The sequence below is a fragment of the Scyliorhinus torazame genome, chromosome 13 (assembly GCF_047496885.1).
Source record: "Scyliorhinus torazame isolate Kashiwa2021f chromosome 13, sScyTor2.1, whole genome shotgun sequence".
Lineage (NCBI taxonomy): Eukaryota > Metazoa > Chordata > Chondrichthyes > Carcharhiniformes > Scyliorhinidae > Scyliorhinus > Scyliorhinus torazame.
This window is the reverse complement of record NC_092719.1, coordinates 22245260-22317348: the sequence shown is the minus strand read 5'-3', so window position 1 is coordinate 22317348 and position 72089 is coordinate 22245260. Positions and strand designations below refer to the sequence as shown.

Sequence of the window (72089 nt, the reverse complement as noted above, 5' to 3'; positions counted from 1 at the left end):
GGGAGCAACATGGGGGGAGTAATTACGCTAGCGGGGGGTCTAGCGTGGGGGGTGGGAGGGGGGAATTACTGGGTTGCTGCTGCTGGGGAAAGGGGGGAGTGGGTACGGGAGAGGATGGGCGGGGGGGCACCGCCTGGGGGTGATACAGCTGCGTGGGAACTGGGTGAGAAGCTGGAAAAAGATGATGGCTAACCGGCAAGGGGGGGGGGGGGGGGTGGGAAGCCCCCCAACTCGGCTGATCACGTGGAACGTGAGAGGGCTGAACGGGCCGATAAAGAGGGCACGAGTACTCGCACACCTTAAGAAACTTAAAGCAGATGTGGTTATGTTACAGGAAACGCACCTGAAACTGATAGACCAGGTTAGGCTGCGTAAAGGATGGGTGGGGCAGGTGTTCCATTCGGGGCTGGATGCGAAAAACAGGGGGGTGGCTATATTAGTGGGGAAGCGGGTAATGTTCGAGGCAAAGACTATAGTGGTGGATAACGGGGGCAGATACGTGATGGTGAGTGGCAAATTACAGGGAGAGATGGTGGTTTTGGTAAACGTGTATGCCCCGCACTGGGATGATGCCAACTTTATGAGGCGAATGCTAGGACGCATCCCGGACCTAGAGACGGGAAAGCTGATAATGGGGGAGACTTTAACACGGTGTTGGAACCAAGGCTGGATAGGTCGAAGTCCAGGACTGGTAGGAGGCCGGCAGCAGCCAAGATGCTTAAGGATTTTATGGAGCAGATGGGAGGTGTGGACCCGTGGAGATTCAGTAGACCTAGGAGTAAGGAGTTCTCGTTTTTCTCCTATGTCCATAAAGTCTATTCGCGCATAGACTTTTTTGTGTTGGGTAGGGCATTGATCCCGAAGGTGAGGGGAACGGAATATACAGCTATAGCCATTTCGGATCATGCCCCACACTGGGTAGACTTGGAGATAGGGGAGGAAACAGGAGGGCGCCCACCCTGGAGAATGGACATGGGACTAATGGCGGATGAGGGGGTGTGCCTAAGGGTGAGGGGATGTATTGAAAAGTACTTGGAACTCAATGACAATGGGGAGGTTCAGGTGGGAGTGGTCTGGGAGGCGTTGAAGGCGGTGGTTAGGGGGGAGCTGATATCAATAAGGGCACATAAAGGGAAGCAGGAGAGTAAGGAACGGGAGCGGTTGCTGCAAGAACTTTTGAGGGTGGACAGACAATATGCGGAAGCACCGGAGGAGGGACTGTACAGGGAAAGGCAAAGGCTGCATGTGGAATTTGACTTGCTGACTACAGGCACTGCAGAGGCACAATGGAGGAAGGCGCAGGGTGTGCAGTATGAATATGGGGAGAAGGCGAGCAGATTGCTGGCACACCAATTGAGGAAAAGGGGAGCAGCGAGGGAAATAGGGGGAGTGAGGGATGAGGAAGGAGAGATGGAGCGGGGGGCGGAGAGAGTGAATGAAGTGTTCAAGACATTTTATAAAAAATTGTATGAAGCTCAACCCCCGGATGGGAGGGAGAGAATGATGGATTTTTTGGATCGGCTGGAAATTCCCAAGGTGGAAGAGCAGGAAAGGGTGGGACTGGGAGCACAGATTACGGTAGAAGAAGTGGTGAAAGGAATTAGGAACATGCAGACGGGAAAGGCCCCGGGACCGGACGGATTCCCAGTTGAATTTTACAGAAAGTATTTGGACTTGCTCGCCCCGGTACTGACGAGGACCTTTAACGAGGCAAAGGAAAGGGGACAACTGCCCCCGACTATGTCTGAAGCAACGATATCGCTTCTCTTAAAGAAGGAAAAGGATCCGCTACAATGCGGGTCCTACAGACCAATTTCCCTCCTAAATGTGGATGCCAAGGTCCTGGCCAAGGTAATGGCAATGAGAATAGAGGAATGTGTCCCGGGGGTGGTTCACGAGGACCAAACTGGGTTTGTGAAGGGGAGACAGCTGAACACGAATATACGGAGGCTGTTAGGGGTAATGATGATGGCCCCACCAGAGGGTGAAACGGAGATAGTAGTGGCGATGGATGCCGAGAAAGCATTTGATAGAGTGGAATGGGATTATCTGTGGGAGGTGTTGAGGAGATTTGGTTTTGGAGAGGGGTATGTTAGATGGGTGCAGCTGTTGTATAGGGCCCCAGTGGCGAGTGTGGTCACGAATGGACGGGGATCGGCATATTTTCGGCTCCATAGAGGGACAAGGCAGGGATGTCCTCTGTCCCCATTACTGTTTGCACTGGCGATTGAGCCCCTGGCGATAGCGCTGAGAGGTTCCAAGAGATGGAGGGGAATACTTAGGGGAGGAGAAGAACACCGGGTATCTTTATATGCGGATGATCTGCTACTATATGTGGCGGATCCGGCGGAGGGGATGCCAGAAATAATGCGGATACTTGGGGAGTTTGGGGATTTTTCAGGGTATAAATTGAACATGGGGAAGAGTGAGCTGTTTGTGGTGCATCCAGGGGAGCAGAGTAGAGAAATAGAAGACCTACCGTTGAGGAAGGTAACAAGAGACTTTCGTTACCTGGGGATCCAGATAGCTAAGAATTGGGGCACATTGCACAGGCTAAATTTAACGCGGTTGGTGGAACAGATGGAGGAAGATTTCAAGAGATGGGATATGGTAGCACTGTCAATGGCAGGGAGGGTGCAGGCGGTTAAGATGGTGGTCCTCCCGAGATTCCTCTTTGTGTTTCAGTGCCTCCCGGTGGTGATCACGAAGGCTTTTTTTAAAAGGATAGAAAAGAGCATCATGGGTTTTGTTTGGGCCGGGAAGACTCCGAGAGTGAGGAAGGGATTCTTACAGCGTAGTAGGGATAGGGGGGGGCTGGCATTACCGAGCCTAAGTGAGTATTATTGGGCCGCTAATATTTCAATGGTGAGTAAGTGGATGGGAGAGGAGGAGGGAGCGGCGTGGAAGAGATTAGAGAGGGCGTCCTGTAGGGGGACCAGCCTGCAGGCTATGGTGACAGCCCCATTGCCGTTCTCACCGAGGAACTACACCACGAGCCCGGTGGTGGTAGCTACACTGAAGATTTGGGGACAGTGGAGACGACATAGGGGAAAGACCGGAGCATTGGGGGGGTCCCCGATAAGAAACAACCATAGGTTTGCCCCGGGGGGAATGGATGGGGGATATGGAATGTGGCAAAGAGCAGGAATAACGCAACTGAAAGATCTATTTGTGGACGGGAAGTTCGCAAGTCTGGGAGCGCTGACCGAGAAATATGGGTTGCCCCAAGGGAATGCATTCAGGTACATGCAATTGAGGGCTTTTGCGAGGCAACAGGTGAGGGAATTCCCGCAGCTCCCGACACAAGAGGTGCAGGACAGAGTCATCTCAAAGAAATGGGTGGGGGATGGTAAGGTGTCGGATATATATATGGAAATGAGGGACGAAGGGGAGACTATGGTGGACGAACTAAAAGGGAAATGGGAAGAAGAGCTAGGGGAGGAGATCGAGGAGGGGCTGTGGGCAGATGCCCTAAACAGGGTAAACTCGTCGTCCTCGTGCGCCAGGCTAAGCCTGATTCAGTTTAAGGTATTACACAGGGCACATATGACTGGAACACGGCTCAGTAAATTTTTTGGGGTGGAGGATAGGTGTGCGAGGTGCTCGAGAAGCCCAGCGAATCATACCCATATGTTTTGGTCATGCCCGGCACTACAGGGGTTTTGGGTGGGGGTGACAAAGACGCTTTCAAAAGTAGTAGGAGTCCGGGTCGAACCAAGCTGGGGGTTGGCTATATTTGGGGTTGCACAAGAGCCGGGAGTGCAGGAGGCGAGAGAGGCCGATGTTTTGGCCTTTGCGTCCCTAGTAGCCCGGCGCAGGATATTGCTAATGTGGAAAGAAGCCAAGCCCCCGGGGGTGGAGACCTGGATAAATGATATGGCGGGGTTCATAAAGCTAGAGCGGATTAAGTTCGTCCTAAGGGGGTCGGCTCAAGGGTTCACCAGGCGGTGGCAACCGTTCGTCGAATATCTTGCGGAAAGATAGATGGGGGAAAAAAGAAGGCAGCAGCAGCAGCCCAGGACTTGGGGGGGGGGGAGGGATGGGGGGTGGGGGGTGGGGGGGGGGTATAGCCTGTGACAAGGCAGTTGCCAATTAGGGCTAGTTTTCATTTTTGTTATTTAATATTTATTTATTTGTTGTTTTTTGTTTATATAAAAAAGGTCATTATTATCTGTATTGTTATAATATTGTGTAAAGGATGCACAATGTACTGTGTTGGTTGACCAAAAATTTTCAATAAAATATTTATTTTAAAAAAAAGATTGGCCACGGGGTTTGAGCGTCGCCGACAAGGTCAGCATTTGTTACCCATCTTTAATTACCCTTGAGAAGGGGGTGGTGAGCCAACATCCTGAACTGCTGCAGTCCACCTGGTCTCGGCACACCCACAGTGCTGTTAGAAGGAGTTTGAATTCAGTGATAGTGAAGGAACAGCGAGATCGTTCCAAGTCAGAATGGTGTGTGTATGGGAGGGGATCCGGCTGGGCTGAGATGATGTAATGTTGATCCCAGATAGAATGATTGCCAATGGAAGATCACGGGCTGAATTCTCCGTTGGCGGGATCCTCCGTTCCGCCGGCAGCGCACCCGTGCCCACGGGTTTCCCGACGGGGTCGGGTAGCCACAATGAGAAATCCCATTGTCCAGCTGCGGGAATGGAGAATCCCGCTGCAGGAGAGGACACGCCGGCCAGGAAAGTGCGGCTGACGGACCTGAGACTCCCGCTTCACATCCCAGTCAAATCCCGTGGCAGGGCTGGAAACTGATATCTTAGCCGGCACAAACAGAAAAACACCGATTTCTATTGTTTTCATTGAAGACAAGACAAAGGGAAAGATATTCAATCTCCTTCACGCCTGTTAATTGGGTGTATTTCAAGGGAGAAACTTATTAAAATAGGACTGGGGTCTCCTCTACTTGATTTGTTCCTGCAGTTTGATCGCTGCCATTTTGAATCAGAAGATTTTGTTTTTTTCTTTGAACTGAAACTTCTAGGAAGCGATTCCACAGAAAATTTCTAAGTGTCATTTTGAGCGCGTTTGGTGTGGGGCTTCTCGACAGCCGCGTTGGCAAGATCACAGCCCGTATTCAACGGCACTTAGTGCCAAAAATGAGCCTTTCAAGATTGTCGCCATTACTGACTGTCGCACCGTCTGATTCGCCAAACTCCTGCCTCAACCTTTGACCACTTACAAGAGGGAGCTGCGTTAAAGCTGTCCCTCCCCCTCACTCCCAGTCCACACACAAGCATGTCTGCATGCAGACCTACACTACACTGTGGCGGTGCTGATCTGGCCAGGCTTCGTGACCCTGTGAACGGGAGGTGGGCCTCACTGTTCCCTGAGGGAGTCAGAGGACCAGCAGCAGGGTCAGCAGTGCTGCCTGGGGGGCAGTGGCAGTGGCTGTCAGTTCGGGCAGCAAGACAAGGAGGACGGCCATCCAGTGTCGGAAGAAGACCAATGACCTTCACAGAACTGCAACGGTAAGTTACCACCTCTCTCCTGGCATCAGTTCCACCTGCACCCCTCAAATACCCAACCCCCCACCACCCCCCATAAATCACTGGCTGACAACTCGCATCCTCCCCACATCCGATCTTCGTGTTTGTCCCTCAGAACCGCCCGGCACCCACCAGCACAATCCTTTCATGTCCAGGTATGGTGCCCACACATGCAACCTGCAATAGACCTCACCCCCTGACCTATCAAGTGTGCGGCTCACAATGCGATAACTTTGTCCCTGCAAGAGAAGATACTCCATAATAAGTGGGAAAGGGCCAAGGTGGGGAGTGGGATGCCAGAGATCAGAGACCTCACCCTCTATGAGGAACGGGCACTGGAAATTGCGGGATGGACCGAGGAGAGAGCAGTCACTGACAGCAAGGTGGCCTGGACCACAGTGATGAGGGTTCACTGCCCCTTCACCCAGGTGACTTGTCTCAAGTCAGTTGTTCATGTCAGACAAAATGATCCTTCCCCCTTACTGACCACATGTCCATTCTCTCGCAGGATCTCCCTCCGATGGGGCCGGGCCATCGGGATTCGTTCTCTGCCCCTCCATCCTAGAGACCCCCTTGGAGGAGAGCTCCGAGGAGACCACCATCAAAGCGTCACAGCTATCACCTCACCTTCCACCAGCGCAAAGACATTAGTGGACAGGCTTCAGGGGCACAATCCCGTGAGCACCACAAAGTTGCTGATGCACATCAGGTGGATGCAGCAACATCCAAGGGAGACAGCAGCCAGAGGTCTTCTGGATCCCAGGATTCAGCTGGATCCCAGTCGGATGCCGAGCCTCTGGACAAGGTTCTCCCAGAGCTGATGAAGATGATAGGACACCGCTGTGACATTCAGGAAGGGATGTTAGCGACATTCCAGTGAATGTATAGCCGATTGGAGGAGTCCCGAAGACTTTGGTTGTAGGAGATGTTGCCGACGATGCGTGGCACTGAGGCCAACACTGCTAGGATGGTGGCCGCAGTGGAAAGCCTGGAGCACGAAGTCCACATCTTGAGTGGTAGTGCCCAAGGCCTGGCGCAGTCTGTGATGAACAGTGCCGAGGATCTCGATATCATGTTCCAGTCACAGAGCACCATGTCCTAGTTGCAGGTGGACATTGCTGAGGCACTGCGGAGCGGTCACTGAGGGGCATCGCTGAGGGCGTCGACACCATACTACAGATAATGGGGAGCCACCAGGACTGGCCAAGCCAGAAGACTTAGAGTCATGTGGAGCTCACTCCCGCTGTCCTCTGACCCATGAAGACCCCCAGGGCCCGATGGACACCGTCGGAGAGGAGGAAGCACTGGGGGCCAACCTGGGGCCAACCACTCAGGAGACAATGGCGGTCACCAGTTCTTACAATCAGCCCGGCCTGACACCGGCGCATCTCAAGGGCAGTGGGCAGAACTGGGTGTCATGGCAAAGCCTCTGGCACCGATCAATTGGCATCGACCCTCCACTCCAGGTCCTCCAAACGATGTCCGCCAAGGACATGGAAAGCAGCAGGCTACCTCCATCTCTGATCTACATCCTGGGAACACACCTAGACGTAGCACTGGACCACGAAAGATCAAGGAGCATTGAGTGGGAGTTCACTATCTGTCGCTAGGGGAAATGGAAATTAAAATGTTTACTTTAAAACATGTAGCACCTGATATATGTGAAGCCTCAGTCACGTTAATCTTCAGAGCCGGCCTGCCTGCTGGGCACAGTGACCCAAGATCAAAAGTCCCCGATACAGACCCGGTCAGAGGATGGGTGTGAGCGCTCTGTCAGCAGAAAGACAGAAGTCAGACTTTAGCAGAAATTGAGGAACATCAGAGCGTTCCTCACAGCAAGTGATCATCACTCTCCTGCCTTGTATAGTAACCCACTGACAGTGCCAACACAGGCCCATCACCCTGGGGTGAAGTTACACACGTCCTTGGAGGGTGGAACAGGGTATTTGGGGAGGTTGCGGTATATTGGGGATGTAAGAATGGGGGGGGCAGGGAGATTGGGGGGGGAGGAATTGGGGGAAAGGAGGGAATTTGGGGGAGGGGAGAGGAAAGGAGGGATTGAGGGGAAGGAGGAAAATGGGGGAAGAAGAGAAATGGGGAGGGGGAAGGAGAGATTGTGGGGAGGGAGGGAAATGGGGGGAGATTAAACTGACGGACACAGTCTCGTCCGAGACGACAGGCCTCTGCATGGGCACCATCAGCCATGACCACAGTGGGCAACCCTTGTCCCCCGAGAGCCAACCCATCATCCTTGGGTTGTCCTCGAAGACACTGGGATTCTCCAAGTGCCCCAGCATGTATCTGTCATGCACACTCCCCGGGTACCGGGCACACATGTGCATGATATGGAGGTGGTGGTCACACACAGTCTTTACATTCTGGGAGTGAAACCCCTTCCTGTTAATGAAGGGCTCTCCCTGATGCCTCAGTGCGTGCAGGACGACATGCCTGCCATCGATTGCCCCTGGAACTGGGACATCCCAGCGATGGAGGAGAATCCTGCAGCCTTGGTGGGCCTGGTCCAGCTCAAAGGTGACAAAGTCTGATACCCGGGCATACAGGGCATCAGTGACCTCCTGGATGCACCTGTGGACTGTAGATTGTGAAATGCCGCACAGGTCCCCCTCGAGCCCTGGAATGAACAGTGGCATAAATGTCTGGCCGCCTCAGCGGCCACCAGCAACGCTGGTTCCACACACTTACCCTTTGGTTGTGAGAAGATCCATAGAAAACGGTGCCAGATTCGTCGGGTCCCTGATTGGCACACTTGAGGCTCACACGCCGAAGCCGCACTTAAATGGTTCCCCCTCCCCCACCCACATACCGTCCCAGTCAACAAGATGGCTGGAAGGAGATCAGCACCACGGTTCAGGGGCGCTGAGCTGGCCACCCTCATGGACGCCGTGGAGGAGGGAAGGATGATCCTGTACTCCGGGCCGGGAGGAAGGCCACCAGGCGCTGCCGTTCACCGTGCCTGGGCACTGGTGACAGAGATTGTTAGTGCCGTGGACAACATCGCCCGGACTGGCATGCAGTGCTGGAAGAAACTCCTCGACCCCCTCAGGGCGGCCAGGGCGAGCCGGCTGCTCCGTCCCTCCATGCCACGAAACCCCATCCCCCCACACTCCCGTAACCCGGCCCCCATGTGCCAGCACCCATGCCAGCTGCCATGGCCGGGTGCCCTGGCCACTGAGGCCACCATATACCCAACCCCTGGGCTGCATGTGACAGACCCTCTAACGGTGTCGTTGTCTGTATTTGTCCCCCGCCCCCACCCCAGGAAAAGGCCGCACACAACTGCCGGGAGTGGGGGAAGAGCGGAGGGGGGCCAGTAGAACAGTATCGAACCTCAGTGCTAACCACTGCGCCACCGTGCCATCCCCAGAGCGTTTCATGTGTAAGGAGGAATTGAAGAAAATTAGTATTACTCCAACGATAGTGTTGGAGAAATTAATGGGATTAAAAGCTGATAAATCCCCATGGCCTGACAACTGATATGAAAGAAAAAGAAATGGCCATGGAAATAATGGATGTGTTAGTTGTCGACTCCCAAAATTCTGTCTTGAACATATAGGGCGGGATTTTCCGACCCCCCCCGCCGAGTCGGAGAATCGGCGGGGGGCGGCGTGAATCCTGCCCCCGCCGGCCGCCGAATTGGCGGGGGCGGGAATCGCGCCGCGCCGGCCGGCGGCTGCTCGCAGTGGGCCCCCCAGCGATTCTCCGACTCGCGATGGACCAAAGACCCGCTCATTCTATGCAGGTCCCGCCGGCGTAAATTGGAATAGGTCCCTTACCGGCGGGACCTGGCGGCGCAGCGGGCTCTGGGGTACTCCCGTGGATTTGGCCCCGTGGGGTGCTCCCACGGTGGCCTGGCCCGCGATCGGGACCCAAGGATCCGCGGGCGGGCCTGTGCCGTGGGGGCACTCTTTTCCTACGTGCCGGCCGTGTAGGCCTCCGTGATGGCTGGTGCGAAGGTGAACCCCGCCCCTGCGCATGCGCAAGAATGACGTCAGCAGCTGCTGACGCTCCCGCGCATGCGCGGACCCGCACCGGCCGGACGAGTCCCTTCGGCTCCAGCTGGCGCGGCACCAAAGGCCTTCCACGCCGGTCGGCAGGGCGCAAACCACTCTGGCGCCGGCCTAACCCCTGATGGTGCGGAGGATTCCGCACCTTTGGGGCGGCCCGACGCCAGAGTGGTTCACGCCACTCCGTCCCTCCGGGACCCCCGCCCCGCCGGGTACGGGAGAATCCCGCCCATATAGAGAGCTTATGGGTTTGGAGGAGACGCAAACCGCGGAGCTTAAGCGAAGGTGGGAGGAGAAGCCTGGGGGAAAGATAGAGGAGGGCCTCTGGGCGGAAGCGTTCGGAAGGGTCAATACTACCGCAACATGTGCCGGGCTCAGCCTGATCCAATTTAAGGTCGTTCACCGGGCTCACATGACAGTGGCCCGGATGAGCAGATTCATTGGGGTGGAGGACAGGTGTGCGAAATGCGTAGGGGCGGGGTGGGGGGCGGTGGGGGGGGGGGGGGGGGGTGCGGGGCAGCGAACCATGTCCATATGTTCTGGGCATGTCCAAAACTGAGGGGATTTTGGCAGGGCTTTGCTGACGCCATGTCCACAGTATTAAATATGAGGGTGGCAATGAGTCCAGAGGTGGCGATTTTTGGGGTGTTGCAGGATCCGGGAATTCAGGAGGAGAGAGAGGCGGATGTTCTGGCCTTTGCTTCTCTGGTAGCCCGGAGACGTATATTGCTGGCATGGAGGGACTCAAAGCCCCCAAAATTGGAGACCTGGCTTTCAGACATGGCTGGCTTCCTCTGCCTGGAGAAAATTAAGTTCGCCATGAGAGGGTCTCTGCTGGGGTTCACCCGGAGGTGGCAACCATTCGTCGGCTTCCTTGCAGAGAACTAATCGTCAGCAGAAAGGGGGGGGGGGAGGGGGGAGGGAGGGGGTTAGGCTAGCGTAGGTTAGGGGGGGGTAAGTAATGGCAAGAATTGTGGGAGAGGGAGGTGGAATTTGCACTTGGTTTATATTTTTCCTGTTATGTATATTGTTGATTTAGTTGCTTTGAAATGCCAAAGAAATACCTCAATAAAACGTTTATTAGAAAATAAAACGTCCAAAATTCTGTAGATTCTGGAACAGAATCGGCGGCCCGACGTTGGAACGGCGTGGCGGGATTCGCGCGCACCCCCGGCGATTCTCCGACCCGGCGTGGGATTGGAGAATCCCGGCCATGATATGTGGTGACTGTCCCTTTAAGGGCAACACACCTGGCTGGGTGACCAATTGGGGGTCAGAGTGGGGAATCTTAGGTGGGAGGCATTCCAAAATTAGCAGCAGGCATATTGCTGATCTTGTTGATCATTGTAAATAAATATTTTGTTGTTCACTGATGAAAGTCTCTGAAAGTGCATTAATACACCATAACAGGACACTTCAAAAATATCGACTGGATTAAACAAAGTGAACATGGATTTGTGAAAGGGAAATCCTGTTTGACAAACCTACTGGAGTTTTCTGAGGACGTACAGTAGAACAGATAAGAGAGCACGAATGGATGTTGGGCATTTGGGTTTTCAGAAAGCTTTTGATTAAATCCCACAGAGGAGGTTAGTGTGAAAAATTAAAGCGCATGGGATTGGGAGTAATATATTGGCCTGGATTGAAAATTGATTTGCAGACAGGAAACAGAGAGTTGGAATAAATGGGTCTTTTAAAAAAATGGCAGGCAGTGACTAGTGGGGTCCCACAGGGATCAGTGCTTGAGCCCTAGCTATTCACAATATATATCAATGATTTGGATGACGGAACCAAATGTAAGATTTGCAAGCATGCTGACAATGAAACGTTTGGTGGGAAGATGAATGGGGAGGAGGATGTTAAGGGGATTCAAGGTGATTTAAACACGTTGAGTGAGTGGGCAAATACATGGCAGATGCAGTATAATGTGGATAAATGTGAAGTGATCCACTTTGGACAGAGAAACAGAATGGCAGAGTATTATTTAAATGGTGATAGATTGGGAAATGTTGATGTACAAAGGGACCAGGGAGTCCTCGTACACCAGTCACTGAACGCAAACATGCAGGTACAGCAAGCGGTTAGGAAGGCAAATGGTGTATTGAACTTCATTACAAGAGGGTTTGAATGCACAAACCTGGGACGGCAGGATTGTCATATGAGGAGAAAGTGGGTTGATTGGGCCTGAATTCACTGGTATTTAGAGAATGAGAGGGGATCTCATTGAAAAGTATAAGATTTTGACACGGCTGAACAGGTTGGATGCAGAGATGCTGTTTTCTCTGGCTGGGGGTCTGAAATAGGGGGTCACCATCTCAGGATACGGGGTCGGCCATTTAGGATGAGGAGAAACATCCTAACAGAGGGTGGTGACCCTGTGGAATTCTCTATCAGAGAAGGCGGTGGATCACTGACTATATTTCAGAAGGAGATAGATAGATTCCTACACAGAAAAGGTGTCTAGGGGTATGGGGAGAGTGCTGGGGCGGGATTCTCCGCTCCCACGCCGAAGTGGCCGCGCCGTCATGAACGCCGTCATGGTTCACGACGGCACGGAACGGCCCCGGTCCCGACCGATTCAGGCCCTGACAATGGGCCAGTATCGGGGCCGCGTCATCTACACGCGCCAGGCCTTGTCGCCCGCGGAAAAGCGGCGCCGCATAGATGACGCGGCCGGCGCCGCATAACGGACGTCATCCGCGCATGCGTGGTTGCCATCCTCTCTAAGTCCGCCCCGCAAGAAGATGGGGGACGGATCTTGCGGGGCCGCGGAAGGAAGAAGGTCCTCCTTCATAAAGGACGGCCCGACGATCGGTGGGCACTGATCGCGGGCCACCCCACATTCCAGGTGAAGCCCGGTGCAGGATCCCCCCTCGCCCCCCCCCCCCCCCCCACAGGCCGCCCCCCCAGCGTTCACGCACCGCTCACGACTGCAGCGACCAGGTGTGGACGGCGCCGGGGGGAACCCGCCGTTTTGGCCTGGCCGCTCGGCCCATCCGGGCCTCAGAATAGCGGGGGTGCCGGAGAATTGCCATTTTCGGTGTTTCCGGCGATTCTCCGGCCTGCGGCCCGCGAAACTCGACCGGGCCGTTCCCGCCGCTTGGGAGAATCACGGGAGGTCGTCGGACCGGAGTCCCCGGAAATTTTGGCGGCCCAGGCGATTCTCCCAACCGGCGTGGGAGTGGAGAATCGCGCCCCTGGAGTATGGTGTTGAGATAGAGGATCAGCCATGATCATCGAATGGCAGAGCAGACTCAAAAGGGCCAAATGTCCCACCCCTGCTGCTGTTTTCTATGCTTGTATGTTCATAACCATTACTGCAAGACAGCCTGAAACATCCTGACGTTTGCGATTTAAATCATATTTTCAGATGATTCCCATTGCAGGGCAATTGCCCAAAGGAAGTTTGATCTTCCCGGACAATTACTGTGCAATTGTCACCTGGGGACCAGTGGGGGTCGGGTGGGTGGTATTCCAGCACATTGTTAAGGAACGGCTGATTGGTAAATGCCAAGCTGCCCAAATCGCAAAGGAAAACCCGAAACAGCTGCCAAAACGTTTTTTCCAATTTGTATATTATGAGGAGGTGCTCTGAAATCAAGAAATGATGTCTCCCACAAATTGTGATGATTTATAATGTAATAAATGACTTCAAACAATACAAGCTGATTCCCAGACGCTGGTTACCTCCAAACTCTGATGTTAGAACAACACAAGTGCTGGGCTGACAGTTCTTGGCCTCCAGGCCCTCCACTTGGCTGGATTGTACCTCACTTTTGAATGTCCTGAAGTTAAAAGAGACTTGGTTTTATTCCTCTACTTGAAAACAACCTTGGCATCTGCTTACATAATATATAGTTCACACATTGAATTGAGGCCACAGCTTATAATCTTTTCAGCCTTTGCCTGTGAGCTACAAGCCACACAAGTGTTTAGGCCAAATGTTTATTCTGTTCCCTAGGTCTGTTGTAGCTTGTTTATCTTAATCTAGGAACTTCTATCAAAAATGCAATAACATATCCAGTTGTGTGTTCCACAGTTCCTATAAGACTATAAGACCATAAGACACAGGAGCAGAATTAGGCCACTCGGCCCATCGAGTCTGCTCCGCCATTCAATCATGGCTGATATTTATCTCATCCCCATTCTGCTGCCGTCTCCCCATAACCCCTGATCCCCTTATTAATCAAGAACCTATCTATCTCTATCTTAAAGACACTCAGTGATTTGGCCTCCAAAGCCTTCAGCGGCAAAGAGTTCCACAGATTCACCACCCTCTGGCTGAAGAAATTCCCCCTCATCTCTGTTTTAAAGGATTGTCCCTTTAGTCTGAGATTGTGTCCTCTGCATCTAGTTTTTCCTACAAGTGGAAACATCCTCTCCACGTCCACTCTATCCAGGCCTCGCAGTATACTGTCAGGAGGCATTGCTGGCTCTGTACTTTCTTCATGTGTTTGGATGTCAAATTTTGCTAATGTTTTGGAAGGTTAAAGGTGCTATATAAATACAAATTGCTATTGCATGTGTGGACGATGGGCTGAACAAGATCGAGCTGATTGTTGAAACCTGCCACCATTATCAAATAGCTGCAGACAGTCATTCACTGGAGGAATGTTTGCCTTGAGATACTGGACAGCTCGGTACCTTTATACATAGAATTTACAGTGCAGAAGGAGGCTACCCGGCCCATCAAGTCTGTACCGGCCCTTGGGAAGAGCACCCTACTCAAGCACACACCTCCACCCTACCCCCAACACTATTACTTCGAAACGCCTGAAGAGGCGTGGACCTTTGTACAAGCCAAAAAGTTGGACTCGAACTGAGGGTTTGTGAGGGTAGGGGGGATGTTTGAGGTTTGATGTGTGATGGTTGTTGTATATAGGGGGTCAATCACGCGCAGGAAATGTTACATGGGCTGGGGGAGAGAGACAAGGCCGCGACAGGAGCTGCGCCCGAGGGGGCGGAGCGGGCTTTGGAAAGCGCGGGGTGTTTTCCCGCGTGCGGGAAGAAAGGCGGGAAGGGGAACGAAGGAATGCATATGGATTGGGAGACTCCCACGCGGGGAGGTCAATGGTACAGCGGGGGAAGCCAGGGTCAGCAGGCGTCAGCTGACATACGGGAGTGACATGGGGGGAGCAAAAACGCTAGACAGGGGTCTAGCGGGGGGGAAGGGAGGGGAGGGGGGGAAAAAAGGGTTGCTGCTGCACTGGCCGAAAGGGAATGGGACACAGTAGAGGTGGTCGGGACGGGGATCCCCCCTCTGGGGGACTGGAGGGTGAGGGAGGCGTGGACACGGGACTGGCCCAGAAAAGGAGATGGCTAGTCGGCGGGGCGTGGGTGGGGTGAGAGCCTCTCCAATCCGGCTGATAACGTGGAATGTGAGGGGCCTGAATGGGCCGGTGAAGTGGGCTCGAGTGTTTGCGCACTTAAAGGGACTGAAGGCGGACGTGGCCATGCTCCAAGAGACACACCTGAAGGTGGCGGACCAGGTCAGGCTAAGAAAGGGATGGGTAGGACAGGTATTCCACTCGGGACTGGACGCGAAGATTAGAGGGGTGGCAATATTGGTGGGAAAGCGGGTGTCATTTGAGGCCAAGACTATTGTAGCGGACAATGGAGGGCGATATGTAATGGTGAGCGGTAGGCTGCAAGGGATGTGGGTGGTGTTGGTAAACGTATACGCCCCGAACTGGGATGATGCAGGATTCATGAAGCGCATGTTGGGGCGCATTCCGGACCTGGAGAAAGGAGGCCTGATAATGGGAGGGGACTTCAATACAGTGTTGGATCCAGCACTAGACTGCTCCAAATCAAGGACTGGAAAGAGGCCGGCGGCGGCCAAGGTACTTAGGGGGCTTATGGATCAGATGGGGGGAGTGGACCCATGGCGGTTTGCAAGGCCGTAGGCCAGGAAATTTTCTTTCTTCTCCCATGTACACAGAGCCTACTCCCGGATAGATTTCTTTGTTCTGCGTAGGGCGCTCATCCCGAGGGTGGAGGGGACGGAGTATTCGGCTATAGCCGTTTCGGACCATGCCCCACAATGGGTGGAACTGGAGCTGGGAGAGGAGAGGGACCAACGCCCGTTGTGGCGGCTGGATGTGGGACTGCTGGCGGACGAGGTGGTGTGTGGGAAGGTGAGGGGGTGTATCGAAAGGTACTTGGAGGCCAACGACAACGGGGAGGTGCGGGTGGGGGTGGTATGGGAGGCGTTGAAGGCGGTGATCAGGGGAGAGCTAATTTCCATTAGGGCTCATAGGGAGAAGACAGAGGGTATGGAAAGGGAGAGGTTAGTGGGGGAGATTTTGAGAGTGGACAGGAGATACGCAGAGGCCCCGGAGGAAAGATTACTTGGGGAAAGACGATGGCTCCAGACGGAGTTTGACCTGTTGGCCACAGGGAAGGTGGAGGCACAGTGGAGGAAAGCGCAGGGGGCGACCTACGAGTATGGGGAAAAGGCTAGTCGGATGCTGGCACACCAGCTCCGTAAGAGGATGGCAGCGAGGGAAATCGGGGGAGCCACGGTTCGGAGTGCGACGAAAATAAACGAGGTATTCAAGGCCTTTTATGAAGAGCTGTACAGATCCCAGCCCCCAGCGGGGGAAGAGGGGATGAGACGATTCCTAGATCAGCTGAGATTCCCGAGGGTGGAGGAGCAAGAGGTGGCTGGTTTGGGGGCACCAATTGGGTTGGAGGAGCTGAGCAAGGGTTTGGGGAGCATGCAGGCGGGGAGGGCCCCGGGACCGGACGGATTCCCGGTGGAGTTCTACAGGAAGTACGCAGACCTGTTGGCCCCGCTACTGGTGAGGACCTTTAATGAGGCAAGAGAGGAGGGGACCCTGCCCCCGACAATGTCGGAAGCGACAATTTCTTTGATCCTAAAGCGGGACAAGGACCCACTGCAATGTGGATCGTACAGGCCGATCTCGCTCCTCAATGTGGATGCAAAGTTGCTGGCAAAAGTGCTGGCGACGAGGATCGAGGACTGTGTCCCGGGGGTAATCCACGAAGACCAGGCGGGATTTGTAAAGGGCAGGCAACTAAACACCAATGTGCGGCGGCTCTTAAACGTGATAATGATGCCATCGGAGGAGGGAGAGGCGGAGATAGTGGCAGCTATGGACGCGGAGAAGGCCTTTGACCGAGTAGAGTGGGAGTACCTCTGGGAGGTGCTGCGCAGGTTTGGGTTCGGGGTAGGGTTTATCAATTGGGTTAAGCTCCTTTACAGAGCCCCGATGGCAAGTGTAGTGACGAACCGGCGGAGGTCGGAGTACTTTCAACTGTACCGAGGGACGAGGCATGGGTGCCCCTGTTGTTCGCATTGGCGATCGAACCATTGGCCATGTCATTGAGGGAGTCTAACAAATGGAAGGGGGTGGTCCGAGGGGGAGAAGAGCATCGGGTGTCGCTATATGGGGATGACCTGTTGCTGTACGTGGCGGATCCAATGGAGGGGATGGTGGAGGTCATGCAGACTCTAAGGGAGTTTGGGGAGTTTTCGGGCTATAAGCTCAATGTAGGGAAGAGTGAGCTCTTTGTATTACAGGCGGGGGACCAAGAAAGAGGGATAGGGGACCTACCGCTGAGGAGGGCGGAGGGGAGCTTTCGGTATCTGGGGATCTAGATAGCCAGGAGTTGGGGGACCCTACATAAACTGAATCTGACGAGTTTGGTGGAGCAAATGGAGGAGGATTTCAAAAGATGGGACATGTTACCGCTCTCGCTGGCTGGTAGAGTGCAGTCGGTCAAAATGGTGGTCCTTCCGAGGTTTCTGTTTGTGTTTCAGTGCCTTCCCATCGTGATCACTAAGGCCTTTTTTAAGAGAGTAGGCAGGAGTAATATGGGGTTTGTGTGGGCGAATAAGACCCCGAGAGTAAGGAGAGGGTTCCTGGAACGCAGTAGGGACCGAGGAGGGTTGGCGCTGCCAAACCTGGGGAGCTACTACTGGGCAGCAAATGTGGCGATGATCCGCAAGTGGGTTATGGAGGGAGAGGGGGCGGCATGGAAGAGGGTGGAGATGACGTCCTGTAAAGGAACGAGCCTGGGGGCGTTGGTGACGGCACCGCTGCCGCTCTCGCCGACAAAGTATACCACGAGCCCGGTGGTGGCGGCAACGCTAAGGATCAGGGGCCAGTGGAGACGGCACCGGGGTGCAATGGGAGCATCGGTGTGGTCCCCGATCAGGGGTAACCACCGGTTTGTCCCGGGGAAGATGGACGGGGGATTCCAGAGCTGGCATCGGGCGGGGATTGGAAGAATGGGGGACCTGTTCATCGACGGGACGTTTGCGAGCCTAGGGGCACTGGAGGAGAAGTTTGAGTTACCCCCGGGAAATGCCTTTAGATATATGCAGGTGAGGGCTTTTGTGAGGCGACAGGTGAGGGAATTCCCGTTGCTCCCGGCACAAGAAGTTCAAGATCGGGTGATCTCGGGTGTATGGGTCGGGGAGGGCAAGGTGTCGGAAATACACCAGGAGTTGAAAGAAGAGGGGGAAGCGCTGGTCGAAGAGTTGAAGGGTAAATGGGAGGATGAGCTGGGGGAGGAGATCGAGGAAGGTCTGTGGGTTGATGCCCTAGGTAGGGTTAATTCCTCCTCCTCGTGTGCCAGGCTCAGCCTGATACAATTTAAGGTGGTCCACAGAGCACACTTGACGGGGGCGAGGTTGAGTAGGTTCTTTGGGGTAGAGGACAGATGTGGAAGGTGCTCAGGGAGCCCGGCGAACCATGTCCATATGCTTTGGTCATGCCCAGCACTGAAGGGGTTCTGGAGAGGAGTGGCGGGAGCAATATCTCAGGTGGTGAAAGTCCGGATCAAGCCAAGCTGGGGGCTAGCAATATTTGGAGTAGTGGACGAACCGGGAGTGCAGGAGGCGAAAGAGGCCGGCATTCTGGCCTTTGCGTCCCTAGTAGCCCGGCGAAGGATCTTGCTAATGTGGAAGGAGGCGAAGCCCCCCAGCCTGGAGGCCTGGATAAATGATATGGCTGGGTTCATAAAGTTGGAGAGGATTAAGTTCGCCTTGAGAGGGTCTGCGCAGGGGTTTTACAGGCGGTGGCAACCGTTCCTAGACTATCTCGCGGAGCGTTAGAGGAAGGTCGGTCAGCAGCAGCAGCAACCTTGGGGGGGGGGGGGGACGTCCTGGGAGGGGGGCGGGAGAGGGGGGACTGCCTGGGAGGGTGGATGAGCAAGAGATAACATGAAGGGTTGGGGAAACTGGCACGTACGGGTGAGGGCCAGTGTACAAAGCTGTGTAAATATATCATTTTGCCATGTATATATCTTGCTCTGCGCAATTTCTCGTTTTTGTTTTGTTACGGGGGGGGGGTTATTGTTTGTAAGGGAGAAAAATTGTGTTAAAAAACTTTAATAAATATATATTTTTTAAAATTAACTAAGAACTAGACTAGTGCCGAGACGTGTGCTAACTGCTACACTGCCCACAAGGCGGCCCCTTATATACGGCTCCCAGATGGGCGGAGCATGAGGTGGAGTTCCCCAGGGTTCCAAGCCCGGTCTTAAAGGGGACATCACCTTACATGATGACAAGGGTACAGTGTTACAGTAACCGTTCATCACATTCACCCCCTGTTTAAAAAAGAGTCCAGCAGGGGTGAAGTGCCATCATAAGTCCATCCGTCTCGGTGGCCAGATCGTCCTCATCGACCTCCTCAGTTTGGGCGGTGGTGCGGCGGCCGCTAGTACGGCGGACACGGACGTCCTGGTTGAGGGTACGTCCGGGAGCATGGCGGTCGGAGCTTCGGTCCGAGTCGGGGCAGGGGAACAGGGCGCGGGGAGAATAGATGGGGCCGGGGGTAGCGGTGCAGGCACCAGCTGGGTATGTAAAGGGGGGGGCGCGCGGTAGGTGCTCACCAACGGGGTTGGGGCCGGGAGGGGGTGTGTTGTAGGGGGTGCCGGGTCCTACAGGGGAGAGGTGCGTAAAGGAATGTCTGTAGTGGGGGATCCAGCGGGTGCCAGATCCCGGAGGGAAACCGTACCTTGCCTGCAGTCGGGGTACTCGACGTAGGCGTAACTGGGGTTGGCGTGGAGTAATCGGACCTTTTCGACCAGGTGGTCTGTTTTATGGCTCCTCATGTGCCTCCGGAGAAGAACAGGTCTCGGAGCCGTCAGTCAAGGTGGAAGCGAGACCCCGGAGGTAGACTTCCTGGGGAAGACAAACAATCGGTTGTGCGGGATCTCATTCGTGGCCGTGCAGAGGAGCGACCTAATGGAGTGTAGGGCGTCAGGTAGGACTTCCTGCCAGCGGGTAGTTGGGAGACTTCTCGACCGTAGGGCCAGAAGGACAGCCTTCCACACTGTCGCGTTCTCCCTCTCCACTTGCCCGTTTCCCCACGGGTTATAACTGGTCGTTCTGCTCGAGGCGATGCCTTTGCTGAGCAGATACTGACGCAGTTCATCGCTCATGAACGATGTACCTTGGTCGCTGTGGATATAAGCGGGGAAACTGAACAGAGTGAAGATGCTGTGCAGTGCCTTAATCACGGTGGCTGAGGTCATGTCGGGGCAGGGAATGGCGAATGGGAAACTGGAGAACTCATCGATAATGGTGAGGAAATAGGCATTACGATTGGTGGATGGGAGGGGCCCCTTGAAGTCCACGCTCAGTCGCTCAAAGGGCCCCGAGGCCTTCACGAGCCGAATCTTGTCTGGCCGGTAGAAGTGCAGTTTGCACTCCGCACAGATCTGGCAGGCCCTGATCATGGCCTTGACCTCCTTGGTTGAGTAAGGTAGGTTGCAGGACTTGATAAAATGGACGAGCCAGGGAACCCCCGGGTGGCAGAGGTCATTGTGGATGGCTTGCAGGTGGTCGTCCTGCGCGTTGGCACATGTGCCCGGGACAGGGCATCTGGGGGCTCGTTGAGCTCCCCTGGACGATACTTGATATCGTACGTGGAGGTGGAGAGTTCGATCCGCCACCACAAAATTTTATCATTTTTTATTTTGCCCCGTTGCGTATTATCGAACATATAGTCGACTGACTGTTGGTCGGTGACGAGGGTGAACCTCCTACCGGCTAGGTAGTGCCTCCAGCGCTGCACAGCCTCCACAATGGCTTGTGCCTCCTTCTCGACTGCAGAGTGTCGAACCTCGGAAGCGGTGAGGGTCCGAGAGAAGAACGCTACTGGTCTGCCTGCCTGATTGAGGGTAGCAGCCAGGGCGATGTCTGATGCATCGCTCTCTACCTGGAAGGGGATAGTTTTGTCCACCGCGCGCATAGCGGCCTTGACGATATCGGCCTTGATACGTTTGAAGGCCAATTGAGCCTCAGCCGAGAGGGGAAAAGTGGTGGTCTTTATTAGTGGGCGGGCTTTGTCCGATTACTTGGGGACCCACTGGGCGTAGTAGGAGAAGAGCCCCAAGCACCGTTTGAGGGCCTTGAGGCTGCGGGGGAGGGGGAGTTCCTTAAGGGGGCGCATGCGGTCGGGGTCGGGACCTAGGACCCCATTTTCCACGACATAGCCGAGGATGGCTAGCCGGGTTGTGTGGAAAACGCATTTTCCCTCATTATAGGTCATGATAAGGGCTCGGGCGGTCTGGAGGAAATTTTTGAGGTTAGCGTCATGGTCCTGCTGGTCATGGCCGCAAATGGTGACATTGTCCAAGTACGGGTATGTAGCCCGCAAACCGTACTGGTCCACCATTTGATCCATCGCCCTTTGAAAGACGGAGACCCCATTTGTGACGCCGAAGGGGACCCTGAGGAAGTGGAAGAGCCGGCCGGCTGCTTCAAAGGCAGTATAGGGGCGGTCTTTTGGTCGGATGGGAAGCTGGTGGTAGGCGGATTTGAGGTTGACCGTGGAAAATACTCGGTATTGGCCGATCTGATTTACCATTTCCGCGATGCGAGGAAGGGGGTACGCATCAAGCTGCGTGAATCGGTTTATGGTCTGGCTATAATCCATGACCATCCGTTTCTTATTCCCGGACCGGACTACCACCACTTGTGCTCTCCAAGGGCTGTTGCTAGCCTCGATGACCCCCTCTCCCAGTAAACACTGGACCTCTGACTTGATAAAAGTCATATCTTGGGCACTGTACTGCCGGCTCCTGGTGGCGACTGGCTTACAGTCGGGAGTGAGGTTAGCGAATAGCGAGGGGGACCCATTTTTACCAATTGGCCAACCTTCGGAATCCACGCCGGCTGACCTTCAGGACCCACACCAGCCGGCCTTCGCGACCCACGTCGGCCGACCTTCGCGACCCACCATTTTCTCTTATCTTGTTTGCTGCTGACGAAATGGAGGAATCCCAATCGCGCCCAAAGCTCGTGATGGCGACGTTCAGGGACCGTGACCTGCTCTCTCCCTCCCTCAGGCAGGAAGATTACATCCAAATTTTTTTTTTAATGTTCTGCATCTCCGATTGCGCGAATTCACGGTCTTCAGCCGCAGCTGCCGGCTTTTCTATTCAACTTTTATTTATTTTTTGTAATTGTAACAATGTTGTTGCACGGCTCATTTAATCAAAGAGACCAAAGCCCATGTCATCGTCAGACTCTTCAGATTCCTCCTGTTTCTTCAGCAGCATCAGGGGAAGCAGTGGAAACAACTGCTGCAACAGCTGGGACACTGCTACCAGCACCAACGTTGCAGATCAGACTATTGATGTCAATATTAGCCAATGCCTTGGCAAACAGACTTGGCCAGAAAGGCTCAATGGTCAGACCAGCTGTTTTAATCAGGGCATTGAGTTTGTCTACGGTGACAGTGACCTCGTCGTTGTGCAGGATGAGCGCACTGTAGATACACCGAGTTCCGGGGTGGAGGCCATGTCGCTGGATTTCTGCGGGTGTGTCCGATGGTGCTAGTCGCCGGAGGGAAACTCAGCTTTAGCTTCGTTCAGAAGAACCGAGCACTTCCGAACCGGGCAGAGAGAGCAGCAGCCAGCTTTTAACTATGCCGGCTGCAAGCGGCCTTTTTACCATATAAAAAAAATGCGGCCGCACTGTGCATGCGTGCCCGATCACTGGTGCGCATGCGCAAAGCTCTGCGCATGCACACTGATGTGCAGGCACGCACGCGTACTGCGGCCACATTTTTTAAATTTGGTAAAAAGGCCGCTTGCAGCCGGCATAGTTAAAAGCCGGCTGCTGCAGCTGTTGCGCGTGAATTTGCGGAATCGGGAGCGCTGCGACGGACGGCTCCGCGATCCTCCCGACACACGCTCACGACCCACCTGCGGGTTGCACCCCCGACTTTGAAGATTACTGGTCTATAGTACACTCCCTGTCATGATATTCAAACACACACATCATGATGGACACACTAACAGGCAAATCAGAGTACACAACACCACAACCAATCACAGACAAGAACACCAACCACATAAAAAGCACGAGCACGACACCTGGAGGTCAGTAGGTCTGGGGAGAAGGAAGCATGAGAGAGCTGTTGAAACACCACAAGCAGGGAGCCCCCCACGTGCAGAGTGCAAAGACCAAGTTGTAAATAGTGAGTTTAAATAAACAAGTGTTGTACCATATGCAACTGTGTTGGCTCTTCTGTGTGTTAGAACACCCAACACCACATGGTACAGGAGTGGATCGATACCTGCCTACCAACCTGCCATTCTGGACATGGACCACACCGGCAAACCGCAGCCGATGCAAGTCACGGGGAACCTAGGCACCAACTGGAAGCTCTACAGGCAGCGATTTGACCTGTACATCCGTGCCACCGAAAAACAGAATGTCTCGGATGATTCGAAGATTGCAATGCTCCTCTTCTACGCAGGCCCCCACCCAAATGATGTCTTTAATTCACTGGTGTTCGAGGAAGGCGAAAACCAGGCCAAATATGACACGGTCATCCTCAAAATGGACCAGCACTTTCAAACTGAAGTAAACGAAACTTTCGAAAGATACATCTTTCAGCAACGCCTGCAAGGTAAGGAGGAGCTTTTTCAACCCTTTTTGACGCACCTCCGGATTCTAGCGCAGTCCTGCGGTTACGGCACCACCACAGAGTCCATGATCAGGGACCAGATTGTTTTTGGCGTTGCCTCCAGTGGCCTACGCCAGCAGCTTCTTAAAATAAAGAGCCTTACCTTAGCGTCTGCTGTGGAAGCCTGTGTCCTCCATGAAAATGCGACCTGCCGTTTTGCCCGATTTCAGGCGTCCGAGTTGGCACGGAGGGGGTCCCCAGCCGTCGAATCGGCAAGCCAGGCCGCCCACGACGTTGAACGCATCCAGGCCGTCGATTTCTTCCCGCCCCACGGCCCGGACGACAGCGGCCGCTTCCCGCGCTTTTCGCGGTCTCCCGCGCAGGTGCGCGCCAAGAATAACGGCCACAACGAGGGACGCACTGCGCAGGCGCGCCCACCGCAAGATCGCACTGCGCATGCGCAGTGGCGCAACGAACGCCGTGACGTCATGACGTGCAGCAAGTGTGGAGGTCTACACTTAAAAGGGCAATGTCCTGCAAAATACCAACAGTGCAACAGATGTGCCATGATAGGCCACTACGCAGCCCGCTGTCGTGCGGCTCAACCCATGGATCCGGCGCATCCTCGACAACCTCGCACACGAGTCAGGACCGTCCAGCCCACGCATCAAGACTTCCAGTTAAGTGATGCAGATGACCAGGATGACTTCAGAGTTGCCGTCATTGATGTCAACAAGGTCAATGCCATCAATCCAGACGATGAGTGGTGTGCCACCCTGACGGTCAACCGATCGCGCGTCGCCTTCCGTCTGGACACCGGCGCATCCGCCAACCTGATTGCTTACTCTGCAGTCCAGGCCATGAAGGTCAAACCACTCATCACACCATCCCGGCTTCAGATGGTTGACTATAACGGGAACGTTATCCCGTCCGTAGGATCTTGCCAGCTACAGGTGACTCACAAGGGGTACACGGCCACACTCCCCTTCGAAGTTGTGGGCTCATCAAAGGACTCGTTACTGGGCGCACAAGCGTGTAAGGTCCTTCACCTGGTACAGCGCATCATGTCTCTCTCTCCAGATGAGATATCCGACTTCCCGGATGCTGAGTTCCACGCGAATCTCCATTCCCTCCTCGCTCACAACCAGGAGGTTTTTGAAGGCATGGGGACATTGCCACACACGTACAAGATTCGACTCAGACCGGACGCCATCCCTGTCGTTCACGCACCTCGCAGGGTTCCTGCGCCTCTCAAAGACCGCCTCAAGGCACAACTGCAGATTCTTCAGGACCAAGGGGTCCTATCCAAGGTCACGGAGCCCACGCCATGGGTCAGCTCCATGGTCTGTGTAAAGAAGCCCTCTGGCGAGCTCCGTATATGTATAGATCCAAAAGATCTGAACAACAACATCATGCGGGAACACTATCCCATCCCAAAACGAGAAGACCTCACCAGCGAGATGGCGCGAGCCAACATATTCACTAAATTGGATGCGTCCAAAGGATTCTGGCAGATCCAACTGGACCCGGCCAGCCGAAGACTATGCACATTCAACACCCCTTTTGGCAGATTCTGCTACAACCGGATGCCATTCGGCATCATTTCGGCATCTGAAGTATTCCACCGCATTATGGAGCAGATGATGGAAGGCATCGAAGGGGTACGTGTATATGTGGACGATATCATCATTTGGTCCACCACTCCGCAGGAACACATGCATCGTCTTCGACGTGTCTTCACCCGCATACGGCAAAATGGCCTGCGTCTCAACCGTGCGAAGTGTGCTTTCGGCCAGACGGAGCTGAAATTCCTCGGGGACCACATCTCAAGGTCCGGGGTCCGTCCCGATGCAGACAAGGTTAGCGCCATCACAGCCATGCCACGACCGGCTGACAAGAAGGCTGTCTTAAGATTCCTGGGCATGGTCAACTTCCTTGGGAAGTTCATTCCCAACCTGGCTTCTCATACAACAAACATGCGCCATCTCGTAAAAAAATCGACGGAATTCAACTGGCACCAGTCGCATCAGCAGGAATGGGAGGAGCTCAAGCACAAACTGGTCACGGCACCAGTGCTGGCCTTCTTTGACGCGACTCGCCCTACAAAGATCTCAACAGACGCCAGCCAATCTGGTATTGGAGCGGTACTCCTGCAAAAAGACAGCACGTCATCATGGGCCCCGGTTGCGTATGCCTCACGAGCCATGACCCCTACCGAACAGCGCTACGCGCAAATCGAAAAAGAATGCCTGGGCTTGTTAACTGGACTGGACAAGTTCCACGACTATGTGTATGGCCTGCCACGATTCACGGTCGAAACTGACCACCGCCCCCTGGTCAACATCATTAACAAAGACCTGAACGACATGACTCCTCGCCTCCAGCGCATCTTACTCAAACTCAGGAGGTACGATTTTGAACTGATCTACACTCCGGGGAAGGAACTCATAGTGGCGGACACTCTTTCCCGAGCAGTGAGCACACCACCAGATGCGGAGGGGTTCGTGCGTCAAATTGAGGCACACGTGACTCTGACAGCAGCAAATATGCCAGCTGATGATCCTTGTCTGGCCCACATACGCGCAGAGACGGCGACTGACCCTCTGCTGCAGCGAGTGATGCGCCACATGACGGAAGGGTGGCTAAAAGGGCAGTGCCCCCAGTTTTACAATGTGCGAGATGATCTCACCAATATAGACGGGGTCCTTATGAAATCGCATAGGATCGTCATTCCACACAGTGTGCGCCAGATGATTCTTCGTCAACTACACGAAGGCCACTTGGGTGTCGAAAAATGCAGACGAAGGGCCCGGGCGGCGGTATATTGGCCGGGTATTAATGAAGACATAGCCAACATGGTGCTCAACTGCACAACCTGTCAGAGGTTTCAGCCGGCGCAACCTCCGGAAACACTTCTACCACACGAGATGGTGACGTCCCCCTGGGCGAAGGTGGGTGTTGACCTATTTCACGCGCTCGGCAGAGATTACATTGTTATTATAGACTACTTCTCAAACTACCCGGAAGTCATGCCTCTCCATGATCTGACGTCGTCCGCAGTCATTGGGGCCTGCAAGGAAACGTTTGCTCGCCATGGCATTCCAAGGACTGTCATGTCAGACAATGGACCTTGTTTTGCCAGCCGTGAATGGTCGTCCTTTGCCGCAGCATATGGTTTCACTCATGTGACATCCAGCCCTCTGCATCCACAATCGAACGGGAAGGCTGAAAAGGGTGTCCACATCGCAAAGCGGCTCCTGTGCAAGGCGGCTGATGCCGGATCGGACTTTAACCTTGCCTTGCTGGCCTATCGATCGGCCCCGTTATCCACGGGCCTCTCGCCAGCGCAGCTACTAATGGGTCGCTCCCTCAGGACGACGGTACCTTCCGTCCTGGCACCGACAACAGACCATGAGGCGGTTCTTCGGGACATGCAACTGCAGCGTGATCGCCAGAAAGGTCGGTACGACACACGAGCGACGGACCTGCCCCCCCTGTCCTCCGGAGACAAAGTACGCGTCCATCAACCGTATGGTGGCTGGTCAACACCGGCCGAAGTCCTCCGACAAGTGGCTCCCCGCTCGTTCCTGGTTCGCATGCCGGATGGTTCCGTGCGTCGCCGCAATCGGCGCGCCCTTCGCCGACTTCCACGTTCACAGCCACACAACACGCCAGATCCTCAACAGGCTTCCGAGGATGACTTTGTGGAGCTGCCGCACATCACGCCCTTTCCATCGCCACCCATGGCCATGCCTGCACAGCAGCCGGTGGTTCTTGATCCACCCTTAAGGCGGTCAACCCGAATTCGTCGCAAACCCATTAGAATGGACTTATAATACAGTTCATATGTTTAATAAGTTGGACAATTTTACATGATAACCTGTTGTTGTTTATCGTTCCAGATGTCGTCTGACTGGACAACTGTTCAAAATTTTTTTTCTTCTTCTCTCGTTCGCATTTCTGTTATGTTATGGTACAACTGGATTCATGTGACGCACTCGACATCGCCCCATGTACATAGTTCCGTCATAGACACATGCTGCACACGACACACACACACTCTTAGATGCACTCACGTCACGATCATATTTATTACCACGTAGGCACATATCTTTGTAAAAAGGGGGGATGTCATGATATTCAAACACACACATCATGATGGACACACTAACAGGCAAATCAGAGTACACAACACCACAACCAATCACAGACAAGAACACCAACCACATAAAAAGCACGAGCACGACACCTGGAGGTCAGTAGGTCTGGGGAGAAGGAAGCATGAGAGAGCTGTTGAAACACCACAAGCAGGGAGCCCCCCACGTGCAGAGTGCAAAGACCAAGTTGTAAATAGTGAGTTTAAATAAACAAGTGTTGTACCATATGCAACTGTGTTGGCTCTTCTGTGTGTTAGAACACCCAACACCACACTCCCAACATTGTGATTCCACTCTTCTTATTGCTGAGCTCCACCCATAATGCCTCACTGCAAGATCCCTCCAATGTGTTCTCCCTCAACACAGCTATGATCTGCTCCCTAATCAGCAATGCAACTCTCCCACCTCCTTTGTTTCCCCTTCTGTCCCGACTAAAACAATGATACCCCGGAATGTTAAGCTGCCAGTCCTGTTCCTCTTTAACCTTTCTCCTTTCTTGCAATTACATCATAGTTCTATGCAGTAATCCAGGCTCTCAGTTCATCTGTTTCACCTGGTATACTTCTTGCATTGAAGCAAACGCACTCCAGACCTACTGTTCCGCTAAGCTCTACACTTCCCTCTGCCTGCTCTTACTCTGAGCTGTTTGTCACAGTCTCACTATTTTCCCCCAAACTCTACATTTACCGGCCTGCAGTTCCGGTTCCCATCCCCTTGCCACGTTAGTTTAAACCTTGACGAACAGCACTAGCAAACCTCCCGTCCAGGAGATCTGCATGTCATGATATCCATATTAACATATCATGGTGCAATCACATACACACACTGATGGACAGGTAGATGGACCAATCAACACATACACAACATCACAGCCAATCACCAGTGAGAGCACACACACTATAAAACAGGGAACACCACAGTTCCCGCTCATTCTACCAGGAGATAGCTCAGAGCACAGAACTCACAGCGTGCCACTCAGACATACACCATGTGCTGAGTGCCTCACTAAGATAGTGCTAGGGCTGGGTCCACAGGTTAGCTGGTGAAGTACGAACCACAGCCAGAAGTTAATAGTTATTATTGTGCAGAATAATAAAACAGAGTTGTAGCATCTCAAGCGTGTTGGTTCGTTTGTGTATCGGAACATCCAACACGACACTGCACTCACACTTTCAAAGTGTAAAGGCACTAACAACAGTAAAAAGTGCTGAGAGTGGCGACCAGGGAGAAAAAGTGGAGAGAATGGAGCTAAGAATTCAAAGCAGAGAGAACAGAGACCTGGGATTGCAAAGCAGGGAAAACTGAGCTGATTGTTTAATGCTCTTGCTATACACTGTATTCACTCACTTCCACTGAAAGTGTCGGCTGAACTGGCTGGGAGAGTAACCAACACAGAAAATGTCTCAGGGATCTCGAGGGAAGGTCTCGTAGATCCTGGGGGAGGAGATCTTGAGGTAGGAGGACACAGAGGCAGCTAATGTGGTGCATGTGGGGGGTGATCGCTCAGGAGGTGACAGCCAGAAAACTATCAACTGGACTTTGCTCCCACGCTGAAAGAAATTGAAGGACTTACCATGAATGATCAAGGTAAGAGCCCAACTCAAACACACACTTGCCAGTAACTACACCGCATTACAATTGAAATACATATCATCCTCAGTCTAACTATATATTGACACAAACATTGTAAATTAATATTTTATATAACACATCTTCATAACATCTCCACCTCACAAGGAATGAAACATGACTTGGAGATACATTTCATTACACAATGCCAAATGATAAATAATAAAATAAATAAGAAACACGTACACGCGTTCATTCTTTAAGTTTGATACAACTGCTGTAGAATAATGGGTTAACAGTTAGTGATATCAGCAATCATGTGTAACAGACTAAGATAAGATGGAGTAGTCAATTGAAGAGAGAGATGTTCTTCCTCGGAGCTTGTTATAGAGTTATTGAAGTAGTTTTGAAGAAACCGACTAATTTAGATGTGAATGATTCAGGAGCAGAGGAAATTTTCACAAAATAGATTTTCCTTTAGATTAGCAGCAAGTTACCTGGTCAGAGCATCAGCTGTCACATTGTTTCTCTGCAATCTGGGTGTTCTTCAACTGATGGGATTGCAAAGACAAACTCCACTGAATTTGCCTGGCATAAGATTAGAGGGTCGTGGTCAGAATATGCTAAAGTCTCTGGGGCAGATTGTCTGATTCTGAGGCTATGTGCGGCAGTTCCGATGCATTTTACGTGGAATAACTAACCGGCGCCCCCTCACCGATACTGCGACCGGTGAGGGGCTAGCAGCCGCGCCACGTAAAACTCCCGGCCTCCACAAAATAAACGGCCGGAGAATTGCCGGGTCCATGGCAGCTCATGCAGTACAACATGGCGTCGGCCATGCGCAGACCCTACCTGCCAGATGGTGCCGCCCTGGACACCCTCTGGCCACCCCCACCAGTTCCCCCAGGATTCATGGAAGCCCCCCCTGCCAGTAGCATGGCTCCCACTCCACTCTGGCGGCGCTGGACACAGTCTGCAGCCGCCATTCCGAGCTCCCGCACAACTTGGACCACACCTCCCCTGCGCCGTCGTGAACTCGACCCATCGGGGGAGGGCCTTCAGGTGACGCCGTTTTGGAGGGGTAGAGCATGCAAAACCTGCGTAAAACAGGCACCGCCCCCAATTTCAGCGTAAAAACAGATTCTCTGTCCGATCGCCGATTACGTAATTGCCGTCGGGAAATGGAGAATCTCACCCTCTGTTTCTGTGACAGACATATCCTTCAAAAGAGCAGGAGCAGCACGGTGGAGTAGTGGTTAGCACTGTTGCCTCACGCCGCCGAGGTCCTCGGTTCGATCCCGACTCCGGCTCACAGCCTTGTGGAGATTGCACATTCTCCCCGTGTTTGCGTGGATTTCACCCCCACAACCCAAAGATGTGCAGGGTAGGTGGATTGGCCACGCTAAATTGTCCCTTAATTTGAAAAAATTAACTGAGTACTCTAAATTTATTTCAAAAAAGGGCGGCATGGTAGCATGGTGGTTAGCACTGTTGCTTCACAGTGCCCGGGTACCGCGTTCGACACCCGCTTGGGTCACTGTCTGTGCGGAGGCTGCACGTTCTCCCCGTGTCTATGTGGGTTTCGTTCGGGTGTTCTGGTTTCCTCCCACAGTCCAAAGACGTGCAGGTTAGGTGGATTGGCCATGCTAAAATTGTCCCTCAGTGTCCAAAAAAGGTTAGGTGGGGTTACTGGGTTGTGGAAATAGGCTTAGGTAGGGTGCCCTTTACAAGGGCCGGTGCAGACTTGATGGGCCAAATGGCCTCCTTCTGCACTGTAAAGTCTATAATTCTATGAAAAGGTTGACGAGCCAGTAATATCTCAGAGTATCTTTCTCCACAACAGAGTCCAACTTTTTGGTGTCAGTTTAACTATTGAAGAAGTGCTTCTTTGGCCTCCCTGTGTGTGTCCCATTTTCTTGGAGCAGGATGTCACCTGTCCCCAGACCATGAATATCAAGAACTACCTTGAAGGACTGGTTGACGTTTGAGGATGCCAGCACTGGTTCATTGGTTAAGATGGCATCCAGCTTCTCAAAAGATGCTTGGCACTCCCTTGACCAGACAACCCTTGTTCTTCCTGTAACAAGTCTGTCAGTGGAGTGGCCATAGTCCTGAAGGTTGGGGAATATTTGTGGTAGATGCCACACAATCTTAAAAATCACATGATTTCCCATTTAGTCTTGGGTGTGGGGATGTCCATTAATTCCTGCACTAATGCTATTCTTGTAAAAATCTGTCCCTGACTGACTATATCCCGAAGTAGATTATCCATACTTTTTCAAACTCCCTCTTTGCGGGATTTACCACCATATCAGCTGACTGCAATTTTCCAAATAGGGCTTCCACCTGTTCCAACTGATCCCTCCAAGTGTCACTGTGTACTATGAGGTCAACAAGGTAAAGTACACAGTGAGAGAATCTGGCTACTACCTGGTTTGTTTACCCTCTGGAATGTGACCAGAGCATTTCTTAGTCCAAATGCCATAACTCGGCATTGGAAAAAAAAGTCTGGGTGACCAGGTTGAGATATCCTTAGGGCGGCATGGTAGCACAGTGGTTAGCACTGTTGCTTCACAGCTCCAGGGTTCCAGGTTCGAGTCCCAGCTTGGGTCACTGTCTGTGCGGAGTCTGCACGTTCTCCCCGTGTCTGTGTGGGTTTCCTCCAGGTGCTCCCACAAGTCTAAACGACGTGCCGTTAGGTAATTTGGATATTCTGAATTCTCCCTCTGTGTACCTGAACAGGCGCCGAATGTGGTAACTGGGGGATTTTCACAGTAACTTCAATGCAGTGTTAATGTAAGCCTACTTGTGACACTAATAAAGATTATATTATGATTAGCCCAGGGTGCGGATGGAATCTGCCAGCCTTCAGCAGATCTATTTTTGTTATAAATGTGGCAATCCTACCTTGTTAATGCAGTCCTCCAGTTGAGGAATTGGGGAGGAATTTGCCCATTAACATTTCCACAATCAATGTAGAGCTTGGCTCAGTGATCAGGCTTGGGCACGAGCATGACTGGTGAACTCCAGCTCCTTGGGTTAAGTTCAATCAGATTGTTTTCCAACTGGAAACTGCATTTCAGCTTTCACCTGGGCAAGTTTCTCAGGACGTGGGTGATAAGGATGCTGTGTTATGGGAGAGGCCAGGCCTACATCTGTGCCGTGTCTGGTAAGGGTCGTGCACCCCAGTATGTCCCTAAAGGCTCCTTTCAACACTGAACAACCCTGTCAGCTCTCATCTTTGTTCTGGTTTTATATAGCAGAGCACGATGTTTAATCTCATTAATAGTTCAGTGTTAGCTAGCCAAACAGTAGAGTATCGGTTTAGTATCTGACATTATGCGTAGAGGTTCGTGGGACCCACACAGTGGGACACATCTGGCACCAGTGGGTACCTACACACAAATTAGAAACACATTGTCCCTCAGATGAAAGAGGCTTACAGAGCGTCTCTGAAGGCCAGAGATCTGTCCTCAGACAAATCCCTCGCTCAGTTGAACAGAGACTCAGAAGGAATAATTGAGCAGAAACACACCGGCCTCTGTCCAGAAGCCAGCATTGCTGCTCCCTCTCCTGCCACTGCACGATTGCCCTGCCAGCTGGGTGGCACAGAATGCTGATGCCCATGCTGAGATATCAACCTGAGACACGGCTACCATTGTCCGCAACCTCTCGAGGGAGCTGCAGGAGGGCATTTGACATGTGTTCTTCAGATTCTCAGTAATTGTTCACCTTACCCGCTGATGTCACTGAGATTACAATTTGTAGAAGCACCGGTTTACCAAAGAGCCCTTGTACAATCATAATAATAATCGCTTATTGTCACAAGTAGGCTTCAGTGAAGTTACTGTGAAAAGCCCCTAGTCACCACATTCTGGCGCCTGTTTGGGGAGGCCGGTACGGGAATTGAACCCCCGCTGCTGGCCTTGTTCTGCATTTCAAGCCTGCTGTTTAACTCAGTGTAAATAACCTCAAAGCAGAAGCTAGCGGCGAATAGTTTAATATTTGCAGCTGCTGTAGATTGAGTCATGTTTCCATTGTCTTTGTTCTAGATAAAGACTGATGATGTTATTTGTATTATGGTGGAATCAGTGACCATCTTCATGATGGAAGGTGAAAGGTGAAGTTGCCATAGTCCCAGATGTCCATCGGCTGCTTTCCTCTTTGAGGGAGAGAGCTGACTGGTGGAGGTTTAAACGAAGGGTCACCACACCTCAGGCGAGGGGCAAGGTTGGGAAGATAGGGTCTTCATGAATAACCGCAGCTGGTGCAGGAATTGAACCCACGCTGCTGGATTTATTCTGCATCACAAACCAGCTGTCCAGCCCACTGAGCTAAACCTTCATGATGGTCCTCCTGGGGAAAGGGTTAAAATAATGAGTGCAGCTGATGAACTGCCTGATGGACTCTAATTCATGGAAGATAAATCGGTGCAACTGTGCCCCAGAGATTGGATCACGTCTTTGAAAAAGGTTCTTCAGTGAGATGGTGGTGAGTGTCCCTCCCAGGTGTAGACCATCTACATGGAAGCCTCTGGTCCTCTTCCTGGTCCCCAGTCTCTCCTCCAGCTCCTCCTCTTCAGTATCTTCATTCTCCTCCTCTTGCTGTTGCCCTTGATGATGATTAATATGCGGGGTTGTGAGGAAAGATGTTTTGGTGTGGACTGAAAGAGGACAGCTTTTGAACAGAGCTAACACAGGATGGGCTGAATGGCCTCTTGTGTTGCTGTTAAATTTAATGATTCCAGGTTGTACAACCAGCAGCCACAGTCAGCTCTGCATTGTCATTTACAGTCAAGGTCACATTGACCATAAACCTCTTTCCCTCCAGCCTCTTCCAGCCTGCCACAAGGGATTTGTAGATTCAGTCAATCCGGATCCCGACTGCCTCAAACTGCAGTGTTTTCTCTGCTGAGCTTCCTTGTTGTGTGATTGCAGAGTTGTTGTTTGTTTTGGCTCCGTCACAGTTATAGCTCATTTCATAAGTTCCTTGTTCCAAGGAACCCAAACTAGTTTCATTGTGAGATTTCGTCAACTGATAATCATTGTTCACAAAGTGTTTATTTATGAAAACATTTCACTTATAATATTTACATACAGTAGCAATTGGCATGAATTATTTGCACTTCTGAATCTTAAAGGTAGATTATACAAATGCACGGCAATAATTGCTGTGTGTTTAAATAAGAGAGCACAGCATCTGATCTCTTTCATGGATTGCTAATTGGACAGGAGGGGGTTGAATTTGGGAGCTGTGCAGCCCTCCCTCTGCCTCATCCTCACTGTCCCTTTCACCCTCCATTAGCCTGACTGGCTGACAGAGCTGTGCTTGTGTATCTTCCTCCTGACTGTGGGATTGGTTCAGCAGGTTGATGTGAGACAGTCTGGATGGATGGATGGGTTTGTTTATTGTCACGTGTACTGAGGTACAGTGAAAAGTATTTTTCTGCGAGCAGCTCAAACAGGTCATTTAGTACATGAAAATAAAAGAAAAGAAAAAGAAAATAAATAATAGGGCAACACAAGGTACACAATATAAATACATAGACACCTGCATCGGGTGAAGCACACACGAGTGTAGTATTAATCAGGTCAGTCCATAAGAGGGTCATTGAGGCGTCTGGTAATAGTGGGGAAGTAACTGTTTTTAAATCTGTCCGTGCGTGTTCTCAGACTTTCGTATCTCCTGCCCGATGGAAGAAGTTGGAAGAGTGAGAAAGCCGGGTGGGAGGGAGCTTCGATTATGTTGCCCGCTTTCCCCAGGCAGCAGGAGGTGTAGATGGAGTCAATGAATGGGAGGTAGGTTCGAATGATGGACTGGGCTGTGTTCACGACTCTGAAGTTTCTTGCGATCTTAGGCTGAGCAGTTGCCCTAGCAGGCTGTGATGCAGCCAGATAGGATGCTTTCTATGGTGCATCTGTTAAAGTTGGTAAGAGTCAGTGTGAACATGCCAATTTACCTTAGTTTCCTGAGGACGAATAGGCGCTGTTGTGCTTTCTTGATGGTAGCGTCGACGTGGGTGGACCAAGACAGATTTTTGGTGATGTGGACCACAAGAAATTTGAAGCTGTTAACCATCTCCACCTTGGCCCTGTTGATGCAGACAGGGGTGTGTACAGTACTTTGCTTCCTGAAGTCAATGACCAGCACTTTAGTTTTGCTGGCATTAAGGGACAGATTGTTGTTGTTGCACCACTCCACTAGGTTCTCTATCTCCCTCCTGTATTTTGACTCGTTGTTATTCGAGATCCGACCCACTATGGTCATGTCGTCAACAAACTTGTAGATAGAGTTGGAACCAAATTTTGTCTCGCAGTCATGTGTGTAGAGGGAGTATAGTAGTGGGCTTAGTAAGCAATCTTGCGGGGCCCCAGTATTGAGGACTATCGTGGAGGTGTTGTTGTTTATTCTTACTGATTGTGGTCTATGGGTCAGAAAGTCGAGGATTCAATTGCAGAGTGAGAAGACAAGTCCTAGGGTTTGGAGCTTTGGTATGAGCTTGGCTGGGATAATGGTGTTGAAGGCGGAGCTGTAGTCGATTAATAGGAGTCTGATGTAGGAGTCCTTGTTGTCGAGATGATCTAAGGATGAGTGTAGGGCCAGGGAGATAGCGTCTGCTGTGGACTGATTGCGGCGATATGCGAATTGCAGTGGATTTACGCGTTCTGGCAGTATGCAGGTGATGCGCTTCATGACCAACCTCTCGAAGCACTTGATCACGATTGATGTCAAGGCCACCGGACGGTAGTCATTGAGGCTCGTTGCCTGGTTCTTCTTTGACATCGGTACGAAGCAGTTGGGGACCTCAGAACGGAGTAGGGACAGGTTAAAGATGTCCGCGAACACATCTGCAAGCTGGTCCGCGCAGGCTCTGAGTGCACGTTCAGGCATCCCGTCTGGACCCGTTGCCTTCCCAGGGTTCACTTTCAGGAAGGCCGATCTGACTTCGGAAGTTTTGACGGTGGGTATTGTCATAATATACACCAGTATATCATGGTGCAGATACACACACACACTGATGGACACACAGCGGGACCAATCAACACACACAACACCGGACTTCTGGTTGCGGCTATGCCGAGGTAGGTCGCACGTTCGGCAGCTCCCACCGGGAACGGACTTTTGGGCTCTTCAGAGGGGCCCCAATGGCAATTGTTTGATGGCTCCCAGTGTGGGAAGGTGACAGCAAGGTTCCCCCGACATTATATGGATTGGATCAGGAGTGGAGCAGTTAAAAAAGTGATCCTGGTGCAGCGGAAAGTGCGAGGGAGGAAAAGCAAGATGGCGGCGGGTGGAGACCAAGCAGCATGGGCGCAGTGATCGCAGGAGCAGCAGGAATTCCTTAAACGCTGCTTTGCGGAGCTGAAGACAGAAATGCTGCCGCCAATGAAGGCGACGATTATGAAGCTTGTGGAGACCCAGAGGCCCAAGGATCCAGGAGGTGCGGCCAAAAGCCTCGGAGAACGAGGACAAAATCTTGGGCCTGGCAGTGAAGGTGGAGGCGCATGAGGCGCTGCACAAGAGGTGGCAGGAAACATTTGAGGACCTGGAGAATAGGTCGAGGAGGAAGAATCTCCAGTTTCTGGGTCTCCCTCCCGGAGTGGAGGGGCCCGATGCCGGGGCATACATGAGCACGATGCTCAATTCGCTGATGGGCGCGGAAGCTTTCCCGAGGCCCCTGGAGCTGGATGGGGCTCATCGGGTCTGGCAAGGAGACCCAAAGCCAACGAGCCGCCAAGGGCTGTAGTGGTGAGGTTCCACCGCTTAAAGGACAGAGAGTGTGTCCTGAGATGGGCCAAAAAAGAACGGAGCAGCAGGTGGGAGAACACGGAGATCCGTATTTACCAGGACTGGAGTGCGGAGGTGGCTAAGAAGAGAGCTGGTTTTAACCGGGCGAAGGGGGTGAAGTTCGGGATGCTGCAGCCAGCGCGATTGTGGGTCACGTTCCAAGATCGGCACCACTATTTTGAAACGCCTGATGAGGCATGGAACTTTATCAAGTCTGAAAAGTTGGACTCAAACTGAGGGTTTGTCGTGGGGGGATGTTTACTGTGTTTATTCTGTTTACTGCGTTTGGGGAATGTTCTTTTTGTTTTGGTGCTGGGTGGGGATGTGTAGAAGGAACTTTAGTTGGCGGATTAGTTGCCTTAATACCCCGTATTCCTTCTTAAATGGCTGCTTGACTATATTTCATGGCAATAGGCACTTGGCAAAGCATGATGGATATATTAGCTTTATTTCAGTCAAGAAGTTCTGCATGTATTAGGCAGAAGGTCAGACTATGTAAACAAGTGCACAGCTGCATATTTTGCTGAGAGTAGACAATTATTATTGTTCTTAGGCTGGGAATTCAAGGCCTGCTGTTTAACGCTGCTCGCCTTTCTGTGTATGGGCTTATCAAAGGAATGCCTCGTTTTTTCTAAATATTGCTTATTAAACCATATAAAATACTGCTATACTCTTGTAAGGTGGGGACAATTAGAAGGACGGTGGACACTCTAACTCCCTCCACGAACTTCGTGTTATAATAAAAGACCTTTTGCGAAATCTCGACGTGCTGGCTAGTTTTTTCCACAACAATTGGCGTAGTCGTGCAGTTTCCCTAATTTAACGGGAAGCGAACCCCGAAACAGATCTCTAAACAGGACTCTCTCCGCTGAAAGGGAGAGAGCCATAGCGCGACCCCAGCTGAAAGGGGGGTCTGCGGCTCGGCAGCCTTAATTACTGGCCAGTGACTCATGCTAGGAGAGCTATCTTAGTTAATAAATTAATGATAGCTGCATGGGAAGAAAAAGGTGCCTTAGAGACTAGAATTTAAAAAAAAAGACTTTGAGATTCGTGAAAGGATAAACACCGGTGTGCGCTCCCTGGAGTATTTGTAAATGATTTCCGCGGTTGTTGTTATTGTTATACATAATGTTCTAAAGTATTTTGCAGAAGGAACGATGAGCACTAAACTCGCCGCTCCCTCACAGGTCGTCCCGAAGCCTCGGTAAAGATATCCGGAGCGAGAAAGAAGGTGAACTCCTTAAAGAGGACAGATAAGGGAGTCAAAATGAGTAAGAAAATGAAAAGAAACAATCGTGAAGCAACGGAATGAGGTAGGAAAACCTATATGTCCCGCATAGGAATTTAATGAAGTTGACCCCCTTTCGGAAAAAAAATAGGGGAGTAAAAGTAAATAGAAGATTACGGTAAAAGCGTAACAGATGAGTTCCTGGAGAGAAAGGGAATTCAGATTTTCTGCAGCCGTGAGATAAGGCTAACAGTTAACTGTGATATTTGTGAGCTGTGAGAATCTGTGTGTTTTGTTTAACCAATTAATTTTAGTCAAAGCATGAAGTAGGTTGTATTTTTTATCGTCTGTCTTTGTGAGTCAAAGATTATAACTTAAGTGATTTTTGTTGAGATTTCTCTAATGAACGGAAACATTGGAAATTACGATCAGTTTAAAAGAAAGAAAGTGCCTTTACGAATAAAAGTAATTGAATATGAATAAGTTTTTAGATTACGTGAAAAAACGTAAATGGCATCATGCCAAGTTCTCCGCCCCTTAGATTCTGCAGGAAACATTAACCATTTCAGCAGACAGTTGATCTTTTCTGAATTGACAAAGAGAAAATATACGTCTCTAAGAATAGCTAATGCCTATAAAATCAATCATTGGAAATTGACTTAAATGTGTGCTATTTATAGCCTCCTCCCAGGAGATGTTTTGCTGCTTTTAAAATACTCTTATGGTGCATCTTGGCCAGCTTTAAAAGACGGAATCGCGGACCCACCTGGTATAAACGGGGACTGGGCTTACAATGATGCTCATTTAAATGAAAGAAATTAGTCCCTTGAACACTGGTTAGCAAATAGGGGGAGAGAGGCTATCATTCAAGGGGCCAAGGAGCATTTAACCCCCAGGAAGGTGCAGACATTATTGAATTGCATGCTACCAGAGCATGCACAAAGTTACAAATTGATTAATCTCACCTGGCAAACACAGCCATGGACGACAGCGGTTACCTCCTTGGTGAACATGGACCGGGAAGGACTGTTCATGGCCCCCAAAGATCAAAAGCCTAGAATCACAGGGCAATTCTACCAAGGAAAGGGTGTGCACGGTCGTGGTCAGCAGGCCAGCAGGGGGCAGAGAGGTAGGGGTAGAGGCAGGGGACAGTGGCAAGGAAGAGATAGATCCCAGGATCAATGTAGGCGATGTGGGGCAAAGGGACGTTGGGCTCATGATTGTAACTTTAATCTCCAGGAAGGATGCGCCCCACTCGGACACATGCCCCCTCCCCCGCCTCCATTTACGTACACTGACCCGAACCCTAACCAAAACCAATAGAAGTGCCACGGAGAAAAGGTGATACAGGCGGCTATGATCAGACTGTCCAACTCAATAAGAGACGAACCCATGACAACCCTTAAAATAGGAGATCATTATGTGGACCTGCTGGTCGATACCGGCGCTACTATGTCGTCTGTGCCCCCCCCCCTCCGTGGAATTAACCCCCGGTGAGTCCTCTATTGTCACTGTGGGAGTAGCCGGCATTCCCATGACTGAGCCATTATCACGCCCGACTAACCTGGAAATTGACGATATCCCCTTGGTCGATACTATGATTATTTCAAAAACTACGCCCCTCCCTCTGCTTGACAGGCAGACCCTCTGCAAATTAGGGGCAATAATTCATTGCACTAACAAAGGCATGTTTATGGAACTGCCTCAGACACGTACTCATCAGTTGTTGAATTTAATAGCTTCTGACCAAGAGCCAGATCGCTCTGTGTCTGTGTTATATTGCTGGCAGCTGGACATGAACCCTTACAGCACCATTGTTAAACAACTGCAGGAAGCATTGCAAAAGATTACTGACCCTTGGGCGCAGTTATTAAAACACCTGATAGAGTCCAGATGAGAGAATCTAGTGACCCATTGCACGGCTTGGTATGCTCGTGAGGATGAGCACGCATACAATTTATAAACGCAAAGTCACTTAGGACAGCAGACATCGTTGCATGTCACTCCTTTTTATTTTTTGGTGTTGTGGGATTAGGAATGTTAGTACAGTTGACCTATAGTCAGAGGGACCTTTTTAGGATGGGTTTAACTTCAGAACCCCATTTAACATTGGCCGTAAGACATCCCGCTAAGGCAAAGCAAATAGGAGAAGTGATCAAAGCGATTTATATTGAAATGGATGGACAAAATTGCCTGATAGAATTTTATGGCAAACAGGAGGGCAAAGTGACCTGGAAAGAGGAGCAATGGCCCGCTACATTTGAAATACAACAACCTCCCCGAGAGAGCCATCATTTACTCACTTCAATCCTGGCCCAGGTACTGGCACATCTATGGGCCCAACGTAAACATCATGTTGGAAAAGTACATTCTGCCCCAGTGCATAGGGTGCAGTTACAGAAGAACGTTGCCCTGCCCTGCCTAAAACTATACAGGTTGGCACCGGAAACAGAAAAAGGGATAGAGGGAGTGATCAATGTACTATTACAGCAGGGGTGCTGAAGAGAACAAAAAGCCCCTGTAACCCCCCTAAACTCCCCATTCCAAAGGTAGGAAGACCCAACGCGTGGTGGGTTGTGCAAGATCTTAGAGGCATCAATAAAACTGTTATCACTATTGCTCCATTGGTGCCGGACCCAAATGTCATTTTGTCTTCTATACCACCAACAACGGATACTTTCTCAGCCGTTTTCTCCATACCATTGCACCCGGAAAGTCAACATCTATTTGCTTTACATATCGGAATTAACAGTATTAAAAGAGACTTGGACGAGTGCCAGTTGTCTGCAGGCTCAACATTCCCTCAATATGATGACAATTTATTGATAGCCTCAGAGGGAGGGCTTGTTTGTCAACAGAATACCCTTTTGTTATTGACACATCTGGCAAAAAGAGGGCATAGGGCCTCAATGGACAAGCTGCAATTCTGTCAGGAGACAGTTCAGTATTTGGGATTTCAGCTGCAGCAAGGACAGCGGAGGCTTGGGTCTGAAAGAATACAGGCTATAGCAAGGGTTCCAACTCCGCGTACAAAAAAGGAGACCCTCACTTTCCTCGGCATGGTGGGCTATTGCAGGCAGTGGATACCGGACTTTAGGGAGATGGACGCGGTACTGCGCACGGCTACCCTACAGGATGCCCCTTCAGTTGTTACCTGGACCCCAGAGAGCGCCCCTGCCTTGGGACTTCCTAATTACGCCAAGCCCTTTACTCTTTATGGGAATGAAGCAGGGGGATTTGCAACAGGGGTCCTGATGCAAGAGCATTGAGGAGGGAAAAGACCCCTTGCCTATTACTCGGTCGCCCTATGTGCAGTGGTAAAGGGTATGCCAAGTTGCTTAAGAGCAGTAGCAGCCACGGCCGCCATAGTAGAAAAATCAGTACCCCTTGTACTCGACCACCCGTGTACAGTATTGGTTCCTCACTCTGTTTTGCTCCTGCTTAATTCATCCGCAACGCAGCATTTTTCTGCATCTCGACGCATTGGGTACGAGGTAATCCTTCTCTCTAAGACTAACGTTGTCTACAAGCGAGCGCCAGCTATCAACCCTGCTACACTCTTACCCGCGCCCTCGGATGAAGAACATTTGTTTCATCATGACTGTGTACAATTGGTTGAAGCCACCACAACCCCTCGCCCTGATTTATTGAGTCACCCACTTGAAAATCCAGACATCATTTTTTTTACTGATGGGTCCGCGAACCGACCAAATGATACAACCCTCCTGGCCGGCTACGCAATAGTAACTCCATTCGAGATAGTGGAAACTTTTGCTCTGCCTTCGGGAACGTCTGCCCAAGCGGCTGAATTATTCGCGCTTACTCGGGCATGTATTCTAGCAAAGAGTAAGACAGTCAACATTTACACTGATTCTCGATACGCTTTTGGGGTAGTACACGATTTTGGCCAATTGTGGAAAAACAGGGGGTTCATAACTTCCTCCGGCCAACCTATTAAGCATGCTCAATTGGTTTTAAATTTATTAGATGCTGTTCAGCTGCCCAGCAAAATAGCTGTATTAAAGTGCGAAGCGCACACTACCGCAGACAATGGAAATCTCCAGGAGAAACAGATTTGCTGATAAAATAGCTAAGGAAGTGGCTCTCAATCAGCAGCCACAACTAGAAGCTTCTGCAGTTGAACTTACGTCCACCATAACAGAACCAAAGTTAAAAAAAAGGCACAGGAGCAAGCTTCTCTACAGGAGCATCACTCTTGGCTAAAAGCAGGTTGCTATCAAGACAATTTTGATAGGTGGATAAGGGCTTCGAAAATAAACCAAATGTATGAAGCTCTCAGAGAAATTATACTTTTGGAGGAGTTTGAAAATTCAATTCCTGATGTAGTGAGAACTCATATGGGAACAGAGGGTTAAAACTGCGAGATTAGCAGCAGAAATGGCAGATGATTATGAATTCGTTCATAAATCAAAGCTTGGTTTCCAATATCAGTTTCAGCTTGTGAGGGATAGAAACTGGGGACATGAGAAATACTCAAGTGGTAAAGGTAAAGGTGATCTGATGGGAGATAATAAGGAGAGTGTACCTCAGATTAAAAAAGAAATCCAGGAGGGTGGAAAAAAAGTGAAAAGTTTAAAATGTTTTCACTGTAATAAACTAGGCCATGTGAAGTCACAGTGTTGGTGGTTGAAGAAAAGCACTGGGAAGGCTGATGTGGTAAAACAGGATAAGACTGTGGGGTTTGTTAAAGTGGTAAAGGAAAGCCCAAGTGAAGCGAAGGAGGTGCAAAATATTGTACAGCCTGATCAAGAGGTGATTGATAAGAAGGTGCCAGATCTTTTTAAAGAATTTACTTGTGTGGGTAAAGTTTACTCATGTGTATCAGGAGGAGCAGGTAATGAAGTCACAATTTTAAGAGATACGGGAGCTAGTCAATCTTTGATGGTTGGAGATGAGAAGTTATGTAGTCTGGGAAAAATGTTGCCAGAAAAGGTGGTAATATGTGGAATTCAGAGTGAGAGTAATGTTCCATTATATAAGGTAAGGTTGGAAAGTCCAGCGAAGAGTGGTGAAGTGGTAGTAGGAGTAATAGAGAAACTATCTTGTCCAGGAATACAGTTTATCTTGGGTAATGATATAGCTGGATCGCAGGTGGGAGTGATGCCTACTGTGGTTGATAAGCCAGTGGAACATCAGACAACTGAAGTGTTGAAGGACGAATATCCTGGGATTGTGATACCAATGGGTATTAACAGTGACAGGGGAACTCATTTCACTAGCAAATTGACCAAAGCCCGAACAGAAGCCATGGGATTTGATTGGAAATTGCATATCCCATATCAGCCCCAATCCTCAGGAATGGTGGAAAGGGCGAATGGAATAATTAAAACTGCAGTTACAAAAGTGTGTCAACAAAATGGGCTGCTATGGCCGGATGCCATACCCATAGTAATGTATGCCCTGAGAAATCAGAGAAATCGTAATACGGGTTTAACCCCGTATGAGAAAATAATTGGGACGTCCTATGACAACTGGAACTAAACCCCCAATGACTCCAGCGGCAGTAGCCATAATATGGGTAGGTGAGGCATCACTAAAGTGTGCCCAGGCCATGTGTGAAACTGCTGGGGAAAAAAAAGCAAAAAAAAACATGGAAAGGTGCAAAAGAGGGAAATACACACCCTTTAAACCTGGAGATCAAGTGTATGTGAAAGCACTAAACAAAGATTATTTTTCTCCCAGGTAGAATGGACCCTACCAAGTGCTGCTAACAACCCGAACAGCCGTTAAAGTAAAAGAAAAGCCAGATGGGATCCACACAACTCGGTGTAAACTACATCAGACGGAACTTTGCGAGTACTAGCGAAACGCTGACCTGAAGAGAATGACACCGTTGATGTTTTTATATATTTCCATACTAATCCAACATCATGTAGAGGGTAAACTGAACACTAACACCTTGATATACATGTCCCACTCATACGCAGAGAGGGTAAATAAATTCAGTTGTTGGGTTTGTACACAAATTCCCAGATGCTTGGAGGAGGGCTTCCCTGTGCGACCTATCCCATTCACCAGTAACGAGATAGCAGAATGGGCTCTAAGACAAAATAGTACAGGACGTGGGGAAGATACACAGAATATGTTCGATTGGAGATTAGCTGGATACAATATGAATAGGTTTGAGGAATGGTGGGGGCCTAGATTTAATGTGACACGCCAGCCGCCCTGTTTGATCCTTCCCAATTATACTGGAGTCCCAAAAGGTAGCATATGCTTTAGGAAACATAAAACATATGGGACCTACCCAGTTGGCACAAGTCAGTGCGACCAGACCTTGAATTGGCAACCCCCTATGCCCCGCCTTATAGTTAAAGGGCTATTCATCTTTGGCTGGTCAGCGGTTGAAAATCGTACTAATGGAGGCCCCTGCGGGGGGGAATCCGATTAGACTAATGATGACTGATAGTAAAGGATACCTGACGGCATATAACCACACATACTTTATCTGTGGACGCAAGGCGTACCTATGGTTACCAGAAAATTGGGAGGGCTCCTGCTATTTGGGATACGTAGTCCCTTATGTACATCACGTCCAACAACTAAAGGACCATCCCCATCACAGGACGACACGCAGTGTTATGACATGGGCACAAATGCTGGGAATCATGATGCCACCATTAGGAATAGCCTTCTACAGGATGGGTGAATGGATTTGATGTGGGGGCTGTGGGAGAATGTGGGTGTCGGTGTTGGAGGGGCAGGGCCCCGCGGAGGAAGAGGGGGGGTGGAGGCCCGGGGATGGGGAGTTGGGGTAAGGCCGTAAAATGGAGCTGCACCAGAGGGGGCGGGTCCGGCTCAGACGGAAAGCGCGGGCTTTTTCCTGCGCTAGGGAAGGATGGGGGCGGGGCCAGGGGGGAAGGGCAGTGCTGGAGAGGAGCGCACACTGACTGCCAAGGGGTGGGGGGATTCTCACACTGGGGGGTCGATGGAATGGCGGGAGAGGCCGGGGTCAGCAGGAGTCATGGGAGGAGCAAAATGGCTAGATGAGGATCTAGCGGGGGGGAGGGGGGGGAGGGGAACTGGGTTGCTGCTGCATTGGCCAAAGGGGAGCTGGAAGTAGGAGAGGTAGTCGGGGCGGGCGTCCGCCGCCTGGGGGACTGGAGGGTGTGGGAGGCGTGGGCACGTGGCTGGACCATGCTGCGCGCGGAGATCTGCTTTTCCGGCACAGCGTGGCCATAGGATCAAACCGGTGTCGCTACCGGGACAGAATCGGTGGTCTTCTCTGACAGCAAAATTGGCACCGCTTTCAGAGCTACCCTCTACCTCGGGGTGGGAATGAGGCTGCCACCTGCTGCCCTACACCGGGTGTGGGTGCAGGTGGCAGGCGTGGTGAGCCTGTGTTTTCTGTTTGGCAGCTCAGAACACACTGAGCATTCGCAAAAAGCTGTGGTTAGCGCTGCTGCCTCACTGCGCCAACTTCCCAGGTTCAATCCCAGCCCTGGGTCACTGTCCATGTGCTATTTGTACATTCTCCCTGTGTGTGCGTGGGTCTCACCCCCACAACCCAAAACATGTGCAGGGTCGGTGGACTGGCCACGCTAAATCGCCCTTTAATTCGAAAAAAAGAATTTGCATAAAGAATAGCCAAGCAAGATTTTCGACAAGTGGACGTTTTCTGTTTGACAGTCTTTGAACAGATTCTGGTGTTGGAGCTGATCTCTGAAAATAAAGCAGTGACTGTGTTACTCTGTGTTGTTTACAGCTGAAAAGAGCAGAGGGGAGAAGGCAGGAAGGGAAGGGGATTATGGATTGGACAAGACCCATTATCGCAGTGTTGCCAGAGTCCACCAGACCATTTAGAGGGTTAAAGAAAGGATTCTCAGCGGGTGCTCTTTCAGAGGGTATGTGCAGACGTGATGGGCTGAATGGCCTTCTTCTGCAGTGTAAGGATTCTACCATTCATGCCATAGAACTGCCATGACCCCAGTGAATGACCAGTTGTGGATGAGCACCTTGTCAGTGCAAACTGTGCCCAGGAACTTCAGCTGGAATATAGAAACTGGTGAAATTGGCTCAAGGGCAGAAATGATTGGACGAGAAGTGAGAATTCCCACAAAATTGAGGCCTGATTGGAAAGACTGTATTTGCACATGGTCCCTTATTTATGGGGGAAGTAATGTGAGTTCTTGTGACAACATGAGATGTTTATATGTATCATCTATTTGAAATTAAATGTACCTCTTTGTTTTTTAACAATATATATTTCAAAGAGCAATTGTTATGGGCCAGGTTTTAGAGAACCCCAAAGTGTACCATGGAGTTAATGGAAAAGTATTTTTTACAGCAAAACAATGTTTATTCTATGAACTCAAGTTGACCTTTTTAAAACATACAGTGAACAACTTAGCAACCATTAATTCAAATACAACCCCCAAAGAATACAACACTAAGTAATTCTTACTTTCCTTTTCACATCCATAAGACTTAAAACACCTTTTAACAGAAGCACATCAGGTTAAAGTCACTACTGCGAGCAGTTATTAGTTTTAAATCACCAGGATCGATTTACATTCTTTAGATTACAGAGAGAGACTCTAATACACCTTCTAGCTGTGACTGCAGCTATTCAGCTCTGAAAACGAAACTAAAACACACACTGCAGCAAACAGCCTAAAATGAAAATAAAAAGCTGACAGACAGCCCAGCTCCACCCACTCTCTGACATCACTGCAGTAATAAACCCCATTTCTTAAAGGTACTATCACTGCAGATATTTATATACATACCCATTTATAAACACCCATTTCTTAAAGGTACTCTCTCATGACACAATACAGCACAGGAACAGGCCCTTCGGCCCTCAAAACCTGCGCCGATTATGATGCCTGTCTAAACTAAAACCTTCTACATTTCTGAGGTCCGTATCCCTCTATTCCTATACTCTACATGTATTTGTCGAGATCCCTCTTAAACATCGCTATCGCATCTGCTTCCACCACCTCCCCCGGCAGTGAGAACCCCCCTCTGTGTAAACAAATGTCCCTCGCAAATTTCCTCGAAACTTTCCCCTCACACCTTAAACTTATGTCCCCTAGTAATTGATTCTTCCACCCTGGGAAAAAGAGTCTGACTATTGTGGCCATCTAAAATGGGTGCCCACAAGGATGATGGGAATTGTGGTCAGGTTGGAACACAGACAGATCACAACTTGTGTATATTGCAAACAACTTATACAGAAACACGCACCTGCTAGAGGCCACTACTGGCGGATGTGCTGAGGAAATACTAAAAGGGGAAAGGATGGCCCGTATGGGTAAATTTCTGTGCGAACACCGAGTCAGGTCCGGGGAAGATAGGACAAACCTGGTGGGATGATTTATGCAAAATTTATAAGAAGAATGTGTTGAAGTTTAAAAAGCCAATGGCCGTAGTGTGCTGCTTGTCTCGGTTAAGAGGAACCGAGGAGGGCCTAGAGACGCTCCATGGTCAGTTAGTGGAGAAGGAGGAGTTAGCCGCTAAGGACAGGGAGATCGCGGATGTTAAACGTGCTCACCAGTCCAGTATAATCCATCTTAGCACCCACCAGACCCAGTATGACAAGGCCTTCCAGGACACACAACGTGCTGTCTCGGTAAGAGAGGAGGCCGAACAGAAGGTCGCCCAGTTAGAAACCAAATATGCCAATTTGCAGGCAGCTTTAAAAGTGCTCCATCAGTCCACCAAGGAGCAAAGGCTAACTAGCGTTAACCACACCAAATGCCAGCGAGAAATAGAGAGAGACTCTATTCATTACTTTCAGTTCAAGAGGGATTTATGTGTACCTTCGGGACAGTAGGGACAGAGGAAGAAGAGATGGTTGATTGGGAGGAGTTACAGGAAAGTGCTCTAATGTATATAGTGAGAACTGAGAGTTGAAAGCAACCACTGCCAACCCCAGGAATAAATGCACCAGCCGCACCCAGAGGCCCGGTTGCACAGGTCACACCATCCCCAGTGAGTAGTGAAACTGCCCCGGTACCAATGAATCCGGTCACTACGGAAAGAAGGATCGGGAATATCGTAGATCCTGCTATTACCTACACCACCCCACTCACAGTAACCCAGTTAAGGGACACGTGTAACAAAATCACAACATTTGAGCCCACTGCGGACCCACATAGCTTCTTTGAAGCGATTCGCCAACAGAAAATTATGTACGGTTCAGATGAACAAGAAGAGGTAAAATTAATAGTTATGAACCTTGGCCAATCCATACGATCAGCTCAACCTGCGCCCCAAAATGTACGGGGTGGAACCTTAGATGAAATGAAGGAAGACATATTAACTGCCATCGGTCACAATAAAGGGGATCCTGTGAATGGTTCCAATAAATGCAGACAGAGGAAAAAGAACATCCGACTGCCTTTGCCAGTCGCCTCTGGATACATTTTAAAGCCGCATTTAGAGATTTAGATTGCGCTAATTTCGACGCCGCTGACTGGGCCAGCACTTTAGTCTCCCATGCCACACAAGCAGGTAAAAAGGCTTGCGTCAACTTTGATCCGGCCGAATAGATACACAACGAGGCATGGGTACTTAGACGTTTATCTAGACATAGTAATGAAGTGTTATTGAATAGTGGTGGGGAATTCGCCGGCAGAGCCATCAGGAAAACCTGAAAAACCCGCCATAAATTAACTTCAAAATGTTTTGGGAGAGAATCGTGCCCAGAGAGTCGGGATAAATGGGTCTTTTTCTGGATGGTAAGATGTAACTAGTGGGGTGGCCCAGGGTTCTGTCCTTTGGCCCCAGCTATTCACAATCTAAAAAAATGTCTTGGAAACAGGGAGAGAAGGAACTATAGCCAAATTTGCAGACAACACAAAAATAGGTGGCACAGCAAGTTGCAAAGAGGAAATAACCTTACAAATGGATATAGATAAGTTGGGAGAGTGGGCCAAAATGTGGCAAATGGAGTTTAACGTAGATAAGGGTAACGGAAAAATAGGAAGGCAACTTATTATCGAAATGGGGAGAGACTTTGTGGTGCTACGCTGCAAAGGGATCTGGGGGTCCTCGTTCATAGAAAACTAGCATGTCAGGTACAGCAGACAATAAAGAAAGCGAATGGAATGCTGGCATTCACAGCTAAAAGAGTATTGTGCACAATTTTGGTCCCTTATTTGAGGAAAGATGTGGTATTTGAGGCAGTTCACAGGAGGTTCACTAGATTGATTCCAGAGATTAGAGATTTGTCGAATGAAAAGAGGTTGAACAGTTTAGGCCGATACTCTCTCGAGTTTAGAAGAATGAGAGGTGATCAAATTGAAGTATACAAGATGATAAAAGGTATGGTTAAGTAGGCGTGGAGCGGATGCTTCCTCTTGTGGGGCATTCTAGAACGAGATGTCATAGTTTCAGGATAAGAGGAGCAAATTTAAAATAGATTTGAGGAGAAACTAGTGGCGGAATTCTCCGGCTACGTTCGCCCGGCAACCTGAGAATCCCACTCGAGGTCAATGACTTTTCCATTGTCAGGGTCGCACCCATGGCGTTCTTGCGGCACGTGGGGCAGAAGAATCGAGCCCTACTTCTCCCAAAGGGCTGTGAATCTGTGGAATTCATTACCCAGAGTGTGGTGCATACTGGGACAGTGAGTAAATTTAAGGAGTTTTGGGAAAGGAGCAGAACTCTTGACTCTTTACTCAATAGCAGCCAGAGGTTGGCAGTGGTAGCAGAGGCTGTGCAAAAGTCAAGGGTTGAAAGATACAACCTTTCCAGAAGAAGAAAAAAAAATCTGCATCAACCAAGGAGTGAGTGAGAAAAAAAAATATCTGGCTGAACCTAGAATAAAGATGCCAGGATATGAATATCCGCCATTATTTTCTGAAAGGGGATCGTATGGCCAATGGAGAAGTGCAGTTAAATAAAAGCACGTTACACAAAACTATCACCACCACAAGTGCCACCTGCAACCCCTTTACATGTCAGGATTTTTAATTGGTAATGGGTTCAAGGGTTATGGAGAATGGGCAGGAGGGTGGAGTTAAGGCCAGGATGAAATCAGCCGTGATTGAATGGCGGAGCAGACTCGATGGGCCAAATGGCCTAATTCTGCTCCTATACCTTATGAACTATGAGCTTTTGATTGGTCCTAACTGGGGGACTGTCCTCAATCACACCGCGGGTGAACTAACCTCACCAACCCCAACCTTGCACCCCTCCCCCTGCTCCAGCTTTGCTCACCTTCCTTCTAGACGAGACAGGGGGAGACAATAAGAAACACCCCTACTTCCCTGGCAAGGAATATCAAACATTCTGAGGCCCAATTCCATTTAGGACTGTAACCTTAAGAGGTTTTGCTGAATTCAAAATATGATACCCCAGAAAATATGGCTTTAGGTGCGGGCGGGGTACCAATGATTCCTAAGAAGTGAGATGGTTTCCTTGTGTCACAAAACTTCACAACATAAATTTGTGTTCCTATGTTCTGATGTCCAATTATAGAAGTTAATGACAGCAAATGCTCCAGTTCTATCGGCTTTTTAATCTTTTATCCTTTTAGTTATACAAATAATTTTCTGCTTTCCCAACCTTGGAAAGAAACTGCACAAATACATTAAAGCGCTGCAGCATATTAATGTCAGAAAGATTTGAGTGACGAATGGCCATTTGGCCCATTGAAGTTTGCCCCTCCTATACTTTAACTCATTCAGCATAACACCCAACTGCATCTGGAACATCTGTAATGTCATTTTATCTTTCTTGGTGGAACATTCCAAATATTTCAGCTTGATAGATTTCATTTCAATGCTGGAACCTTTTTCAAAATGTTTTAGTTATTTGGATTGGATTGGATTTGTTTATTGTCACGTGTACCGAGGTACAGTGAAAAGTATTTTTCTGCGAACCTTCTGATCCAGTCTTCTGATTCTACTGGATAGGTGAAATGTGAAACCTTTCACATCTTTTGTCCTCTCTGGGGACTGCCATTAGCACACTTTCCCCTTGGTTTCTGTGGCCATTAGCACCCGGTTTCCCTGGGTTTCTGTGGCTATGACTCATCTTTCATTCTCACTCCACAGTATAAATATTTCCCACTTTCTCGGTCTGTTAGCTTTGACAAAGAGTCATCGGACTTGAAACGTTAGCTCTTTTCTCTCCCGACAGATGCTGCCAGACTTGCTGAGATTTTCCAGCATTTTCTCTTTTGTTTCAGATTCCAGCATCCGCGGTAATTTGCTTTTATTTAACTACACTTCTCCATTTAGCGTGGCCAATCCACCTACCCTGCACATCTTTGGTTTGTGGGGGCGATACCCACGCGAACACGGGGAGAATGTGCAAACTCCACACGGACAGCGACCCAGAGCCGGGATCGAACCTGGGACCTCGGCGTCGTGAGGCAGCAGTGCTAACCCACTGCGCCACCGTACTGCCCATTCTCTCATTTCGAAAGCCCCCCTCACATGATTCAGGCCTGAGTTGGGATGAAGAATCCGGCCTATCTTGTCTGGGATTAAAGGTCACATCCCAGTTAAATATATCCCAATAGTTCTGTGAAGGATCATTTAGATCCAAAACGTAACTCTGTTTCTCTCCACAGATGCTGCCAGACCTGGTGAGATTATCCAGTATTTTCTGATTTTATTCCGGATTTCCAGCATTCACATTATTTTGTTTTTATTAACATCCATTCTGTTTTATTTTCCTTGAACACACTTTACACAAAACTATCACCACCATAAGTGCCACCTGCAACCCCTTTACATGTCAGTGTCAATTATTGGATACTTAACATCAATTTGACATGTAATTGGAATGTCTCTTAACACATTCCTAACATCCGGGGCCCTGGGTATCCTACTGTCTCTTTGCGGACAAAGTGTTTTATTTGTAGGTGTCTCATTTCCTTTCCTGTCGGTAATTCCCATTCCTCCATTAGTTTGTTTAGCGTCGCTGGTCTATTTCCTAAAAAGAGTCCCTAACTATCAGCGTTCCCCCGTCCCGTCTCCACTTTTTAAAGGTGGGGTCTAGCATGGCTGGTGGGAACCTGTGGTTTCCACAGATGGGGGCCAAGGGGGACACCTTGGTCAGCCCAAAATGTTGTCTTAATTGGTTCCACGTTTTCAGTGTGGCCGCTAACACTGGGCTGGATGTGTATTTTGCTGAGGGAGATGGGAGTGCTGCCGTAGCTAGGAGCCGGAGGGTCGTCCCCTTGCAGGAGGCCTCTTCCATCTGCACCCACTCCGAATTGGGTTTGTGTACCCATCCCCTCACTCTTTCCTCACCAGGCTGATCAGGTTCCACTTGTGGATCTGTGTTCAGTCTCTGGCTATTTGGATCCCCAGGTATCGGAATCTATTTTAAAAGGGAGCCCATCCAGCTCTGTCCCTCCCCTATTTGGGTTCACTCCCGGTCGGTGCCCATAGGCCCCCGGGGATCACCTTGGGATCAGGGGGCAGCTGGTTTGAGCTCTGGCTGCCCTTGCATCATCTGGCTCTGCCAGCCCTGGTGGTTCTCCATGGTCCATGCCGTCGTGTCCACACTCTTGCCGATGCTCCTTAGTGACTGGGACATGCTCTGCAGCACCTCAGCCATGCCCACCTGCGACTGGGACAAGCTCCGCAGTGCCTCGGTCATTCCCATCTGAGAGTGGGACAAGGCCCGCAGAACCTCATCAAGGTCGGCCTGGTACTGGGTGACATCCCCCAGCGAGTCGGACATTCTGCCAAGATCCTCGGCTATGGCCGTCACTGACTGCGCAACACCTTGGCCACCTTCACACGTGGTGCTGGCATTGTGCACCAGGTTCTCCACTGCGGTAGCCACCCTAGCAATGTTGGTCTCAGTGCCACTCATTGCCGGCACCATCTCCTGCACCCCTCGTCTCTGGGACTCCTCCAAGCAGCTATGAATCTGCTGGACTGTCGCTGACATCTCCCTCTGAACGTCTTGGCCACTCCCTATCATCTGCACCAGCTCCGGGTAATGCTGTACCACAGGCTCAGCGTCAGGATGGGACCCAGCTTGGATCCAGCAGCCCTCCGACTGCTGTCTCTCCTGGGGGCTCCTGCCTTATCTCTGCAGGTAGGGATGAAGCTGTGCCGCGACTATAATGGTTGCATCCTCGGAGCTCTCCCCCGAGGTGTTCTCCTTGGAATCAGGAGAGGGGCCGCCCGTGATGGGCCGGTTCCGTCGGCTGGAGGACATGTGGGAGAATGGACATGTGGGCAGTGTTTAGGGATGGGTCAGTCAGTAAGGCAATCACTACTCACGTTTGACAGGTCCCCTGAGTGGAGCCCGGTAGCTCTTCACATCTGTGGCGTCCGCCGGCCTCCGCGTGACTGACCGATCTGTCCTCGGCCACCTCCAGGATTCTTATGTCCGGCACCCCTCTGCTGGTCTGTGCCCTTTCCTGACGGATATGGAAGAGCTTTTCCTGAGGAGACATAGAGGGGGCATCGTTAGCCACATGCGAGGTTCACAGTGGTGGGAGAGGGTGCTGAAGGACGGGTTGGGGGGTTTAAGGGGGAGCAGGAGTGGAGGAAGGGCTGGGGGTTGCATGGAGAGTTGTGGGGTGGATGATCCTTTGGAGGGGGGTCGGGGACGTTGGGGTCTACTCACTCGTGCTGCCTGGTGTAGGTTGTTGACCTTCTTCCGGCACTGAAGGCCAGTCCTTCTGGTCACACTCCCCGAGCTGACAGCTGCCGCCACCTCATCCCAGGTAGCACTGGGTGCCTTGTGGCCCACTCTCCGAGACCCTCAGGGAACAGGACATCCCTCCTGGCCTCCATGGCGTCTAGCAGCCTCCCCAGGTCAGAGATCCCAATCTTGGGGCTGGTGTCCTTGGCACCATTGTTGTGAGCTGGCTGGTGTTGGCTGAACAAGTGTAGCTTAAGTGCTGCTCGACCTTGTTAGAGGGAGGCTGGCGTGTGCGGTCCCGGCGAATCAGCCGCCGAGTCTTCATTTGCGGTGAAAAGCCCGTGAGGCCTTATTAAGTGGGCCAATTAACGATGAACTGCATTGCTGGCCTCGCTGGGCCGAACGATGGAAAGTTCGGGGCAATTCCCGCTTTCTACAGCACTGAGAAATCTTTCCGGAGAATCGCGCCCTCTATTTCTCACCCTTGGTGGTGGGATTCAGCGTTCTAACTATCAGCGTTCCACCGTCCTGTCTCCACTTTTTAAAGGTGGGGTCTAGCATGGCTGGTGGGAACCTGTGGTTTCCACAGATGGGGGCCGTGGGGGACACCTTGGTCAGCCCAAAATGTTGTCTTAATTGGTTCCACGTTTTCAGTGTGGCCGCTAACACTGGGCTGGATGTGTATTTTGCTGAGGGAGATGGGAGTGCTGCCGTGGCTAGGAGCCGGAGGGTCGTCCCCTTGCAGGAGGCCTCTTCCATCTGCACCCACTCCGAATTGGGTTTGTGTACCCATCCCCTCACTCTTTCCTCACCAGGCTGATCAGGTTCCACTTGTGGATCTGTGTTCAGTCTCTGGCTATTTGGATCCCCAGGTATCGGAATCTATTTTAAAAGGGAGCCCATCCAGCTCTGTCCCTCCCCTATTTGGGTTCACTCCCGGTCGGTGCCCATAGGCCCCCGGGGATCACCTTGGGATCAGGGGGCAGCTGGTTTGAGCTCTGGCTGCCCTTGCATCATCTGGCTCTGCCAGCCCTGGTGTTTCTCCATGGTCCATGCCGTCGTGTCCATACCCTCGCCGATGCTCCTTAGTGACTGGGACATGCTCTGCAGCACCTCAGGCATGCCCACCTGCGACTGGGACAAGCTCCGCAGTGCCTCGGCCATTCCCATCTGAGAGCGGGACAAGGCCCGCAGAACCTCATCAAGGTCGGCCTGGTACTGGGTGACATCCCCCAGCGAGCCAGACATTCTGCCAAGATCCTCGGCTATGGCCGTCACTGACTGCGCAACACCTTGGCCACCTTCACTCGTGGTGCTGGCATTGTGCACCAGGTTCTCCACTGCGGTCGCCACCCTAGCAATGTTGGTCTCGGTGCCACTCATTGCCGGCACCATCTCCTGCACCCCTCGCCTCTGGGACTCCTCCAAGCAGCTATGAATCTGCTGGACTGTCGCTGACATCTCCCTCTGAATGTCTTGGCCACTCACTATCATCTGCACCAGCTCCGGGTAATGCTGTACCACAGGCTCAGCGTCAGGCTGGGACCCAGCTTGGATCCAGCAGCCCTCCGACTGCTGTCTCGCCTGGGGGCTCCTGCCTTATCTCTGCAGGTAGGGATGAAGCTGTGCCGCGACTATAATGGTTGCATCCTCGGAGCTCTCCCCCGAGGTGTTCTCCTTGGAATCAGGAGATGGGCCGCCCGGGATGGGCCGGTTCCGTCGGCTGGAGGACATGTGGGAGAATGGACATGTGGACAGTGTTTAGGGATGGGTCAGTCAGTAAGGCAATCACTACTCACGTTTGACAGGTCCCCTGAGTGGAGCCCGGTAGCTCTTCACATCTGTGGCGTCCGCCAGCCTCCGCGTGGCTGACCGATCTGTCCTCGGCCACCTCCAGGATTCTTATGTCCGGCACCCCTCTGCTGGTCTGTGCCCTTTCCTGACGGATATGGAAGAGCTTTTCCTGAGGAGACATAGAGGGGGCATCGTTAGCCACATGCGAGGTTCACAGTGGTGGGAGAGGGTGCTGAAGGACGGGTTGGGGGGTTTAAGGGGGAGCAGGAGTGGAGGAAGGGCTGGGGGTTGCATGGAGAGTTGTGGGGTGGATGATCCTTTGGAGGGGGCTCGGGGACGTTGGGGTCTACTCACTCGTGCTGCCCGGTGTAGGTTGTTGACCTTCTTCCGGCACTGAAGGCCAGTCCTTCTGGTCACACTCCCCGAGCTGACAGCTGCCGCCACCTCATCCCAGGTAGCACTGGGTGCCTTGTGGCCCACTCTCCGAGACCCTCGGGGAACAGGACATCCCTCCTGGCCTCCATGGCATCTAGCAGCCTCCCCAGGTCAGAGACCCCAATCTTGGGGCTGGTCTCCTGGGCACCATTGTTGTGAGCTGGCTGGTGTTGGCTGAACAAGTGTAGCTTAAGTGCTGCTCGACCTTGTTAGCGGGAGGCTGGCGTGTGCGGTCCCGGCGAATCAGCTGCCGCGTCTTCATTTGCGGTGAAAAGCCCGTGAGGCCTTATTAAGTGGGCCAATTAACGATGAACTGCATTGCTGGCCTCGCTGGGCCGAATGCTGGAAAGTTCGGGGCAATTCCCGCTTTCTACAGCACTGAGAAATCTTTCCGGAGAATCGCGCCCTCTATTTCTCACCCTTGGTGGTGGGATTCTGTCTTCCTGCCGCTTGTCAATGGGATTTCACATTGAAGCCCCCCCATGCCGCCGGGAAACCCATGGGCGGGGGTGAGTTGCCGGCAGGAAACGTAAATCTCAACGACCGGAAAATTCCAGACATTCTCGGATTCTCTTTCTTCCCCTCCATTTGAAAGACAAGTTATTGCGATTTCCAGACGGCCGCAGGTTCCACGAGATTGATTAAGGTGTATGCTGTACTGTTTTGGATTTGTCCGATAATCTGACACCACAGCAGATGCGCCACTCTTTTCTCCACAATGTTTTCGTCGAGCGGGTCGCTATGACAACGTTCTTGTGCCACAATGCCAACTCCTGACACCATGTCAAAATGCTGGGGCGTCATTCTCCGACCCCCCGCCGGGTCGGAGAATGGCCGTTGGCCGCCGTGAATCCCGCCCCCGCCCCCGCCGAAGTCTCCGAAGGGAGAAAAGTCGGCGGGGCGTTAATGGCGCCGCTGCCGCGGAGAATGTCACGGGTCTGCGCAAGGCAGCCGATTTTCGGCCTGCCGATATTCTCCCTTCCGGATGGGCCGAAGTCCCGTCGACGTGATGACCGTTCACGTCGACGTGAATCAAACCTCCTTTTCATCGGCGTGACCCGGTGCTCCAGGCTCACGCCGACCAGCGAGGAGGTGAGTGACGGCCTGGGGGGTTGGCTCTGGGCAGGAAATGGCGTGGCCGCAGACTGATTGCCTGAGGAGAGGTGTGTCTCGGCTTGTGTGTGTGTGTGTGCGGCCGTGGCGGGGGGGGGTGGTGGTTAGAGTAGGTTGGGCTCCGGGGGAGTGCCGAGAGGGGGTCCGTGCCGGGGTGGAGGTTGGGGGGGGGGTCCGTGCCGGGGTGGAGGTTGGGGGTTGGGGAGGGGGTCCGTGCCGGGGTGGAGGTTGGGGAGGGGGTCCGTGCCGGGGTGGAGGTTGGGGGTTGGGGGGGGGTCCGTGCTGGGGTGGAGGTTGGGGAGGGGGTCCGTGCCGGGATGGAGGTTGGGGGTTGGGGGGGGGTCCGTGCTGGGGTGGAGGTTGGGGAGGGGGTCTGTGCCGGGGTGGAGGTTGGGGAGGGGGTCCGTGCCGGGGTGGAGGTTGGGGGGGGGGCCGTGCCGGGGTGGAGGTTGGGGAGGGGGTCCGTGCCGGGGTGGAGGTTGGGGGGGGGGGTCTTTGCCGGGGTGGAGGTTGGGGGGGGGGGTCCGTGCCGGGGTGGAGGTTGGGGGTTGGGGAGGGGGTCCGTGCCGGGGTGGAGGTTGGGGAGGGGGTCCGTGCCGGGGTGGAGGTTGGGGGTTGGGGGGGGGTCCATGCTGGGGTGGAGGTTGGGGAGGGGGTCCGTGCCGGGATGGAGGTTGGGTGTTGGGGGGGGGTCCGTGCTGGGGTGGAGGTTGGGGAGGGGGTCCGTGCCGGGGTGGAGGTTGGGGAGGGGGTCCGTGCCGGGGTGGAGGTTAGGGGGGGGCCGTGCCGGGGTGGAGGTTGGGGAGGGGGTCCGTGCCGGGGTGGAGGTTGGGGGGGGGGCCGTGCCGGGGTGGAGGTTGGGGAGGGGGTCCGTGCCGGGGTGGAGGTTGGGGGTTGGGGAGGGGGTCCGTGCCGGGGTGGAGGTTGGGGGTTGGGGAGGGGGTCCGTGCCGGGGTGGAGGTTGGGGGTTGGGGGGGGTCCGTGCTGGGGTGGAGGTTGGGGAAGGGGTCCGTGCCGGGGTGGAGGTTGGGGAGGGGGTCCGTGCCGGGGTGGAGGTTGGGGGGGGGTGGGTCCGTGCCGGGGTGGAGGTTGGGGGTTGGGGAGGGGGTCCGTGCCGGGGTGGAGGTTGGGGAGGGGGTCCGTGCCGGGGTGGAGGTTGGGGGTTGGGGAGGGGGTCCGTGCCGGGGTGGAGGTTGGGGAGGGGGTCCGTGCCGGGGTGGAGGTTGGGGGGGGGTGGTCCGTGCCGGGGTGGAGGTTGGGGGTTGGGGAGGGGATCCGTGCCGGGGTGGAGGTTGGGGGTTGGGGGGGGTCCGTGCTGGGGTGGGTGATGGGAGGGCAAATGAGTTGGTCCACCTGGCCAGGTGCCAGCCTCCAACAGTTGGACCCATGCGGTCCATGCCACCTGGCTGGGGGGAGGAGGGGATATGGGCAATGATGACATGTCGTCGTTCCCCTCCCCCCCACCAGGCCGTCATGTTTTCAGACCATCCAGCGATGTTGGCCGCCGTGGTGGCAGCCGCTCATGTCTATGTTGCCCTGGATGAGGAGGAGGAGGAGGAGGAGGAGGAGCGTGCCAGAGAGGCGGCGCAGGCTGCCGCAGAGGGGCAGGCGGCAGCCGCCCAGGCTGGAGGGACACCTGACCAACAGGACGAGGAGGGGGAGGAGGACGTCGCGGCCCCACGGCAACGGAGGCACCCGAGGGCGCCCCGTGTGTACCGGCCCCGGCAGTCATACCAGGACCTCACGGACCGGGAATGCAGGAGGAGACTCCGGATGAGCCGGGAAACCGTGGCACACATCTGCCACCTGCTGGCACACCTGTCACCGCGTGCAACTGGCGGGGGACACCCTCTCCCCGTGTCCGTCAAGGTTACGGTGGCCCTGAACTTTTATGCAACGGGGTCATTCCAGGCACCGAGTGGGGACCTGTCCGGCATATCGCAGACATCGGTGCATCGGTGCATCCGGGCAGTGACAGATGCCCTTTATGCCATGGCGCACCGCTACATCCGCTTCCCCGTGGACCGGGCCAGCCAAGATGCCCGGGCCGTGGGCTTCTCTGCCATTGCCGGGTTCCCCATGGTCCAGGGCGCGATCGATGGGATGCACGTCGCCGTGCGGCCACCTGCAGATAACAGGGCCGTGTTCACTAATAGGAAGGGGACCTATTCGATGAACGTACAGGTGGTCTGCGACCACCGCATGATGATCCTGCACGTCTGCGCCCGTCACCCAGGCAGTGTACACGACTCATTCGTGTTGTCGCGGTCATCCATCCCCGGCATGTACGAGGGACGCCATCCCCGGCTGAGGGGCTGGTTGCTGGGCGACAGGGGCTACCCATTGCGATCGTGGCTGATGACGCCTATACGGAGGCCACGCAATGAGGCGGAGAACCGCTACAATGATGCCCATGTAGCGACAAGGGGAGTGATCGAGAGGTGCTTTGGCGTGCTGAAGATGCGTTTCAGGTGCCTGGACCTCTCTGGGGGCGCCCTCCAGTATCGGTCAGATAGGGTCGGCCGCATCATTGTGGTGTGCTGCGTCCTGCACAACATAGCCCAGCAGAGGGGCGATGTGCCGCAGGCAGAGGAGGGCGGAGTGGAGGAGCAGCAGGAAGAGGCCCAGTCCTCCCCAGATGAGGGGGATGGGGGCAATGGTCAGGGCAGACGGGGTAGACACAGACGGGTGGCTGTCCACCGTTACCGGCTGGCCCAGCGGGCACGGGACAGACTGATAGACGCCCGCTTCACTGACTAGATGGGCGTGGGAATCGGGTAGTATGGCCACAGACCGCACACCATGACAACAGCCGACCACCCACACCCCCCACCCATCCACCCACCCAGCACCTTCACCCCCCTCCCCAACCCCACACACCCCACCCGCATGCACACCACCCCACCACCCCCAATTGCCGATCCACCGGCGGCACAACGGGCCGGGCTCACCCAGTTGCGGGTGGACGCGTGTCTATCGCAGGCCATGGAGAATGATGACAACCCGCCTCCGATGAGCTCCTGGCTCTACATCGTTGGACTATGTCTGACCCATGGCCACAGTACCACCATCCACCCGGACCATCCCTGCATGTGGCTGTGACACTGCAGCGCACGGTCCCGTCCTCTGCCCGGGGGATGTTGATGGCGGCCCAGGGGGAAGGGGGCAGACTCACCTGGGGCTGAGGTAAGACACCCCTCACACACACACTTGCGCTCAACGTACATGACACCCCCGCACACTTTGGACAGAGCACAAAGGCAGCTTCGGTAGGTGTAACATTGACTTTAATAATCAAAGGAGTTCATGCATGTGCCCTAGCGCCTAAAACTCATCTGTGCCCTGCACCCGTGCCAACTTACTCAGTGGCTAATTGTTTAGCCTTACGGGCCCTTTGACTACGTCTACGTGGTTCCCCAGACGGTACAGCAGAACTGGAGGTGGACTCCTGTGATTCCTGCCCTCTGACACTGGATCCCTTTGGCGGCCGTTTCCTGGGGCGTCCTGGCCTAGATGGGCCAGGCTGCGGCCCGGGCGACTGGGATGGCGAGCTGCCAGCCTGTCCTGCCCATTGCCCACCCGATGCACCTGGGACGGAAGGGGGGGAGTCCGAGGTGTCGCGGTGTACCGGGACCTCCCCTACAGAGGGAGCCGGGACGGACCACACCACCTCCTCCTCCCTCGGGGTGCCCGATGGCCCCCAGGCCTCTACATGGGTGGGGGATGCGAACGGACTGGCCATCCGACGCGCCCCCGACATCTGGCGCTGCCAGTCCTGGAGGCCCGTGCTGGTATCGACAGGGGTCTGCAGGTTTGCAGCCATGGAGCCCAGGGGGTTGTCGAACCCTGTCTGCGACAGTGCGACTCCAGCTCGCACATGGCCACTGGCGCCGATGCCCTCAGCGATGGCCTGCTGAGACTGGGCCATGGCCTGCAGAGACTGGGCCATGGCCTGCAGAGACTGGGCTATGGCCTGCTGAGACTGGGCCATGGCCTGCTGAGACTGGGCCATGGCCTGCTGAGACTGGGCTATGGCGTGCTGAGACTGGGCTATGGCATTGAGCGCCTCTGCCATCTGGCGCTGGTACTGGCTCATGGCCTCCTGTGAGAGGGCAGCCATTTCCTGGGCCACAGACGCCGCCTGCACGGAAGGCCCCAGGCCTCGCAAACCGTTCCCCATGTCTGACACCGTCGCACCCATTGCCTCCACCGCGGACGCCACCCGTGCGGTGTCAGCCTGGGTGGCACGCATGACCGGGACCACTCCCAGCTCCTGGACGCGGGTGGACTCTTCCACCTGCGACCGCAGCCGCCGCAAGCCACCCGTCACCCTATTCGCTCGTCTCCGTGTCAGTGGTTGCATCGGATCTATGTGTGGGTGTGGTAACTGCAGGAACCCGGGATCCATCTGGGCAGCAGATGTTCGCTTGGCCTGGGCTGCCCTCCGACCGCCCGGTCCCTCTGCTGCTCCTACCTCCACCTGCTGTACCGGGACGGCTGTGTTGTGCGCACCAGTGAGTGTACCAGACGCCTCATCACTAAAGTGCCCAACCGTGGTGAGTGTTTCTGCGATGGTGGAGGGTGTTGGTGACAGCAGTGGCGTTGTGTCGTGCTCTTCGTCCCACTCTGAGTCCATGGCACTTTGGGGTGGGTGTTCGTCTCCACCCATCCACTCTGAGTCACTGTCCGGTATTTCATCTTCCCGGGTAGGGGTGTCCTGGGTAGTGCTGTCCCGGGTAGTGCTGTCCCGGGTAGTGCTGTCCCGGGTAGTGCTGTCCCGGGTAGTGCTGTCCCGGGTAGGGGTGTCCTGGGTAGTGGTGTCCCGGGTAGGGGTGTCCTGGATAGTGGTGTCTTGGGTAGTGGTGTCCTGGCTCGGATGTGACGGGGGCCTGTGGCTGCCCCCCTCATCGCTGGGTGGTCGCTCCCGCACGTGACGGGGGTGTCGTCTCCCTGTTGCTCCAGGTCTCTCCGTCTCCCGTGGTGTGCGAGGGGCATCCTGCGGGCGTCGCATGCTGGAGGGTCCGGGTCTCTCCGTCTCCCGTGGTCTCCGAGGGGCATCCTGCGGGCGTCGCATGCTGGAGGGTGCGGGTCTCTCCGTCTCCTGTGGTCTCCGAGGGGCATCCTGCGGGCGTCGCATGCTGGAGGGTGCGGGTCTCTCCATCTCCTGTGGTCTCCGAGGGGCATGCTGCGGGCGTCGCATGCTGGAGGGTGCGGGTCTCTCCGTCTCCTGTGGTCTCCGAGGGGCATTCTGCGGGCGGTCTGCATCTGCGGGGATGGGTGCCTGGACGTTTGGTCCTGCGATACACAATGAAGCATGCATGGTTAGACATCAGGCAGTGATCAGGTGATACGGGGGAGGGGGATATAGGGGAGGGGGGATATGGGGACGGGCTGTTGGTGGCTCACTTGCTCGTGGGGCCCCGACCTCTGCATCAGCAACCTCCCGGTCCTCAGGTCCGCCAGCCAGTTCCAGGGCCCTTTCCTCGTGTACGGTCAGTGGCCTCTCATCAGCGGGCCCTCCTCCAGTCCTCACATGCTCCCTATTGTTGTGTGCGCGCTTCTCCTGGGGGGGGGGGGGGTGGTGGCAGGGCTAAAAGGCAACAGTGTTAGGCAGGTATATGAATGCACGCCATCGGTTCCGCGTGCATTGCAGAGGTTAAGGTTAGGGCTGGATTCACTTGGGGATATGGGGGATATGGGGGAGGGGGGGATATGGGGGAGGGGGGGATATGGGGGATATGGGGGAGGGGGGATATGGGGGATATGGGGGAGGGGGGAATATGGGGGATATGGGGGAGGGGGGATATGGGGGATATGGGGGAGGGGGGATATGGGGGAGGGGGGGACATGGGGGATATGGGGAGGGGGGATATGGGGGAGGGGGGAATATGGGGATATGGGGGAGGGGGGATATGGGGGATATGGGGGGGGATATGGGGGAGGGGGGATATGGGGGATATGGGGGAGGGGGGATATGGGGGATATGGGGGAGGGGGGAATATGGGGGATATGGGGGAGGGGGGATATGGGGGATATGGGGGAGGGGGGATATGGGGGAGGGGGGATATGGGGGATATGGGGAGGGGGATATGGGGAGGGGGGGATATGGGGGATATGGGGGAGGGGGGATATGGGGGATATGGGGGAGGGGGGATATGGGGGAGGGGGGGATATGGGGAGGGGGGAATATGGGGGATATGGGGAGGGGGGGATATGGGGGAGGGGGGATTTGGGGGAGGGGGGACATGGGGGATATGGGGGAGGCTCACCCTGCCTGCTCTGACGAGGTCGTTCACCTTCTTGTGGCACTGGGTGCCTGTCCGTGGTGTTAGGGCCACAGCGGTGACGGCCTCTGCCACCTCCCTCCACAGACGCCGGCTGTGGCGTGGGGCAACTCTGCGGCCGTGCCCGGGATACAGGGCGTCCCTCCTCTGCTCCACCGCGTCCAGGAGCGCCTCCACATCGCGTGACTCGAACCTCGGGGCTGAGCGACGGCCAGCCATCAAGTCGGGTGTTGCGGTCGGCTGTTCCGGTCGGGTGGGGGGGAGCTGCGCGGCCTTATGAGCCGTCACGCCGTGCAGCGCGTATGACGCTGCACGGCGTGAACCACTGCGCAAGCGCGGATCCCGTTACGTCGCTGCTAGCCCATTTCGGGCCGCAGAATATCGGCCCATTTTTATGACGTGACGCAAGTGGGATTTGCGCCGTTTTTTGCGCCGATCGGCGGACTTTCCGCCGATAATGGAGAATTTCGCCCCTGAGTTCTAGTGACTGGTACCAGGGATTTATAACAACAATAGTTTGTTCAGTACTCCGAATACCTCTTACTTTATTCCACTCGGCCCACACTCCGGGGAGATAGTAATAATCTTTATTATTGTCACAAGTAGGCTTACATTAACACTGCAATGAAATTACTGTGAAAATCCCTTGGCACTCCGGCACCTGTTCGGGTACACTGAGGGAGAATTCAGAATGTCCAAATTCTCTAACAAGCACGTCTTTCGGGACATGTGGAAGGAAACTGGAGCAGCCGGAGGAAACCCACGCAGACAGGGGGAGAACGTGCAGACTCCACACGTTCCACAAAGTGACCCAAGCCGGGAATCGAACCTGGGACCCTGGTGCTGTGAAGCAACAGTGCTACCCACTGTGCTACCGTGCTGCCCAACAGAGTCAATCAAAGGAGGAAATTCATACCAATCTCTTTCGCCATTGCAAGGCCCTGCGGATATGTGATAGGAGTCAGTTTCTATTCCCTCAACTTTTCAATTGTGTCCTTGTCATCCCGCAGATCAAGCTGGGTGCCCACCAGGATGATGGGTGAGTTTGGACAATGATGCCTCACTTCAGGATACCACTTGGCACGGATATTTTCAAAAGATGCTGGGATCACCAGCGAGAAGCAGATTAGAAAAACGTCTGTTTGAGGGTAGGAAAGTGAACGCAGACGATCAGAATCTTCTTGTCCAACCGTGTCCCAAAGCCCCAGATTCCACAGGCTTCCCACCAACCATCACATTGGCAGAATAGTTGTCAAAGACAGTAGGGATCTATTCTCCTGGTAAGGCATTGGTCGTGTAGCTGATGACCCAGCTGGTCTTACTCACCCCGCCATCACCGACCACCACAGACTTTATCGCCTGCATCGGACCCACGCTCCATCTGCCTCAGCATCGCACTGAGGCGATAGTGTGGCTATGATTGGATGGATAAGCATGGAATCAGATGAGTGCAGTCCCAGCTGCGTGCGAGCAGAGACGTTGGAAGAGGATTGTGTGGTCACCCCTGTCAAAGACAGCTGAAAGTTGAGAAGGATGTGAAGCGAATGTTTACCTTTCTCACAGTCGCATCGGATTTGACTTGTAACATTTATATGGGCTGCTTCAGAATTGTTACAGGGGCGGAAACCTGGTTGGAGAGATTCAGGATGGAATTCCAGGAAAGATGGAGCAGACTCTGGGGGTGATTTTGGAGGTCAAGGGTTATATTTTGAGGAGAGGGGTGATGGTGGTAGACGGAAGGAGAGAGGAACAACAATCAGAGAGAGAGAAGCCTTAATGATCTTTGTTTATTGTACAAATAACAGCTCAGCCTCACAAAATATTTACATGTAACACATTTCCTGGTTAGAAGGGATCACCAATTTGAATACAAGGCTATTTGATGTTTTAACAAATCCTGGCAGTCTTTAGAATAATTTGACTGCTGCACATTTCCAGCTGAATGTAAATATGTGAAAACTTCCTCATTGATTGTTTTTCTGGACCTGTTTAATGTTGTTCACTTTTAACTTGGAAAAGCTTCTTGAGGGAGAGTCCGGGGCTTTTTACAAACTGATATTTGTAAACACATTGGCTGCTTTTCTGCTTCACTGGGTGATGTGGTCGTTTACTGGAGCTGCCTGTGTTTGAGTCACAGGGGTCTTGTTGAACTCCAGTCCTCGCCATGTGTCTGGTCGACAGGTGGACGGAAGTTATAGAGCGGGATTATGCATTGGCTGACTCCGAAATCGCAGAACGCGATTGGGAGGCGTGATGAACGGTTACTGTACTACTGTCCCCTTATCATCATGTAAGGTGATGTCCCCTTTATGGCCGGGCTTGGAACCCTGGGGGACTCCGCCTCTGGCTCCGCCCACCTGGGAGTCGTATATAAGGGGCCGCTTTGTGGGCGGCACCCAGTTAGCACCTGTCTCGGCTCCAGGCTAGTTCTTAGCTTATTAAAGCCTTTTTTACCGTTTACTCTCTAAGCGAAGTTATTGAGGGTACAACAGGAGGAGAATAGGTTTCAACGCTAAAATCGCGGCGGGCGCCGATTTGACACCGAATCACAATTCTCATCGTTGCATGTCACTCCTTTTTATTTTTCGGTGTTGTGGGATTAGGAATGTTAGTACAGTTGACCTATAGTCAGAGGGACCTTTTTAGGATGGGTTTAACTTCAGAACCCCATTTAACATTGGCCGTAAGACATCCCGCTAAGGCAAAGCAAATAGGAGAAGTGATCAAAGCGATTTATATTGAAATGGATGGACAAAATTGCCTGATAGAATTTTATGGCAAACAGGAGGGCAAAGTGACCTGGAAAGAGGAGCAATGGCCCGCTACATTTGAAATACAACAACCTCCCCGAGAGAGCCATCATTTACTCACTTCAATCCTGGCCCAGGTACTGGCACATCTATGGGCCCAACGTAAACATCATGTTGGAAAAGTACATTCTGCCCCAGTGCATAGGGTGCAGTTACAGAAGAACGTTGCCCTGCCCTGCCTAAAACTATACAGGTTGGCACCGGAAACAGAAAAAGGGATAGAGGGAGTGATCAACGTACTATTACAGCAGGGGTGCTGAAGAGAACGAAAAGCCCCAGTAACCCCCCTAAACTCCCCATTCCAAAGGTAGGAAGACCCAACGCGTGGTGGGTTGTGCAAGATCTTAGAGCCATCAATAAAACTGTTATCACTATTGCTCCATTGGTGCCGGACCCAAATGTCATTTTGTCTTCTATACCACCAACAACGGATACTTTCTCAGCCGTTTTCTCCATACCATTGCACCCGGAAAGTCAACATCTATTTGCTTTACATATCGGAATTAACAGTATTAAAAGAGACTTGGACGAGTGCCAGTTGTCTGCAGGCTCAACATTCCCTCAATATGATGACAATTTATTGATAGCCTCAGAGGGAGGGCTTGTTTGTCAACAGAATACCCTTTTGTTATTGACACATCTGGCAAAAAGGTCCTCAATGGACAAGCTGCAATTCTGTCAGGAGACAGATCAGTATTTGGGATTTCAGCTGCAGCAAGGACAGCGGAGGCTTGGGTCTGAAAGAATACAGGCTATAGCAAGGGTTCCAACTCCGCGTACAAAAAAGGAGACCCTCACTTTCCTCGGCATGGTGGGCTATTGCAGGCAATGGATACCGGACTTTAGGGAGATGGACGCGGTACTGCGCACGGCTACCCTACAGGATGCCCCTTCAGTTGTTACCTGGACCCCAGAGAGCGCCCCTGCCTTGGGACTTCCTAATTACGCCAAGCCCTTTACTCTTTATGTGAATGAAGCAGGGGGATTTGCAACAGGGGTCCTGATGCAAGAGCATTGAGGAGGGAAAAGACCCCTTGCCTATTACTCGGTCGCCCTATGTGCAGTGGTAAAGGGTATGCCAAGTTGCTTAAGAGCAGTAGCAGCCACGGCCGCCATAGTAGAAAAATCAGTACCCCTTGTACTCGACCACCCGTGTACAGTATTGGTTCCTCACTCTGTTTTGCTCCTGCTTAATTCATCCGCAACGCAGCATTTTTCTGCATCTCGACGCATTGGGTACGAGGTAATCCTTCTCTCTGAGACTAACGTTGTCTACAAGCGAGCGCCAGCTATCAACCCTGCTACACTCTTACCCGGGCCCTCGGATGAAGAACATTTGTTTCATCATGACTGTGTACAATTGGTTGAAGCCACCACAACCCCTCGCCCTGATTTATTGAGTCACCCACTTGAAAATCCAGACATCGTTTTTTTTACTGATGGGTCCGCGAACCGACCAAATGATATAACCCTCCTGGCCGGCTACGCAATAGTAACTCCATTCGAGATAGTGGAAACTTTTGCTCTGCCTTCGGGAACGTCTGCCCAAGCGGCTGAATTATTCGCGCTTACTCGGGCATGTATTCTAGCAAAGAGTAAGACAGTCAACATTTACACTGATTCTCGATACGCTTTTGGAGTAGTACACGATTTTGGCCAATTATGGAAAAACAGGGGGTTCATAACTTCCTCCGGCCAACCTATTAAGCATGCTAAATTGGTTTTAAATTTATTAGATGCTGTTCAGCTGCCCAGCAAAATAGCTGTATTAAAGTGCGAAGCGCACACTACCGCAGACAATGGAAATCTCCAGGAGAAACAGATTTGCTGATAAAATAGCTAAGGAAGTGGCTCTCAATCAGCAGCCACAACTAGAAGCTTCTGCAGTTGAACTTCCGTCCACCATAACAGAACCAAAGTTAAAAAAAAGGCACAGGAGCAAGCTTCTCTACAGGAGCATCACTCTTGGCTAAAAGCAGGTTGCTATCAAGACAATTTTGATAGGTGGATAAGGGCTTCGAAAATAAACCAAATGTATGAAGCTCTCAGAGAAATTATACTTTTGGAGGAGTTTGAAAATTCAATTCCTGATGTAGTGAGAACTCATATGGGAACAGAGGGTTAAAACTGCGAGATTAGCAGCAGAAATGGCAGATGATTATGAATTAGTTCATAAATCAAAGCTTGGTTTCCAATATCAGTTTCAGCTTGTGAGGGATAGAAACTGGAGACATGAGAAATACTCAAGTGGTAAAGGTAAAGGTGATCTGATGGGAGATAATAAGGAGAGTGTACCTCAGATTAAAAAAGAAATCCAGGTGGGTGGAAAAAAAGTGAAAAGTTTAAAATGTTTTCACTGTAATAAACTAGGCCATGTGAAGTCACAGTGTTGGTGGTTGAAGAAAAGCACTGGGAAGGCTGATGTGGTAAAACAGGATAAGACTGTGGGGTTTGTTAAAGTGGTAAAGGAAAGCCCAAGTGAAGCGAAGGAGGTGCAAAATATTGTACAGCCTGATCAAGAGGTGATTGATAAGAAGGTGCCAGATCTTTTTAAAGAATTTACTTGTGTGGGTAAAGTTTACTCATGTGTATCAGGAGGAGCAGGTAATGAAGTCACAATTTTAAGAGATACGGGAGCTAGTCAATCTTTGATGGTTGGAGATGAGAAGTTATGTAGTCTGGGAAAAATGTTGCCAGAAAAGGTGGTAATATGTGGAATTCAGAGTGAGAGTAATGTTCCATTATATAAGGTAAGGTTGGAAAGTCCAGCGAAGAGTGGTGAAGTGGTAGTAGGAGTAATAGAGAAACTATCTTGTCCAGGAATACAGTTTATCTTGGGTAATGATATAGCTGGATCGCAGGTGGGAGTGATGCCTACTGTGGTTGATAAGCCAGTGGAACATCAGACAACTGAAGTGTTGAAGGACGAATATCCAAGGATTGTGATACCAATGGGTATTAACAGTGACAGGGGAACTCATTTCACTAGCAAATTGACCAAAGTCCGAACAGAAGCCATGGGATTTGATTGGAAATTGCATATCCCATATCAGCCCCAATCCTCAGGAATGGTGGAAAGGGCGAATGGAATAATTAAAACTGCAGTTACAAAAGTGTGTCAACAAAATGGGCTGCTATGGCCGGATGCCATACCCATAGTAATGTATGCCCTGAGAAATCAGAGAAATCGTAATACGGGTTTAACCCCGTATGAGAAAATAATTGGGACGTCCTATGACAACTGGAACTAAACCCCCAATGACTCCAGCGGCAGTAGCCATAATATGGGTAGGTGAGGCATCACTAAAGTGTGCCCAGGCCATGTGTGAAACTGCTGGGGAAAAAAAAGCAAGAAAAAACATGGAAAGGTGCAAAAGAGGGAAATACACACCCTTTAAACCTGGAGATCAAGTGTATGTGAAAGCACTAAACAAAGATTATTTTCTCCCAGGTGGAATGGACCCTACCAAGTGCTGCTAACAACCCGAACAGCCGTTAAAGTAAAAGAAAAGCCAGATGGATCCACGCAACTCGGTGTAAACTACATCAGACGGAACTTTGCGAGTACTAGCGAAACGCTGACCTGAAGAGAATGACACCGTTGATGTTTTTATATATTTTCATACTAATCCAACATCATGTAGAGGGTAAACTGAACACTAACACCTTGACATACATGTCCCACTCATACGCAGAGAGGGTAAATAAATTCAGTTGTTGGGTTTGTACACAAATTCCCAGATGCTTGGAGGAGGGCTTCCCTGTGCGACCTATCCCATTCACCAGTAACGAGATAGCAGAATGGGCTCTAAGACAAAATAGTACAGGACGTGGGGAAGATACACAGAATATGTTCGATTGGAGATTAGCTGGATACAATATGAATAGGTTTGAGGAATGGTGGGGGCCTAGATTTAATGTGACACGCCAGCCGCCCTGTTTGATCCTTCCCAATTATACTGGAGTCCCAAAAGGTAGCATATGCTTTAGGAAACATAAAACATATGGGACCTACCCAGTTGGCACAAGTCAGTGCGACCAGACCTTGAATTGGCAACCCCCTATGCCCCGCCTTATAGTTAAAGGGCTATTCATCTTTGGCTGGTCAGCGGTTGAAAATCGTACTAATGGAGGCCCCTGGGGGGGGGAATCCGATTAGACTAATGATGACTGATAGTAAAGGATACCTGACCGCATATAACCACACATACTTTATCTGTGGACGCAAGGAGTACCTATGGTTACCAGAAAATTGGGAGGGCTCCTGCTATTTGGGATACGTAGTCCCTTATGTACATCACGTCCAACAACTAAAGGACCATCCCCATCACAGGACGACACGCAGTGTTATGACATGGGCACAAATGCTGGGAATCATGATGCCACCATTAGGAATAGCCTTCTACAGGATGGGTGAATGGATTTGATGTGGGGGCTGTGGGAGAATGTGGGTGTCGGTGTTGGAGGGGCAGGGCCCCGCGGAGGAAGAGGGGGGGTGGAGGCCCGGGGATGGGGAGTTGGGGTAAGGCCGTAAAATGGAGCTGCGCCAGAGGGGGCGGGTCCGGCTCAGACGGAAAGCGCGGGCTTTTTCCTGCGCTAGGGAAGGATGGGGGCGGGGCCAGGGGGGAAGGGCAGTGCTGGAGAGGAGCGCACACTGACTGCCAAGGGGTGGGGGGATTCTCACACTGGGGGGTCGATGGAATGGCGGGAGAGGCCGGGGTCAGCAGGAGTCATGGGAGGAGCAAAATGGCTAGATGAGGATCTAGCGGGGGGGAGGGGGGGGGAGGGGAACTGGGTTGCTGCTGCATTGGCCAAAGGGGAGCTGGAAGTAGGAGAGGTAGTCGGGGCGGGCGTCCGCCGCCTGGGGGACTGGAGGGTGCGGGAGGCGTGGGCACGTGGCTGGACCATGCTGCGCGCGGAGATCTGCTTTTCCGGCACAGCGTGGCCATAGGAACAAACCGGTGTCGCTACCGGGACAGAATCGGTGGTCTTCTCTGACAGCAAAATTGGCACCGCTTTCAGAGCTACCCTCTACCTCAGGGTGGGAATGAGGCTGCCACCTGCTGCCCTACACTGGGCGTGGGTGCAGGTGGCAGGCGTGGTGAGCCTGTGTTTTCTGTTTGGCAGCTCAGAACACACTGAGCATTCGCAAAAAGCTGTGGTTAGCGCTGCTGCCTCACTGCGCCAACTTCCCAGGTTCAATCCCAGCCCTGGGTCACTGTCCATGTGGTATTTGTACATTCTCCTTGTGTGTGCGTGGGTCTCACCCCTGTCATGATATTCAAACACACACATCATGATAGACACACCAACAGACAAATCAGAACACACAACACCACAACCAATGACAGAAAGATATAAAAGCACAGACACGACCCCTGGTGGTCAGTATTAGCTGGAGAGGAGAACCAGGACACATCTATTGCCAAACACACTCAGGGAGACAGCACGTGCAGAGTATCCAGAACGAACTGTATTATAAGAGTTATAATAAAATAGAGTTGTACCACATACAACTGTGTTGGCTCATCTGTGCACCAGAGCACCCAACACCACATGGTACAGGAGTGGATCGATACCTGCCGGCATACCTCAGTGTACAGAGACAACCAGCAGTGCCCAGGCATGATGTACGAGCTCCCGGTTCCGCAGGCGCTCCAGTGCGACGGCGACCTCCACGAAAACTGGCGGCGATTCCGGCAAATGTTCGAGTTGTTCCTGGTGGCAGCTGAACTCAAAGACCTGGATGATAAGGAAAAAATTGAATTTCTCCTCACCGTCGCCGGTGCAAGGGCAAGAGCAATGTTCAGAAGGTTCAGGTTCTTCAGGAGGCAGCAAAGGCACGATTACCAGGCAGTCATGGGCAAATTCGCCAAGTACTGTGAAGAATACGCAATCCA

The 72089-nt window shown here is 52.2% G+C and overlaps 1 pseudogene; it reads right to left on the bottom strand.

Annotated features, from left to right (window-relative positions):
• Positions 1–34012: 34012 nt before the first annotated feature.
• LOC140387792 (ras-related C3 botulinum toxin substrate 1-like) lies at positions 34013–64744 on the bottom strand (annotated as a pseudogene).
• Positions 64745–72089: the final 7345 nt, after the last annotated feature.